Below are 72089 nucleotides of genomic sequence, written 5' to 3'. Positions count from 1 at the left end.
ATCTACATGGTCAACGACATTATTAGACTCATTAATCTTGCATGAATTGTACTGCTATATGCGAAGTTGGATATGAGTTTTTGAAGTTATATAATACTTCTTAATTGCTTCCATCATCTTCTTGGCTAAGGCATGGTTCTCAAAAACCTGAATAAGATCATCTTGCATTAATGTGACGAGAGTTGTTCGTGCTAGTTGGTCATCCTCGATAAACTTGTTATATACTTTTTTATCTGCTTACTAAATTTATCATTTAGTGAAGTTTTAGTCTTATTTAATACATGCAAATTTTTGTCATAGGTTAATAGGTATTCTATTTTCCTTCTCCACATTCTAAAATTTGTGTCATTTAATTTCTCGATTTTGGATAGCTCAATCATAATTATTCTTTTTGTCATAATGTTGGTTTATTGTTAATTAATTTTTTTTTTTATGTATGCGAGCGATGAGTACACATGCATAGTCGACTCCGGATGTTGTAATCCTTCATACTATGCAATGTCGCCATTCCGAAAACCACACCTAGTAAGTAGTCAACTTGCTCTGATACCAATGTCGGACTTCAGGTGAGCAACAGAAGCAGAGAGAGAAAAAGAGAGACTGAAATGGCATACTCAATAGCACTGTAAATCACCGAGGGCACTGGCTTTTAATCACAACCTTTTGTCCTTCAGTTTAGGTAATATCTCTATTTTGTATTCTATATGAGTAAGCATACATACACACATTAATACACGTGTGAAGTGGCTTATCAAGCCTTTTTAAGAAACTCATAGGGGGCTGGATGAGGTGTGCCTAGGAGAAGTACCCCTTCGGTCTCAAGAGTCACAGGTAGACAATGTAAATGTGTTTTGAATGTTTGTTAATTATCTATTTAATTTACTTTACTATTTATATTTAACAGTTACATGTCTTTAAACATTATAGCTTTTGGGATAAAGGAGAGAGAGCAACAATTGTAGTAGCCTTCCAACGATTGTCTTATGGCCACATAATTCATAATAGATTTATTATTAAGTTGGTGGGTGAACCTTCTGCAAGGAGACCCATCACGTCAGAATTTAGCTTCAGAGTTCAGCCCTACACACAATTATGCACAGGCACTGCACACACACTCAAAATATCTCTCAAAAAATGGCAGCTAAAATTTATTTAAGCTTGTATTAAAGGTGTGTTTGGATTCAAGGGATTTTGAGGGAATGATAATTCAATTTGCCTACCTAATTGAATTCTTGTGTTTGGATCCACTCTGAGTTATGGTAATTAGAATTCTCATACCACAAATTCTCTATTTAGAATTCCCACATGTATTGGTGTGAATTCTAATTTCTGGAACTCATAATTCAGCATATCATAGGTCTGTGTTCCTCTTCTCTCTGCTCATATTCCTCCCCCATCTCCTCCACCTCCTCTTTCGCCTCTCCTCTCCTCTTCTTCCACCTCCTTTGCCTCCTCCTCCTTCCCTCTTTCCCCCTCATTCTCCTCCGCTTCTCCACCTCGTCTCCTTCTCCACTACCTCCTCCTCCACCTCCTCTCTTCTCAGATGTACTCTTCCTCTTCTTCCACATATCTCTCTATTGACAATAGTGCATGCAAGTTTTCCAAACAGTAGAAATCTTAGAGATTAAGAATTCTCTTTCTTGATATTTCTTTGGTCTGAGAATTCACTTTTTCATGATAATTATCCTCAATAGTATCCAAACTTACCCTATGTAATTAATAATTATTGGCCAACACCAGAAGGTGAAATACATTGCGCCACCCCTTCGGACATGTGCAACAACTCTATCTATGTCATGCACGATCCCCCTCTTACCTGAAAATTCACCAAACATGATAGGCGTCAATAATTCTCAATAATGATACAACCCAACAAGGAATACTTTCAGGAAAATTTTATTTAGCGGCCTCGCTATTGGAAAATTACTGATATGAGCTGTAGGTTATCTAAAACTATAAAAAAAAATGATTCCATGATAACATTCTTTATCTTGGAAAATGTGACTTTTTTTTTTGTTTTCTGTATTGTCCTTTTGAAATTATTCAAATTGAATAATACTTATTGATTCTCATAAGAAAGAAAAAAGTAAATACTTAGAATGTTTAATTATGAAGGTTATCATTGTAATATGAGCTATAATTTAGCCTGAGCTAATAGGTAATCTTGAAGGTAGACTTTTGTTTGGCAATTTTCACTAAAACAGAGGCTCGTGTTAGGAAATTCGACAATATGAAACCCATATTTAAAATTCGGTGGAAAATATTGGCTGCTAAATGGAATTTTCTCAATACTTTTTGCAAGACGTAGCAAGTTTTGTCGTCATCTGCATAGACTTTAGGGAACTTGGCCGTTTGATTAATATTTTTATTAGACTTTCCAGTAAAATTTTGGTACACATGATCTGAGTTTGGATTCCTAGGAGATCGACCATGGGAAACACATCTATCAAGTGGGAATTGCAGAAAAAGCATTAGAAAAGCGGAAAACCCCAATTTTGCATATTTTCATTACTCAAATATATATATATATATATATATATATATATATATATAGAGAGAGAGAGAGAGAGAGAGAGAGGATGGTGTGCTCGAGTGTGCTTCGAGTCGAGAACATCTCTTTTATGCAATCTAACCAATGAATGTGTTTTGTTTGCTAAGAATTATAATTTGGATTATGTTCTTTAAAAAAGATCATGATTTTTTAAGTTGTCAAACGTTTGCACATTGTGAGCCATTAATTTTTCATGCACTTGAAAATCCTTCTTACACACTCCATTATATAATCTAAAACATGTTTTTATTAAACAAACCATATAGATCATATCTATAGGATTGCTTTAACCATCTCATGATTTGATCTCTCTCTCTCTCTTTTGCCGTCCTTTAGGCCAACGACTCCTACCTGATTCTATCTATGTTTTCTTGCTCTTATATTTTTTTTATTTGTTTTTGGCTTTTGCTCTTGTTCAGTTCATGGGTTTAACATTTTATTGATTTTAATGAATGTTAATGTTCTCTCTCTCTCTCTCTCTCTCTCTCTCTATATATATATATATATATATATATATATATATATATATATATATATATATATATATATATATATATATATCCCATCCAATGGCATGGTGGCTTTGGAGCTGGGGTTGTAAGCCTAATATAGGCTGACGTGACGTTGGGTCTCTCTTTCAATGAGTAGGTTTGATTTCAGAGCCAGATCTGACTCTTTAACATAGGGTGAGTATTTGGATTTCTATATGAAGTAACTCCATTTCACACTGAATCCACAGAAAGCAGGTCAATTGTTTTGTGTTTTCTTAATACATAAACCAGTCCCGTTGTTGACCTGGTTCCCAGCTTATTTTATTTAACCGACTCCAATGTGGACCGAGTTGAACCCCATACGATTAGTTCTGGTTCGGACCTGCTTATGAAATGGAACTCGTGCTTATATATGGAGTATATCCATCCAAATTTCCTTGGGTTCGGTTGCAATTGGATAAAGATCCGACCCACAAGCTCCCGTGTAAACCAATCAGTACTTGCGTTCACTGACAGGCACGTTGGCCCCGCCGTACACTCACCCCAGCTTGCATATGACAACGATTGGTCCTAGAATTCTTTAATTTGTAGGCTCCATCAAGTCATCCGTAGTGGTTGTACTTGGATTTTCTTGGTCAGAAAAAACTTAAAATTAAGAAAATTTTCGGCATCTATAAGATTTAAAAAAGGGATAAAAAACATAAAAGGCTTTAAAATATTAAAATGGAAACATTGCTTTGCATGAAGATATTTTTTTAATATTGTGATTTCATCAAAATTTTACTTTTTTTAATATATCCTTTCTGTATAAAAGCATAAGCAGAAGCGGTGGATGCAAAAAATTTGATTATTATGAGAACGTTTATATATATATATATATATATATATATATATATATATATATATATATATATATATATATATATATATATATATATATATATATATATATATGGGGGTCCCTGCTAAACCACATTTGTGCTAAATCGAAGCTAAAGCGTTGACCGTCTATTGCGTGCATTGAGGTCTGGTCATCGAAAAAAAATACAAAAATCATATCAAAAATATTATTTTTGAGCAAAAAGACCCTAAAAGTTTGAGACCTGACGAGGGCATTTTTTCGAAAAAGGCCTTTAATGGTGTGATAGTCTGGGGTTCCGGGGCAGCCCACCCCCCATTTTTTTTTGAGATAAAATAAAAAATGGCTACAATTATTAATAAAAATCTATTTCATATGGACAAATCAAACTATTTGCTGCAGTCAGGGCTGGGCTAGGACTGGGCCACAAAAATGGATAAAAAACTATTTCATTTGGAATCAGGGCTGGGCTGGGCTAGGATTGAGCTTTTAAACAAACAAACAAAAAAATTTAACTGGGCCGGGAGGCCGCCCCCTGTTTCCAGATTTCCTCTTCCAGATTTTCGTTCAGGAAAACTGTTTTCATATCTATTTGATGTAGCTCTAAATCAAAATGAGTTATGAGAAACATAATTATCTTCAATGATTCCTTAGTTGAGACAGAAGAAAAAGTCTCATTATAACCAATGTCTTCCATCTGTGTGAAACCCTTTGCAACAAGTCTAACCTTATACATCTTCATATGACCTTTAGAGTCTATTTTGGTCTTAAAGACCCATTTACAACCAATAGGTCTTACTCATGTTAAAATACATGATCTCATAGTTTTTTGCCATAGAATCGAGCTCTTCTTTTATGGTATTAATCCAATGTATTGATCATTAATTTCCAATGGCTTCTGCAAAGATGAAGGGATCGTCATCAATGTCTATGAAATTATGGGGCTCTTGCAAATACATTACATAATCTAGATGAACAACAAATTTCTTGGATCTTGTAGACCTCCATACAGGTGGTTCAAAATGAACCTTTGCATCATATTGTTGTTGTATATCCTCGTCAACAACTTGTTGTGTTTGGGATTAATGTTCATTTACTAAATTTTCTCTAACATTATCCAAAGAGACAATGATAGGAAAAACTGAGCTTTATTTTTCGAAGATGTGAAACCTGAATCCTGCAATTCCTCAAATTCAATACTTTGAGATGCATCTACCCCAATAGAACCATTTTCAAAAAATCTTGAATTATCTGTTTTCACTATCTTGGTATATGAGATGGACAATAAAACCCAAAGCCCTTTGATCTTTCTGGATAACCGATAAAAAATCCACTAGTCGTCCTAGGATTAAAGACTTTTATATATGGGTTATACAATTTAGTTTCAGCTGAACATTCCCATATGCGCATATATAACAAAGAAGGTTTCCTACCAATCCATAATTTGCAAGGAATCTTTTGGATAGCCTTTATAGGAACCTTTTTCAATATATGCACTATTGTTCTAAGCGCTTCACCTCACAAGGTTAAGGGAAGGTTTGAGTGATTCAACATTGCTCGAACCATTTCTTTAAGTATATAGTTTTTTTTTCAGTTACATCATTCTAATAATTATTACCAGGCATGGTACATTGGGGTACAATAACTTTCGCTTTTAAAAACTATGCTAATATCCCTTCTTTTTGTCCTATCTCAGTAAAATGATCATAATATTTGCCACATCTATCAGACCTAACCACTTTAATAACTTCATCGATTTGTTTCTTTATTTCTTTCTTGAAGTCCTTAAAAACCTGAAAGGCTTCTCATTTTTTAAATAATAAGTAGAGATACATATATCATGAGTAATCGTTCATAAAGATGATAAAATATTTTTCACCCGTATAATACAGGAAAAAGGGTTTGCAAACATCCATATGCACGTTTTTCAATTTTTCATTATTGTGTTTGGCATCTTTCTTATATGTGTTAGACTGTTTGGCCTTTATACAGTCAACATGTGGTTCTATATTTGTAAAATCAAGAGATACAAGAATTCTTTCTTTCATAAGTCTTTGGAGTCTCTCTTTCAAGATGTGTCCTAACCTTTGATGCCAAAGCAAATATGATTGATCCTCCTTTAGGCTATGTTTAGTGTCATTCATTGTGTTCTTAAAAGAATGAAATTCCCAAATTTGAAATTTGGTTTTCAAATGATACAAACCATCACACACATATGTAAGACCTACAATAATAAGCTTGGAGTTTTTAAATTTAAAAACAAAACCAAACTTATCAAGTTTTAAAATTGAAATAAGGTTTAACTATAAAATAAAATAAAATGCATCGATCAAATCCAAAATGAATCCTGACTCTAACACAATTCTGCAGGTCTTAACATTATTGACATGCGAACACATCTTATTTCCTGAGAAGATGCTTTTTTCATGTTATGCTAGTTCTCTTTTGTTTAGAAATGCCTACAAAGAGTTGGCAATGTACACCGTGACACCAGAATCAATCGACCAACTATGTAATGGAATATAGATCAAATTACACTCATGAGAAATGAATGACTTATTACCTTTATTCTTGAATCATTTCTTTTGCTTCATGCAATCCACCTTCTTATGTTCCTTCTTGTAGAAGAATCACTTTATAGAAGAACCTCCTGCCTGAGAGTTTGAACTCTCTCAGAGGTTTTCTTCTTGTTTTTCTTCTTGAAGGAACTTTTTTTTGCCTCCAGCCTATGTTTTTCCTTATGAGAAGTCATATATGCACTTGGCATCCTCTCACCCTTCAATATTTCTTCTTTTTCAACACACTTGGTCAAAAGGTCATTAAAAGATCACTCATCGTTATATATATATATATTGTAGGAAAACTTAAAGGGTCCATATTCACTGGGCAATGAGATCAAAATCAAATAGACCAAAAAAGAGTCAGAAATGATAAACTTTATGTCATTCAGCTAAGATGTAATGTTTCTCATTTTCAAGATATGTTGTCGGATGTGACTCTCACTAAAATATTTTATAGACACCAATTTGGACATTAGTGTACTAGTCCTTGCCTTATTAGAACTGAAGAATTGAGCCTTAATGGCTATCATAAATTCTTTCATTGTCCTGCAGTGAGGGATGATGTCCCGAATATTCTTAGCCACTCGAGATTTTAAAAACAGCAGGATAAGTCTATTCGAGCACTCTCACTTTTTAGAGGTAGCCTTCTATTCGGTTATACTCTGCTCTATAAGAGCGGGAGGTTCGTCAATCCTAAGGGCCAAATTTAGGTCCATGTAATCGAGAGTAAATAACACTATTTTTTTTCAATCTGAAAAATTGGATTCATCTAATAAGGGAATGTTACTAAAACTGTCAATGATGAAAGAACATGATACAATAAGGAACGAAAGAAAAGATGTTATTATTGCTTAAATGAGACTCATGTTGAAAAGGTAACAACTGAGACCCTTTATTATTTACCTTTTCTAAGACAAGCATAATTGGGTTATTATCATTTTACTTTTGTAGAAATAATAATACTCATAGTTTCTTCGTCTCCTCAATTCACACGAAATTGACTTCAATTGATGAAACTAGCAGTTCGTGTAACCAGAGACAATTCAGCATTATACCTTTAAGTATAATGCATGGTTCATGGGCCGGTTTTATACATTTACTATTGTACCATGTGTGAATTTGAAATATTGTGACTTACCTTTGGGTATAATTATTGTTTTATAAAGTCACACACAATCATAGTACCGAATTTTAATATGGTCTAAAAAATCCTTAATAAACACAACTCAAATCACTTTGATGATTGCATGAGTCAGTTAATCAAGATCTTTTACCGTAAACATATTTGCATTGTGGAGCATGTTCATGCACAAATAATAATGCATGTATATTTATGATGAAACATGTATTATATCATCAAAAATATAAATTCATGCTTAAACTTATATGCACAAATAAATTTTGATAAAAACATATCATAAATATCATGAATTTAATCATAATTCATGCTTAAAATATTATGCATAACTTAAATAACATAAAACACATGTATTAGACATGCATAAGTCACATTTTCTTAACAATAAACACGTATAAAGTACGAAAATTGATAAAAACATGCTCTTTTGAGTAAAACTTGGGGTCCTCATGCTGTAATCGGTCACAAACTACTCTGAACCAGTCTAAAACAATCCCGAATTGGTCATTTAAGGGCCTGAACCTGTCTAAAACATAAATAAAAGCTTATAAACCCTTAAAACCGAAAGAGAAAATCCTTGTTCCTTTACTTATACATGAAAACATAGTTTCTACATCTTGGAACCAATAAAAAACTTATAGGAATCGATAAAAAATGGCTTCAAACCAGTCTCAAAACGCTCTGTATCGATCACATAACTGGTTCAGGTATAAGTAGTGCACGAACTACTTTTTCGAATCTGATCCAATCCAGATCCAATTCTAGTTCTAATAGATTCTGGATCGGATCCCTCCTGTCTAGATCTAGACCCACAATGATTGGGTCATAGGTTCGATCTCATGATCCAAACCCGGTCTAGATCCAAATTTGTAACAAATCCACGTTAGAACCAGATCCAATCCAAAGAGGACCTGGGTCAGATTCGGACCTCAACCCGATCTCGGTCAGGACCCGGGTCAGATCCAGACCTGGAACCCGATCCATAAAAGATCTGGGCTGGATCCATATCCATGGATCGGGTTAGACCCAGACCCGATAACATAAAAGGGTTCTGGTCCGGGTCCGGTTTCGTCCAATAGCTCGGGTCCTGACCCGTTCGACCCGGTTCCTTAATGGATCTGGTACATGGATCAGGACTGACCCGTCCTGCTCAGATAAGAGGTAGACCCGAAACCCAAATGGGTCCGGGTTTGATCCACGATCAGGTCTGATCCTGAACCAGACCCATAAATTTATATGGAATCGGGCCTGGTCTGATCCCATGGTACGGATCTGGTTCGGTCTCCGAAAGCGGGTCCAGTCGCTGGGTCCGCATCTGGACCCAACCCGTTAGGCGTTTTAAAATGAAAGAGAGTTTCGGTTTCTGAGATACCAAAAGGGCAAAACCCTTCGGCCTCCCCCTTTTTTCTGAAGATGACACCACCGCCCTCCCGTTTCAGAGGATGGCACAGGCGAGGCCATCGGCAAAACGACGATCAGCTCTCTTCCTCTCACTGAAGACTGCAATCGAGTACCCGGCATACGCCGGTGCAGGTAAGGGTTAACTCTGTTTTTTTTTATACTCATCTACCGCCGGGGCTGCAGTAGCCACTGTTGGCCTGCTCGGCCGGCAAGAGTAGGCGGTGGTGTCGTCGAACCCCATCATCCACCACTGTTCAACGACGTAGGAGAGGAAACCCGAAACCGACAAATGAAGGGGTTTATTTTGGACCCAAAGCACGCTTGGCATTGGGTAGAGTCGACAACTGCAATACTAACTTCTTTACTATCAATATATACTCATTAGAAAAATAATGATGATAATAACATTTACTTTACTACTTTTCAATAATTTTCACAACCACTTCTGCATCACACCAAACGAACAGGAAAGGAAAAAAGAAAGATAAAAAAAAATAATAGAAACTCTGAAAAATTACAAAGCCCACACGGACAGAAAAAGAAAATGAAAGAAAAAAAAAGAGAGACAGAAAAAAGACTACGCCTTGCCTTCCAACCTGGCGCACGTCAGGCCAACGCAGGCGTCGACGAAGTCATGGTCGATGAAATCAGTGGAGAGGACCTGGATCCTATCTGCAATCCCACGGTCCAAGGCCTCAGAGATGAAAAGCCGTGCGAACCCGTGGATCCGATCCGTGACGGGCTTCACGCACACCACCGGGTTGTCCGCCTGCGGTGTCACCGTGTTCTCGACCCGGTAGAAATACTTCCGACCGGAAACCGGAGGCTGCTCCCCCAAGTGCTTCAGGTTGCTCTGGAACTTGGTCATGGGCAGGTCCGTATCGATCCAATTGTCCACAAGATAGCCCCGGCTCCATAACGACGATCCCGGACCAGGTGGGGCAGCCTTGCTCGGCTTCCATACGCAGATGACCCGTCTCGGCAGCATCTCCCCCACCGTCCGATCGAACACGCCATCGTCCTGATGGATCAGCAACTCACCGAGCTGGTCCACGAGGTACGTGTCGAAGTCTGGCGGGTCGTCGTGGCCGAATTCTGTTCGGATCTCCAGGAGGATGAGTTCTGACTGGGTCTCGGAGAGGAAACGCTTGACGTCTCGGAGGACGACGTCGACGCTGTAGGTGGTGAGGATGCCGTGGCAGACTTGCCGATTCTGGTTGACTCGGATGTCGAGGACCCGGGTGCCCCTTACGAGTTGGCGGTAGATGGAGCAGGATTGGCATTGGGCGAAGGGTCGAGAGACGTATCGGATCCCGATCTTGTTGGTGGCGGAGTCGTGGGTCCCGGGCCACACGATGTCCTTGATCCGGAGCCTCTGCAGGTCGAGCGACGACATCCACGTCTTGCGGTCAGCGGGTCTGTAGTCCGACCCGGGGAAGGAGATGCCCCTCTGCTCCTGCAGCTGGGAGAGTTGCTGCTTCTCTCCGGTCACCGATTTCCTCTTCTCCACCTGCTTGGAGACGTGGGCGCCCATCTCTCTCTCTCTCTCTCTCTCTCTCTCTCTCTCTCTTCTTTTGCAGCAGGGGAGGAGAAGAGTTTGGCTTTCTGGTGGGGTTTTAATGAGACAAAACTATTCGTCTCCGACCTTGTGATGGTAAAGACTTTTCTCTTCTTTTTCCTTTGGGTAACAAGGAGAGAGGTTGCAATTGAAAATGGTGTACGGTTTTCTTATTGAACTTTTTTTATATATGTTTGTTAAAACTTAAAACTATCTTGGGTATTTTTTTTTGTTTTTTTACCAATTTTCATTTGTTTGATTTTGTCATCGACGCCCACAGATATACATAGAAAGCATAGTGACAAATATCGTGAGATTTATGAAAAATCTAGCGATAATATTGCGAGAAATTGCCTGAAAGTTTAAAATGGCAATTTCTTGCGAGATTTATGAATAAAAACATAAATACCGATTTAAACGTGATATTTATGTTTTAAACAGCTATTTATCGCCAAAAAATCATGTATTTTTATTTTTAAATAATTTTCATTAATATTTTCTTATAAAAAATAGTTTTTATATTTTAAATTATTTTTTTATTGCAGAGATTTTGCCAAAAAAATGCAAGATTTTATGAAATTCTTTCAATTTCTCACAAGTTTTTGAAAAACGAGAAATTACGGATAAAAACGTTTGTCACTATGATAGAAAGTGTGGATTTTGATACCATTGAATTTATTTTATCGAGATTTTCTTTTGTTTTTTTTTTTGGACAGAAAAAGCTGGGGTTAGTCAGACCCCTACCAGTTATACAAGTATACAACCATACCATTAGGATTCGAACTTGCGACGTCCAACACAAGGTGACCAGCACTAACTGCTCCTGCCAGACAAGCGCAACCCGTTGATTCCTTTTGTTTTTCCTCTTTCTAGAATTAGGGGTTGGTTTCAATGCATATGTGGAAATCATTAATCAGTTCTGTATTTTTTATTCAATCATTTAGTTTCCTTTATATAAAATAATAAAAATAATCTAGATAAAATAAATAGGTATGAAGAGAATTAAAGAGGTGTTGGGGTCATGTTTATGACATTTGCTAGTTTGGTTGTTGTTCTTTTTTGTGTTTCACATGGGTTGTTTGGTTTGTGGTGTACCGTCGTTTTCTACGGTTTGGATGTCGTTGTCACACACTATGCTTAAATACCTACAGCTCTTTTAGAGTAATTATTAGAGCAATTCTTAATAAAGTCCTATCATTCTTACTGATATTCCAAAAGGATCCTATATTTTTTGAAAAGACATTTCGGAATGCAGTACCTTTCGGTGAAACTGTCAATTAGAAACCTCAGTTGGATGAACTCAGTTAACTGTAAGACTAAAATTAGTTTGAAACACACGGGTGGCGTACCCTTTGTCACAAGGTCGAAGCTGGGTGTACTCCTAGTGGGTAGGACTCGGACCCATTTTGGGGCTTTCAGGTGAACCGGGCAGATGCCAACATTATTTGAAACCGCTGAAAATGCACCAGTGAAAAGCTTTTACTGGCACTTAATATTGCCTAAGCAAAAAGATTCCACTGGCTCTCACTTTGAGCCAATGAAAACTGGTGTCACTTAAGCAAAAAGTGCGCCAGTGAAAGTGTTTTTCATTGGTGAATGTAAATTGCGCTAGTAAAAGCTTTACCGGTGAGGCTTTTATTGGCGTATTTGTTGCGCCAGTAAAGGGTTTAATTGGTGCAAACACTGCGCTAGTAAAACTGAAATTTAGTGTTAAGAGATTTTCAGCCCAGAGAAATGGAAATTAGTTAATCATAATTACATGGTATTAACCTACTAAAACTCTCTGGAATAGGAAAGACGCCTGTAAGCGTGCACACTGTACACACATACAAAAATCAGAGAACTAAAAGAATTCAGATATATTCCTTGCACAAAAGGAACTGAAACCTCTCCTCCCCCAACTCTTGAGACATTCTCCTTCAAATCAATTGTGCACTGCATGATAGTAATTATTAAAATTTTGAAGCAAATATAACAGTGTTAAACTAAAGTAGAAATAAATTTACAAGGTTCGACACTTGTCATATCAGATGCTATGAATGATGCCAAGCAACTTACCTGGTGTTTCCGTAGCATATCAAGCCCAAAGAGAAACTCCATGTTAGGAGCATCTTGCACCATGAATGAGCAAGGATAAAACACGTGTCCAATCTGTGTCAAGCTCAAGCATATTCAGTGCACAATGAAGAATCATCTAACACAACACTTGTTAGAGTGTCTTTCCTATACATACTGCTGCACATCTTGACCTAGTGCCCTCTTTCACTGTAACTAAAGGACATATACAATGCAAGCTTCATAAACAGTAACATAATGCTTTTTCCTAATATATATAGTGACTTCAGATCTTGGCTTAGTGCCCTCTTTCAATAAAACCCAATGACATACCTGTTGGAAAAGGAATATAATCAATCATAGTAAATTCAGTGTTTACCATAATTGGTGCCACACGTATTCGGCCAAGTATCTCTGCCTGACCAGCCCCATGAGCAATGCCCTTATAAGGATGATCTAAAAGGCTCAATAGCCTGCAAGAAAGTTATCACGGACAAAGCAGAAGAGTATTTTTATTGGTGACATCAACTAACAATGAAAAGTAAGCCAAGGCATCTTACTGAAAAATGTTCACTTTCCACCAGATAACAAGAAAACAGTTTGGCAAAAAGATCAGAATTTCATTACCACATAAACGTCTCAAATTGTGCATACTTTCAGAGATGCGAGACATAAACATAAGTTAGTAACTATATCAAATCAAATCCACTAAGAAACATATAGCTATGAAGTTAATAGAGTATGATGTTACCTTGAGCAAACCAAGAAACAGAATATACGAGAAAATACATAACAAAAGGTAGATTCTGTCGAAGTTTCCAATGTTTAAAGTCAATGAAAGAAAACAATGCATGTTAACACATGAACTGTGACGCTGGAGATAAATATTGGGGTGAGGAGGGTTACCTGCAGGCCCTCTATTGTGTTTTTGTGTACATTTTACTGTAGATTTTTTGCTAACCTGCTAAACAAAATCAGGAGGATCTACTAATGTTGGGATCCGATCCATAGAGGTCTCAACTATGAGGAGTATAATTCGGGTCTAAGTCTGACCCAGACCCAATACATGGGTTTCGGGTGGTCCGGGTGTAAGTTCGACTAGGAGGGAACCAGTAACCGGGTCTTGGTCTGATATTGGGTCGGATTAGGTCTAGAACCAGACCCTGTTAATCCATTATGGAACAAAACCGGTTCAAGAACTAATTCGGTCCTTTTAGGACCGATTCAGGAATTTTTGAGACCAGTTTTGGGATTTCTAGAACCAGTTCATGAATTCAGAGACTGGTTATGGAGTTTCTGAAACAGGTTCATACATTCTGAGACCAGTTCTAAGGTTTTTGAAACTGGTTCATACATTCTGAGATCAATTCATGAGTTTCCAGGACCGATTTGGGGTTTCTGTGACCGGTTCAGGGTCTTTAAGGACTTATTCATGCTGTTTTTAAACTCCAATCTTAGATATTACTTGTAAAAGCTTTTCTTTATCATAACTCTCATACTTTTATTTTTTACTTTAGCATGATATTTGGTGTCTTTCACATTTTTTGATTTATACATGGTTATTTAAGCATGAGATTATGAATGTATAGACTATTTTTGTGTTGTGACATGTCTTGTAAATACTTACGGTAAAAGATCTTGATCAACTCACTCTTGCAATCAACAAAGTGATTCGAGTTGTTTTGATTGAGGGTTCTTTTGATTGTGTTGAGAGTGATATTCAGTATTACAATTATATGTGACTTTATCAAATAATAATTATACTCAAAGGTAGGTCATTGTGTTTCAAATTCACACAGAATGTAATGGTAAGTGTGTATACCAGCCCATGAAGCATGATTGTACCCAAAGGTATAATATTGAATTGTCTCTGGTTACATGATTTACAAGTTTCATCATTTAAGAATTAATCCCTTATTAATTGAATAAACAAAGTAGCTATGAGTATTATTGTTTTCACCAGTGCTTGCCTTAGAAAATGTGAATAATAAAAGGTCTCAAGTTTATCTTTTTAATATGAATCTTGTATGAACAATTATTAAGTGATTTCATTTGTTCTTTTAATACCAGGTTCCTTGATCGTTGATGGTTCTAGCAATATCCGCATTTTAGATGGATATAACTTTTTTGATTTGAAAGAATTTGTATTATTTACTTTGGGATACTTGAACCTAGATTTAGCTTTAATAATTAACGAACTTCTCGCTCTGACAAAGCAAAGTACAAGTGATCAAAATGCTACCTTTGAAAAGTGAAAGCTCTTAAATAAGCTTCACTTGTTGCTTTTGCGATCTCGAGTGGTTAAGAATATTCGAGGTGTCATCTCTCATTATAGAACAATGAAGAAATTTTTGAGTCATTGGGACTTAATTTGTTAGTTTTAATAAGGCTAGGATCAGTACTCTCATGTCCAAATTGGTATCTATGAAATATTTTAGAGATAGACATATCTGACAACACATTGTTAAAATAGAGAACATTGCATCTCAACTGAATGACATGAAGCTATCAATTTCTAATTTCTTCTTAGTTTATCCGATTTTGACTTCGTTGCCTATAAAATATGAACCCTTCAAAATCTCCTACAATACACATAATAATGAGTGGTCATTTAATGATCTCTTAACTAAGTATGTTGAAGAGAAAGAAAAATTGAAGGATGAGAATGCGCAATATGCTCATATAGCTTCTCATCAGGTAAAGTATAGGCTTGGGGCAAAGAAGGGTTTCTTCAAGAAGAAAAGCAAGAAGAAAACCTTTAGAGCGAGTTTTAACTCTTAGGCGATTGCCAAATCCTAGACTGGAGGTTTATCTATAAAGTGTTTCTTCTGTAAGAAGAATGAACATAAAAAGGTGGATTGCCTGAAGTATAAGAAATAGCTCTAAAAGAAAGGTAACAAGTCATTTATTTTTTCTCATGAGTGTAATTTAATTCATGTTTTATTGCATAGTTGGTAGATTGATTCTGATGTCATGGTGCACATTGCCAGCTCTTTATAGGCATTTTTGAATAAAAGAGAACTAACGAAGCATAAAAAAAACATCTTCTTAGGAAACACAATGTGTTCTCATATAAAGAACGTTGAGACCACCATAGTTGTTTTGGAGACTGGATTCATTTTAGATTTGATTGATACATTTTATGTTTCATCTTATAGTTGAAACCTTATTTTGATTTCAAAACTTGATAAGTTTAGTTTTACATTTAATTTTGAAAACTCTAAGCTTATTATTGTTAAAAACAAATCTACATGTGTGTGTGATGATTTGTATCGTTTAAGAACCAAACTCCATATCTAGGAATCTCACTCTATTGAGAATATAATGATTGACAATAAATGTAGTTTAAAGTTTGATCAATCATATTTGCTCTGGTATCGAAGGTTAGAACACATCTCAAAAGAGAAAGTTCAAAGACTTGTGAAAGATTAGATTCTTGGATTCCTTGACTTCACAGATATTGAACTATGTGTTGACTGAATAAAGGTTAAGCAGTTCAACACATATAAGAAAAATGTCAAACGCCACAATAAAAAATTAAAGATTGTGCATACAGATATTTGCGGGTCATTTTCCCCATGTTATACGAGTGAAAAGTATTTTGTCACCTTTATAGATGACTACTCGTGGTATATGTATCTCTACTTACTATTTGAGAAATCTAAAGTCTTTTAGGTTTTTAAGGACTTCAAAAGAGAAGCAGAGAAACAGTGTGAAGTTATAAAAGTGGTCAGGTTTGATAGAGGTGAAGAATACTATATTCATTTCACTGAGATGGGACAAAAGAAAAGGTCATTAGCTTTGTTTCTAAAGGAAGAAGACATTATGCTTCAATACACCATGCTTGGTAGTGCCTACCAAAATAATGTAGCTAAAAGAAGAAATTGTTCTTAAGAAAATGGTTCCAATGATGTTAAATCACCAAAATCTTTCCTTGACCTTGTAGGGTAATAAGACAACAATTTACATATTGAACAAAGTTTCTACAAAGGCTATTCAAAGGACTCCTTATGAGTTATAGACTAGTAGGAAACCTTCCTTATTATATATGCATATATGAAAATGTCCAGCTGAAGCTAAATTATATAACCCACATATGAAAGCCTGTGATCCTAGGATGACGAATGATTTTTTCATTGATTATCTAGAAAGACCTTTTGTTGTTCAGTCTTGTGTCGTTCGACAAGGTTTTATAATTCGCAAACCTGAAGTCTGCAAATTTTTTTAGTTTCGTCATCCGCTAACCTTCTGTTGTCCGGTGTTGTGTCATCCAGCAAGGTCTTGTCATCCGTAGACCCATGTGTCTGTAGATCCATCGTTAGACCTACGTATCTGCAAATCCGTTGTCTACCAAGATCTGCCATCTGGGAGACCAGTCATCTAGCAAAAAATGCCATCGGGTAGACCAGTCGCCTAGAAGACAATGTCATTTGTTATCTTCAACTCTGGCAAGATCCGCCGTTTGGCAGCTTCTGCCATCTAGTAGACTCGTCGTTCGATAGACAACATAGTTCACTTTGTCTGCAGTCCTGGTCAGTTCCATCATCCACCAGTCTACGATCGTCTGGTATACCAACCGCTTGATAGCTTCTACCATCTAATAGTTGTGTTGTCCATTAACCTTTTGCAATCTAGTGACTTTTTAATTCGTTCATCTTTGTCATTCACTGCGAAATAGTGAAAATCTCATCGTTATTATTTCTATATTTTTGTTTGATTTGATTTTCGGGTAGATTCTATTATGTTTCAAGGTTTTAGTTATTTTTATTGTGAATATAGGTCTTTCTTTATTATATGTATGCATAAACATCAGGTTTAGGCCTATCACACCCTAGAAATCCTTGTTGAAGATTTTCATGCCATATAGAAAATAGAAAAAATACAACCTCCAGCAAGTTAGGATTTGTTTGGGACCTTATCTAGATCTCTTTTGTGTGCTCTTGATTTTTATCTTACTCTTAGAAAAAGACATCATCTTTTATTAGATTTTTTTTTTAAAACTCTTGTCATATCATTTGGATCCTCGGATCCTCCTATTAGTACTCTTAAGTTGTTAGCTTGGGTATATCGATGGTGGTACCATTGAAGTCGGATAAACTCCATCAATACTCTTAAGTTGTTAGCTTGAGTATATCGGCGTAGACCTGGGAGGGAACCTTGAACCTTAGAACTCGAAGTGACCTTGCAGATTTGTGAATACATATTTCAAGGAGAATTAAGGTATCTATTATTTTTAAAATACCTCGTTATTTGTTTGGGTCTATGTAAACCAATTGTTTGGGGTATAATGAATACCTGATTCAAAACCTAAAAACTTTAAATTTAATCCATCCTAAAGGAACCACCTCTGGAGAATCTCACATACGTGATGTCACCCTATATGATGCCAATTATCATATTTGACAAGGGCCTCGAAGAAAAGACCCACACTAACAATCCTTATGAGTTTATAGACAGCCAAAAAAGGAGAAAGGCTTGATGTTCCTTGAGTATAGCTCACGTCGGTACCCTCAATGGTCTCGTAAAGTCCCTCATGCGGGTTATAAGATGGGTAATTTTAACATTGATGAGTCTACCAAAACATGAATCCCAGAGACTTTGTATTTCAAATCTTGGTCCGAAGAAAGGTACCCTCCCTCACCAATCTCGTAAAAGTTCTTATGCAGGTTACGAGGCAGACAACTCTAGCACGGGTGCGCCTATCATGAGATAAACCCCCATGACCTCATATTTTAAAGCTCGGTCCGAGGAAGAGAATGTGGTAGCACAGGTCAGACAAAACATGTAGAGGATAAAGGAGAAAATGAAAAAAATTCAAGAAAAGTTGAGGCAATAACAGGCACAAGATGAAAGAAGAGCCAAAAAATGCTCAGAAATCAAAATATGAAAAGGCACAGGTCAATAGAGAAGTCAGGAGAGCCCAAGAATCAAATTTTGAGCAAGGTTGCAGCCAATGAGGTGAGTCTCAAGTGTCTGACTTGGAGAGAAAATATTATAGACCCCAGTTCAGTAGTCTGGTCCAGACCACATATTTAGAATCAGACAATAAAATCAAGTCTTTAGAAGATATGGTATGAAACCTTAGTGTTAGAATGAAATATATGGATCTAGATAAAAAAAAAGCACTCCCTAAAGGACTTCTTGACTGAGGGATGTGATGATGATGATGATGATTTACCCCCCAAGTTTTTGAAATTCAGTAGAAAAGGAGACCTAAGGACTCACATGGCCCTATTCATTGTAGCTAAAAATCGAAATAACGATAAGAGGTTGATCAATTGGTTCCCCAAGAGTCTGGAAGGAGAGGCACTAGAATGGTTATCTACCCTAAACCCATATTTGGTCAAGGAATTTAAGTAAATCTTAAATTTATTCATAGAGCATTTTTGCTTCAATTTGGAGACCATCCCGACCATCAGTCAATTGCATGACCTAAAGTAAAAGACATATTTAACTGCTCATGAATTTATAAATTGATGGTGGTCCACAACCAACAGAATGAAAGAGCCAATATTTGACTCGCATGCCCTGGTTATAGTTGTAGACAACTTCTCTCAACCTCTAAAGATCCTGATCAGCGTGGCTCATGTTGAAACCTATGTTGAACCCATTAAGAAGGCTATCACATTTGAGATAAGCATAAAAAAAGAGAGTATATGATGGGTTCCTAAAGAAAAACAAAGATAACAACATATACAGGAAGTCAAACTCATCTAAAGGTCAGGTCAAAATAATGCGAGCCACAAAGCAAAAGGCCAAGAAGAATGGTAGTCAGGGGCAGAATGCAGACAACTAGAAGGGCTCTCCAAAGAAACTAAACGAGAATAGATATGAGGGCAATACAAAATGGGCCAAAGAATGGAGGTTCACAAAGTTCAAACAATCCCGGTCACATATCCTTGATCTTCTACTACAAGATGACCTAATGAAATTTCCCAAAGTATCGAATCCACTACAGATAAAGGCTAAAAACTTGTCCATGTAGTGTCGATATCATCGAACAGTGGGTCATGACATTGAGGAATACATCATCCTTGGATATATCATATATGACAACATTGAAAGCGGCGAGCTCCTGATTGATGAGGAGCCACAAAACCAGGGCAATAATGACATGGGCATTTTTCAAGAGCCTTTCCTAGATCATAATATGGAAGAAGGGGTCCAAGCCTATGAAGCAAAAGAAAATTGGTTTTTTAAAAAGGCTTTAGAGAAAGGATCGCTCACTAACTTAATGACCTACATTTATCTGCTACTCATCAGGTCTACTACCAAGGAGGAATGAAAATACAAGGAAGATGAATTTCATTGAAGGATTAAGAAACCTCTCAGAAAATCAATCAAATAAATGTGATTCATTTGGGCTCATCAAATGACAATCACACCAAGATTTCTCTCCCAATGTCCCAGCATAAAAGGTCCATAACAGAAAAAGGATGACCTTACATACAACCTGTGTGGTCCTGACCTGAGGAGCAAATTGATAGGCCAACTGCTTAGTTAGAGAAAAAAAGACCCCATTAGCCAGCTCAGTTGTGAATGTAGCATCATCTAGTTTAAAACAAGTATTAGTCAGAGTGCCCTCTAAAAGTCTTAAGGTCTTTAGCCTCAAAAGAATGATAGGTGATTTCCACCTCAAGAGTCACCCTTATACCTGCATGTGAAAAGATATAAAAATGGATGGAGAATCACTTTGCATATGGGGTACCAACCATTCAAGAGACTGGAAAAAAATCAATAAGGCATAAGAGAGTCACTTCTAGCAATGCCAAAGGCAGAGACCCAGAGTCTAGGTTACGAAGGACCTGAACATAAAATAAGAAAAAGGAAAAAGCTCACATGGATCTTGAAAGATCACTTTAGAAAGGGGTCAACCATCATCAACTTAGTGGAGAGTCAAGTTATATATAAGAACACAAGATTGACTTCCTCTATATCAACTCAGCATGAGCTCACAAAAGCCAAATAACCAATCGAGCTCTTCTTTCTCTCAATCTGAAAAAAGTGAACATACTCTGAACAAAGTGACTACAAGTAAAGGCAGAATCCCAATGGTAATAAGGAAAAAATACATCTTCTATAGGTCACCATCCCACGACCCTAGGTAAGTCTTCAAAACCTAGATTCTGTAAAATAGCTTTATGAAAAAAAAATAAAAAAATAAAAAATCAAAACAAAAAAATAGAAAAGTTTTCAAAATTCAAAAAATTGAAATATTCCAAAAATACATGAGAAAAGCCAAGAAAAAAAATCTTTCTAGGATCTAAGCTATCATCTTTATTATAAGAGCATATTATTCCTGTTGACAAGACTATGAAAGCTTTTATCAAACTCTTCTTTGGTTTTCAGACCATTCCTAATAATGTCTTTCTGTCGAAATCATGTGAGGGCATGCCAAAGGAGTCTGAACCTATCTAAAACCCAAAGATAGGGCATCACTAAGCCATTTAAAGTTTAAATCTCTTAGGCAAGAAGGAACCTCTAGCAGCCAAGTATTTAAACATTTGCTTTCAAACTAGCCTGACCTCATTCGACAAGACCCAAGTGGTCTTGAAAGCCCTGTTTACCTCTGGACATTGGCTTGACCTCATTCGGCAGGACCTACAATAGTCTCCACTTTCCAGTTGTTTAGGACATTGGCCTGACCTTGTTCAGCGAAACCACAAATGATCTTCATATCCCAGTTGTCCTTGGACTGGTCTGACCTCATTCGGCAAGACCTAAAATGTTCTTGACAGTCCAATTCACCTTGGCTTCAATAGTCATAGGAAGATAATAGAGCTTCATCATGATGCTAGGTATATCATTGAAAGATCATTAAAGGTTAGAGATCTTCTCTCAAGATAGATGCAACTCTCATCAAAATGGTCATTTTCTTAAGTAAGTTCCTGCACTCAAGAATCTACCACATAAGACATATAATTCTTAAGGTAAGATGTGGCAGTAATACTATAAGGCTAACATACCTTAATCTAATAATTCTAACCCATAAGTGTATAAGGATGAATTATAGGGGCATGAGATCATTATTAATGCATGAGTGTCAAGCCTGTGAAACCCATCTAAGTAACAAACTTTCTAGAAAAGGGTCAGATGTTGAATACCTTCAATGCTAATTTGCTTCATAGGTTAGCCTATTGATGAGTCTTTTTTTTTATTTCGATAGGAAAAAATATTTAAAAAGCAGAAAAAAAAAGATACCAATACTCACCTCTGAATGTATGACGTGGCAGCAGGCTCCGACCATATGATTACCTAAGAGGCAGATGTTCAAATGAAAAAATGAGAGCTAGGAGAAAGTCAATACTTACCTCTAGACATATGGCAAGGTGACAGACTTCGATCATATGGCCTTTGGAGGTAGAGGTTGGATAACTAGGGGCATCTCTCCTAGACCAAAAAGCCATGGGACCCATAGTTGTTAGACATCAAGTCAAAGGATGGTAAAAATGAGGAATAAAGCCCCTCTATGCTAAAAACAAAGACTCTAGTACCTAGGGTCAAGAGGTACACTTGAATGCATTCTTGTCAAATTCTAACCCTTTATGAGTTCAAGCCTTAGTGGGGATCATCAAACCTAACAGGAATGCTTTGAGACTTAATCTCATATCCCTATAACTAGTCACTTAAAAAACCAAGGCAAAATTATAGGAGAAAAATAACAGTGAAGTCGAGTGTCGTTATCTTAGATTAACCTGAGAGGCGAAAAGTCCAAAATGAAAAAATCTCGAGTGTATAAATCAACTTATTTGGAAGGTTCTGATTTTTTTAAAAAGAGCAAAAAAAACGTGTGACCTTATATGATTAATCATTCATAGCTGCCTTTGGCTACCCACTCTACTATAAATGCATAAATCCCATTACATATCATAAAAGTTTATTGCATTCATCATAATCCACCAAAGAGTCTAGCCATAGTGATCATGAGTCTAAGAAGTATATAGAGAGATCTGCCCTATCGTCGATGTTAACTAACTGAATTATGCTTGACTCTCCACTAGGGACAGAAAACCTCATGTCTAAATTGATCATATGAAGAAATGTATCTTTGCCCTAAGGCATTACTGGAGAAACTTTACCCTAGCCATGAACCCATAAGAGGTGTAGGACTCATGATATTTGCCCCCACAAATTCTCAAAAGAAAATCACCAAAAAGAATAAAAAATCAAAACATACCTAAAAGGCATGAAAAAGTGCCATATTCTTCTTGTGCTATCACTGCCTGAAGCCCACCATTTTCTCTCTATTACAAATAAAGCGGCTCCTAAACTGGCCTGACCTCATTTGACAAAACTTACAATATGCTCCACAACTCAATTCTTCCCTATTTTTTACACTGGCTCCGACCTTGTTCAGTAAGACCACCAAATGGTCTTGACAATCCAGTTGTTTCTGCACTGGCATCGACCTTGCTCAGTAAGACCACTAAATGTTCTTGGCAATCCAGTTATCTTTGGACTGATCTGACCTCGCTCGGTGAGACCCATAACGGTCTCAATAGTCCAACTCCTCCCTTCGGATGTTGGCACTGACTTCGCTCGACGAGACTAGATACGGTTTCGGCAGCCTAGCTTTCCTCTAAAAATACTAACCCGACCTCATTTAGTGGGACTCAAACGGTCTCCACGCCCAGTGGTTTTCAAAAACTGGCTCGAACTCATTTGGCAAGACTAATCACAGTCTTGACAACCTAGTTTTCTCTTAAAAAAAATATTGGTCTAACCTCCTTTGGCGGGACCCAAATGATCCCCAAAACATAGTGGTTAAAAAAAAACTAACATCGGCCTTATTCGGCCAGACCAAGCACGGTCTTGACAACTCAATTGTGTTTCAAAATTTGAGAGTATTTTTTTATTTGTCATAAATTGAATCACATTGATTAATGATAAAGAGGGGCATTTGTAGATACACAAATTTTTTTAAGATACCCAAATAATAATATTATTGAAAGGTGTTTTCTCAGGACCTAAGGTGAAAACTCCAAAATTGAGTCATTTCCAACCCTAACTTAGGAAAATCCCTAAAAAGTTAGGTATAACCCTTAGAATTTAAAAAAATATATATAAAAAATACTCAAATATGACAAAATCCCCAAATTTTGGGGGTTGTCGTTCGGTAGGATTGCCATCTGATAGGAGTGTCGTCCGGTTTTGAGAACGACAAAGTGTCTCTGTCATCCAGTTGTGTTCAACCCATCCTATCCCCAAAGCTTTGGGAACGATAAAAGGGAATGTCATCCGCCATGGGACGACACAACTTCTTTGTTGTCCGCTGCACCAAATGCATGGATAAGCCAAATGGTTTATCCCTCACTATTTTTCTCCTTTTTGCATGTTTTCAAAAAAATAGAAGATTGTTTCATATAGGTCCTATCCTCATTTAGGACAGACCTCGACCTATTTGGGTTAAATTTGGACCTAGTAGACATGATGATCTATATCTTGTCCAAAAAAACTATAAATAGGACCCTTCTCCTAGAGCTCAATCATCTGGAAATCATGTACCTAAGTGTTGACCCTGCAGAACAAGCATACTCAAGCCTTACTGACACTCTATCCTAATGTCATTGAAGAACCTTCGTACTAACACCGTGGTGTTGTTGGAACAAAATGAGCCTAAAAGATAAACGAACCCTTGAGTCTGAAAAAAGTATTTTCACGATCCCTAATCTGTTTATTTCAATTGTATTTACTCTTTTGATTGGTGCTTATATACATTTTCATTTTATTTACATATTTGAATCTGCGACAGTCTGATTCAAGCTACAAAAATTGAGAACATGTCTTGACTTCACCTTTTCTTCGGGCAAAAGATGGTTAAGACTTGCATACGACATCCTCACAATTTTAAAAAAGATTTTGTGTAATCCGGGTAAGTCAATCTTTCTCAATCTTTCAAATTTTTATCAACATAAACTAAATTGATTTTCTATGGTTTTATGCATTGTTAATTCTATGTAAAGTGTCTCTCATTTTGAAGAGAGAATAAAAGAATAATAATATTAAAAAAGACCAATAAAATGAGTTAGAGACCAACCTATTCATAAAGATATTCTTAACATGGTAAATAGTTAAAATGAATAATATTGTAATACATGAAAATATGACATCTCATATAGAGATGTTCATCTATATGACTTGTATGATTCATCCTTTTGATACAAGATAGCATGTGAACCCACATAAAAATTAAATTGAGATAACAGTGAAAGAACCTCAATAATATATTTTATCATGTCAATGGGTCAAGTAGAAAAATGATAGATCTTTGGATCGGGTCGGATCTAACCTAAATGTGACCAATATTGACATAAGCACATCAAGAGATAACATGGGAGATGACTTTCAGTTTTGGGGTTACAAGACAGTTATAAGGTCTCATAATTGTTCATGCATGCTCATTATGGACCTCCTACCAGATCTCGCTATAAATAGGAGGGCCATGGTAGTGTGGTGAGTACTACATACATAAAACCGATTCTCTCACTCTATTTAGAGTTTTAGGGTCTTACTCACCTCTCGACATTGTGGCCTGTGCTCATTGAGAGCATCGATGACTGAGGAGAATGCCAATGACCCACCTTCACCGAAGCATCATTTGGGTTGTCCATTACCACTTCCGATAAGTGACTGTTTTATGATCCATTTCAGTTAATATAGCATGAGCACCAATTAATTTCAAACCAAGTTATCATTGCTAAAAATCTTGTAAAAATAGAGATGATATTACTCTAAATATGATCAGCCTGTGGATAGTTAAATTTTAAAGCTCATGAAGAACTTGCTTATGTGTCGTACTCACATGATCCAAAACATATTTCTTATTAAATAAGACAAAAGAACAATATCTCTTAAACTTCCATTTATATTCAAATTAAAAAACCAAATCTTGTACACGCACACATATATAATAAATTGAAATTCTTACTTTAAAATACTTGAACCAAACAAAAGCTTTTTGTCACTTTGAAACTGTTATGGTTATGAATTTGTTTATAATTTTTTTCTTGTAAAGTACTTGTTTCCATTTTTTCCTCCTCACTTTGTTATCACAAAAATTTTGGACCTGAACTCTTACTTGACCCGATCAACAAATCTCTTTGTGTTGATAGATTGGTCAACTTTAACCTTGCTTTGACCAAGGAACATAATGGTAGTGGTATCTATCGTCCCTGTCGCTTTTAGGCCAATTGGACATCAGAATATTGCCGAAAATGCTAGAGTATATTATCATCATAATGCACTCAGGTCTATACAAATATTTTTCATAATACATGCTTTCACAATCGTTTCTAAAACGAATCTCGTTTCATGCTTTATACTACTTTTTAATCCTCGCGTTCCCACTTCCGTATCCGTTTTGCTTCTTGAGAACTATGATCCAAATACTATTAGAACAACTCATAATATGGACTGGGCTGCATGATCATTATTCCCCTTCCCAACGGAGGATCCAAGTTTTTTATTAAAAGAGAGCAAAAGAAATTTATAATAAAATGAAATAAATAGTCTAAAATGAGGTTATTTATGGGCCTCATCCCGAAGAAAGAAGATCATGATGAAAATAGGTATAGCTATACAAAATTACATGGCATGCACAAAATCAAGTTACAACTGCTATACTATACAAAATTACAAAAAATTATGTAAAATGGGTAAGCACAAAATTTCAAAAAACTCAAATTTTAAATACATAAATTGATAAACCCAACAATCAAGCAAGTATTTTGTTGCTAACCTGACTTTTGCTCTTATCGCAGGGAGAAAGATAGATGTAAATAAAGAGAGAACCAGATAATCAACGATTCAAGAGAAGGATCCAAGGAAATAGGGCAGCTTGCAAGAATTGGAGAGAGAAAAATAAATAAAGAAAGACGAAGATAACCCAAAAATAAGGGGGCAAAAAACTTAAGAACTATGTCCTTCCTTTTTCACTTTTTACCTTAAAATATAACTTTTGCTTTTGGTGTTTTACTTAAGGTTGTTTTGCTTTTTTCAGTTTTTACTTTTCCCAGTTATGCTTTTGTCTCATTTATTTATCACTTTTTGACCAAAAAATAATCATTTTTTTACTAAAAAGACCAACGTACCTTGAGGTGGTAGTGGTGTTGATCTCAAAAAATATTGAAATGATGTCTAACATCGGCTAAGCATTCAGCGTGGCCACGGCTACAAAGAAAAAATGACATTTAAAAAAAAAAAAAGCAATGCCGAATAAATTTTTTTTTAATATTATGTTTTTAAAATATAATTTATAAATATTTTTATATTTTATATAAACCCGTGTTTTTTTCTCAATTTTTTCTGAGAAAACCCAATTTACTTCAAAATATACAAGGAGTTTTTTTGTTGAGATAATGAAATAACGTGTGACATTGGGTTTCGAGCCTAGTATGCTTGATACACCCTCGAAGTTTAAAGCCACGCAAGAACTTGATGCAGCCTGATTTTCTCGCCACCACCATTACAACATATATGGGGACGTGCAGACTCGGATTCTTGGGGACACCATTCTCGTTTCTTCATAATTTTAGTATTATCACCAATCTCACAAGTCAAACCCACAGAAGGGCATCAGTTCGGAGGCTTTGTCTTCTACCAAATGAATTCCAAAAGGCTCGAGCCCCTCCTCGCCCCTCTGGATCCGTCATTGCCACTTCCCAAACCCGTTTGCATGGACCGTGTTATAAGATGGCACCAAAAAAAACTCCATCAAAGCACTGCATGGTAAGCATAGTGATGCAGAAGATAAACCTCCACGGGCTTATGTGAGTTGACAAGATGGTCACGGAAGTAACCATTTATATAATATATAGGTCACGAATTTAAATGGAGATCTAAAACTATCATTTTCTCACATTTTTATTGAAAAAGCATTGTTAAATAACAACAAAGCAAATAATTTAAATATAGAGAAAGCTATATAATAGTTTTTTAAATAAAAAATGTAGTTGAAGTTTGTTTAGAAGGAAAAATATCAAAGCAGGTTATATGTTCCCCCCCCCCAACACGCAAGTGCGTCTTTGAGGGTCCGAATGAGCGTCACGTATGTAAGCACATGGGGCTCGTATCCTCGTGTGTGTTGGCATAAGTTAGCATCGGAGGTTGGTGCGGTTGCAAAGACTTAATTACCCTTTTTTGATATTTTCGTCATGAAACGATAATTCTATAAAATAACAAAAATATCCTTCATCCAGAAAAGGGAGGATGATCTTAACTCTTTAAAGTCCAAACGTTTTGTGCTCGCCCTAAGCAGTAAACTTCTCTGCTGTAATAAAAGTTACTCGCAATATTTCGCCTTAAACATTTCAGATCACCTTTTGACAACGCACCATCTGTTGTAACAAGAGCTTCTTTTGACGATGCACCCTTTGTCGTCGGAGCACCACTTGCCATCGTCTATTATCGTCGGGGCACCCTTTATCATCGTATGCTCGTGAAAAATAGTTGAACTACCAGAAAAATCAACATTCTGTCTATTATTTATCATGATACCAGGGTGCAAGCGTCGAAATGAGTAGACAAAGAATAGTGATTTATATAAGAGATAATGGTGGCAACGTTGAACTGAGTAGATAGAAAGCAGTGATTTACAAAAGAGATCAAATTAGAGAGTAGCGATTTATAATAGAAATCATATAAGAGAGTAACGATTTACAGTAGAAATCAGATCAGAGAGTAACGATTTAAAGTAAAAATCAGATCATAGAATAACAATTTATAGTGAAAATCAAATTAGAGAGTAGTGATTTATAGTAGAAATCAGATCAGAGAGTAGCGATTTACAGTATAAATCAGATCAGAGAGTAGCGATTTACAATGAAAATCATATCAGAGAGTAGCGATTTACAGTAGAAATCAGATCAGAGAGTAGCGATTTACAGTGAAAATCATATCAGTGAGTAGCGATTTACAGTGAAAATAAGATCAAAGAGTAGTGATTTCTACTATAAATTGCTACTCTCTGATCTGATTTCCACTATAAATTGCTACTCTCTGATCTGATTTTTACTGTAATCACTACTCTCCGATCTGATTTCTACTATAAATCGTTACTCTCTGATCTGATTTTTATTGTAAATCGCTACTCTCTGATCTAATTTCTACTGTAAATCGTTACTCTCTGATCTGATTTCTGCTGTAAATCGCTACTCTCTTATCTGATTTCTACTATAAATCGCTACTCTCTTATCTGATTTCTATTGTAAATCGCTACTCTCTGATTTGATTTTTATTGTAAATCGCTACTCTCTGATTTGATTTTTATTGTAAATCGCTACTCTCTGATTTGATTTTCTACAATAAATCGCTACTCTCTTATCTAATTTCTACTGTAAATTGCTACTCTCTGTTTACTCAATTCAACATCGTCACCATTATCTCTTTTGTAAATCACTATTCTTTATCTACTCATTTTGACGCTTGCACTTTGGTATCATGATGAACAATAGACAAAATATTAATTCCTCTGGTAGTTCAACTATTTCTCACGAGTGGACGATGACAAAAGGTGCTTCGATGGTAATAGACGACGCCAAAGGATGCTCCAGCGGCGGCAGATGACGGCAAATGGTGTGTCATCAAAGAAAGCTTCTGTTATAGCAGATGGTGCATTGTCAAAGGGTGGTACTGAATGTTCATCGTCGAGTTCATTTCCTATTGCAACTGAGGATACATCATCTCCAAGCAAACAAACTCATTAGTAATGGCAGCCCACTGCACCATTTTCCTCAGACTGAGACTAATTCTTAGAGACTCTAGCAATGGTGCACTCTTGAGAATATGATTCACAAACTTCAGCTCAGACATTGTCCCCTTGAAGGAGCTGATGGGCTCTGACTCAAGCAATGATAAGAGTCGCGGGAATATGCAAAACTATTTATGTGAGGACATTTTCGTCAAACGAATATCTATTTCATAGGAGGACATTTTTGTCAAACAAATATCTACCTTTTTATATGTTATTTTATTATAAAATCGTCATGGATAACATTGGCATATGAATTATCGTGGGTCCCAAGATATTCCTTCATACACACCGAAACACGCAAATTTATCTTCGGGGGAGAACACACAACACCCTCCCAAAAAATATATGGTAGTTTTGGAGAGGGTGTTGTGTGTTCTTATCCGAACAAGCACTGCATGTTTGGGGTCGCGATTGAGCAACATGTGGCGCTTAGTTGGGTGTACGGGACTCTTTATACACTCGTTTGTGGGTGTACGATGGGCTTGCAGATCTCGTACACCCGACTGAGCATCACGCAACGCTCAATCGAGACCCCCCAAACATGCACTGTAGCTACAGTGCATGTTTCGATGTTCGGGGGGAGAAGAGGCAACACCCTCTCGTAGTTCTGTATCACGATACCATATAATGCTACACGCTCTTGTTTGCACTGCGCCAAAAATCATAATCAGCGATGACCCTATAAGGCCATCACAACAATTTCTATTGGTGATGGCTTGGTCGGTCACTGATTTTATCAAGTGGTGATGGCCCAATTAGCTGTCGCCACTTGATACATTTCCTTGGAAAAAAAGAAAGAAAAAAACCGCCATCTCTCTCGCTCTTATTTTCTCAAAACCAATTCTCTTTTGAAAGACAATTTGTCCGGTGAAGGATAAAGAGAACCTCCTGTGGATGACGGGGTGGCCGCTCCAGCTCCGCTGCGTTGGGATTTTGCTCACCGAAAAAATCATCCAGTAGCCGAAGAATGTAGAGAGAGTCGGATTGCGGTGATGGATTCCGACCAGCGGTGGAGGAGCCTCCAGCATCTCCTGCTCCTTAACGATCATCGGCGGCCTCATCGTGCTCCTCCTCGGAAACCCCTCTGCTCCCCTTCCGATTGCAGTGGAGTTCTTGCACCAAAGGTCCAGAGGCAATCATCTATGACTCTAATAGCATCTACTTCTATTTTTCTCTCTTTTATCCCTAATTTCTAATGTTAATCTTAAGTCCCTAACCCTTGGTAGTATTGAGGAATTATCTAAGGCAAAGAGAACAGTTCTTGATCCTCCTTGGGAGGACTGGTTGGAAAACTCTACCTAATTTTTATGTCTTATTTGAGTTGACCTTTTATAAGGATTATCTTTAATTGGTGGACTTGTAAATAAAAATGTTATGACATACACTGTTAAACTAATTGAGTTTGGCTTAATTACTTTATTAAAAATGGTAGAAATGTCTTTCTCTATTCATATATTTTTTATGTGAACGTATATATGTTTTTCTATTCATGATGATTATAAATATGCATAGTGATGGTAATTATACTATTGATGAAATTCACATTGGTATGTTAATTGTGGTGTTGTTTTTGGCAGATATGATGCCTTTTTTACAACAACAACAACAACAACTACGCCTTCATCCCAAAACAATTGGGGTCAGCGATATGAACCAAAAAAGAAATTCATTTTGGGTCTTCCACATGAATCCTTTTCCTCCAATCATTTCTATCCAACGCCATGTCCTCGGTGAGGTTCAAAGCATTCATATCCTTTCCTATCATCTCCATCCAAGTCTTCCTAGGCCTACCCCGACCTCTTTTAACTAATATATTTTCCCATTTCTCCAACCTTCTAACTGGAGCATCATTAGGCCTTCGCCGAATATGTCCAAACCACCGTAAACGATTCTCTCGCATCTTATTTTCAATGGGTGCAACACCTACCTTCTTACGTATCTCTTCGTTCCGAATCTTATCTTTTATTGTATTTCCACACATCCATCTAAGCATCCGCATCTCAGCTACACTCATTTTTTGAATATGATGTCTCTTGGCAGCCCAACATTCCGTACCATATAGTAAAGCGGGTCTAATAGTCGTCCTATAAAACTTTCCCTTCAACCGCAATGGCATTCTACGATCGCACAGCACTCCAGTAGCACTTTTCCATTTCATCCACCCAACCTTTATCCTATGATTTACATCTCCATCAATTTCTCCATACTTTTGAATGATGGATCCCAAATATTTGAAATAATCATTCACCGGTATATCTTGCTCACCAAGCTTCACTACACTCCCATCACTACTTCGTTGCTTACTAAACCGACATTCCATATATTCAGTCTTACTCTTACTCAACTTAAAACCTCTAGCTTCCAATGTCTGTCTCCATAATTCTAACTTAGCATTAACCCCAGCTCTAGACTCATCAATCAAAACAATATCATCAGCAAACAAATATTGTCAATATTGTCAAAAAAAATGATGCCTTTTTTATTAAAAAAAAATAAGTGCATGGTTACGTCACGATTCAATATTGTCAAAATGATATTATCATTATCATTATGTTATTTTCAAAGTTATTTAATAAGAATTTTTACTATAACATGTTCGATGCACTTTATCAATACAACTCAAAATAGGTCGTTCATTTTTTTTGACAAGGTATTAGTGACTACTCTAATAGTCACCATTACTTACATGAACATGCTCACATATACATATAGTGATGATATAGTGATATTCTGCCCATCATTATAAGTGTCTAAAAAACGGATAAGAGATGTGAATAGTGATGGCTCAAGCCGTCACTATTAACTGGTATTTGTATTTGTAATGATCGTAGCTGTGTCACTGTAGACCAATAGTGATGGCTCCAAGTAGTCACTATAAATAATAGTGATGGAACTTATAGTATCGGATACTAAGCCATCATTACTTATAGTGACGGTTTTGGGTATTTATAGTGACTACTTGGAGACGTCACTATCACACTATCACTATAGGTATTCTTTGGCATAGTGTTGTATGGATCTTGCCACCAACAGGTTGATCTAACCACACATATATGTTATAGCATGTTTATTTACTGAGTTAGATGGCTTTATCATGTCTAAAACATCGTAAGATTTATTTTTTAGGCTATATGGTTTAGAAATGGTATAAAACAACATATTTTAATCCATAAATAAGAATGTCCTCTTTCGCTGGTGATATGTTTATTTTAGCGATTTGCAAATTAGTCCTTTCTTTATTGAGGATTTGCAAAATCATCACTGTCTTGTGCAATTTTTGCTAATCAGTCCTCCTTTTTGCACTTGCAATGTCATTTTTGGGGGTTAAGAGTTGTCCCCACTCCCCCACTAAATGGTTGTAAAATGACTATTTTGGCTTTATTAGAGAGCTCTCTTGCAAAACGTCAATGGTTACAACTTACATTCGTTTTGGTTCATAGGGGTAAAACAGTTATTTTACTGTAACTCCCTTCTAACCAAAAGAATTCTTTGCATTAACGTTAGACAAGGATGGTTTTGGAAAAATGAATAAGGCAAGGATGCTTCGGTAAATCAGCTGAAAGGTAGGGACAATTGTAAATGTTACACATCCAACAGTGGCTCAGCGTAGTTGGTAGGAGCTCAGTGCACGCGACAGTGTCCGGATTTGCATACCCCTAACACGAACCTGACCCGTTTATTAAATGAGTTAGTTGGGTCGACCCGTTTTATGACACAAACCTGTTTAAGCCAAACCCGAACCCTGCTAAGAAGCGGGTTGGAGGGACGTGTCAGATTTTGCCACCCCTAGTTGTAGGTTTAAAACCCGTGGTACGTTGAATAATAACTGGTGGAGGTCTTCAAAACAAAAAAAACAAACAAACTTGCAAATGATATTCAAGTTGAATGACACTCTTGAATTTCAAACCAAGTGGAGCATCCCTTGCTACAAGATTGAAGCTGGTTGTACTCACGAGTAGGCAAGGCAAGAGTATGGATGGACATGAGTTGAGTTCGAGCCAAAGCCTCTGTTGTTTGAACTCGGCTTGCTTCAAAATGCATGTGAGCTGAGCTTGAACAATATTATCAAAGCTTGGCTCGATTTCGAGCTTGAGTTGAGCCACACTTGACCGTTAATCAAAACTTGTGCGGGAATGAAGGATGGGACGGTGGTTAAAATCAAAACGTGTGCGGGAACGAAGACGGGATGGACTAACCCTATGATGTTCGCAAAGCTGTCCTCCTTTGCTGTGGTGTTTCTCCCGACATCTGGCTGATCCTCGACGACAAAAGAGCAGCGGACGGAGGCAGACGTGGAAGAGAAGGAAAGTAGGAGGAGGAGGAAGACGAGGAGAAAGGAGAGGGGAACAGAGGCAGATCGCGAGAGGGTTGCGGAGGGCGATGGGGCTCAAAGAGGCGCGCCCGTCGAGACAAAATGAACGTTCCCCTCATTCATGTTACTTTTGTAACAAGGAGCAGGAGGGTGGAATGAAAATATCATGTGTATAAGAATGTGGCGGACGTACAGAACGCCGTCCACCGCGTCCAACGTTTGTTGAAATTGCTGTTCTCAGTGAAATTTTCGTCAGAATCACACTGGGAACGACACATCAAACATGATGAAAGACATGAAACGGGAGTCACACTGGTAACGACACATCAAACATGATGAAAGACATGAAACGGGAATGAAAGCAGGGATGAAGTTTAAAATCAAAACCCATGCAAGAATGAAGGCGAGAATAAAGGGCAGAATTTTGAGAAGGAGTGAGAGAGTGGAGACCTTGTCCCTGCCCCAGTCCACTGCCATCTCTAGCCATGAACGGTTCCTTGGGGTCCCAACTCCAAGCCTACAGAAGTATTCAAAATCGCCCAACCACACTTAATCACATCTCACAAAATGATTGTATGAACGATATTCATCTTTCTTAAATTTTGTGAGGAAGGGGTGTCAATGGGTCAAGTTTGACCCGGATCAGACATACTAAACCCTATAATGGGGTTTGATGATCTAGAAGAAGGTTCGTAGTCTCTTGTGTCCGAACTAAGTCCGACCCGTTGCACCCCTACTTGTGAGCCGAGGATCAACAGCTGATGGGTTGTGGTCAGGTGCAAAACAGCACAATCATTTTGTGCAATGTGATTGCACCTGATCTGGTTTCTAGCCAGCCCGTCTCTCGGAATTATGATCATTGCACACTAATCTGCTGTTGTGGCCCCCACACTTTTCGCGTGCAATGTCCTTACAAGTAGTGTGCCGATGGTGGGTGATCAGGTGGAGCAGCACACTAAAAATGTGCAATCACGTTGCACCTAATCCTCCCTCCGTTTCTCCGTTGTGATAGCCCAAGCACTTGATTTTCGTTAGGGCACGGGAAACAGGATTTTTAGAATTGGAGGTTAACGAATCTCGGATTTCTATTACTAAGACAAGAGGATCATGAAAGAAAAGGAAGCGAAGGACTGATGCTCCCCACTCTATCTCTCTCTGTATCCACTTCTTGTTTACTTCCTCTTCAGGCGTCTCTTGATGCCTGACAGAGAGACAGAGAGGGGAGGAGCATGCGAAGAGAAGCGAACCCTAGTCTCCTTTTGATGCAAACCTCTCGTCTCGCCAGCCGCTTCCTCGAATCCCTTCGCGCCCACCGCCCCCCGTCGGCGTCTCGTCCTCCCGCCTTCCCCTCTCTCCTTCGCTCTCACGCAGTCTTCCTTCTACCCAGAGAAGCCGTAGGCCACCGGTTCCGTTTCTTCCACCCAAGTCGCGAGCTGATCGGTCGCTATGCTTCTCATCTGGATTTCGTTCCCCTTCACGGAGCTTTCGCTTTGCTGTTGCCCGTTTCGGCCTCCCAGAACTGCTCTTCACGCTGTAAGTGGGCGGAGATTTCATCACATTTTACGTTTCTATGCGTAGAAACAAAATGCAAACAATTCAAATGGACAGTTCGATCGGTACTCTTGTGCTTCTTTGGTGATAGTTGCAGCTTCGTATTTAACTTAGCTGATATCATTTTCGGTTTGCGATTCGTGATGGTTTTAGGTTTCCGATTTGTAAACCTGACCCTTGTGAGGACGACTTACAGTCTTCTGTGAACTGAACGAGTGATCTGGTGTGATATTGGAAACTTCGACCTAATTGTGGGCGTAGAAATAGAATGTTGGAGTTTTCAAGAGAGGAAGATTGCCTTAAGATATTTTCGGCTACCAAATATCAAGCGTGGTGGATTGCATAAACTAAAATTAATGATATGTAACTATCTTATTTGTCGTAACAAATAGGAGGGACTAGATGTTAATTTGGTCTTCCTTGGAGCGGAGACTTCAATTGCAGAAGAGATCTAAGATTTTTTTTTAAATGATCAATTCCTTCTAAACAATATGAAGCTTCCAAAAGTGTCATGTTATGTAAGCTCAGGTCTTTGTTTGGATTGACGGTTAATGACTTCCGCGAAATTCATTTGCCAAGATGTCTTCAACCGTCTCAGTGTTGGAGGACCTTGGTGCACGTTGTAATTCCACTGAGTTGGTTGAGCTCGGTTTTTGCTAACTATTAGTTCTGATGGGACTTGTTTTTCGAACACATCATTGTCACCTAAGATTATCTATTCTTCGAAAGTTTCAACTCTTAGTAGAAGCTATTGATCTTAACAGAGTTTTCATTACCTTTCTAATCAAATCAGTGGTCTACCATTAGACTTTGGATTCTTTCCAACATTGTTTTCCCACAGCCAATGAATAGTTCTCTTATTTGCTCATTAGTCGTATTTTCATTTGCAGCTTATTGCTCGAGCGTTAAAGATATTGAAAAATCAAACATTGTCGACCACAGGTACCTGTATTCATTTTTAGTCAGTTTTCAAATGGTCATTTACCATTAGAGTTTAAGCATATATCTTAATTTTTTTGTCTTGTATTTGAGAACATGTTTCCTTCCTGTAATATTTGTAGCTTTATCATCCCCTGGCCTATTGATTTATCAATCAGTGAACTCTGAACTAAGCCCATTTGTTCATGTATTTCTTACATGTGTGTGTGTGTGTGTTTGAATTGTAATTATGTGTATCATAGTCACAGATATCATGAATATTCTGAAATTATCATGATTTTTGTCACAATTTTACAAAGACCTTTACTATACCCAAACAACTGTGTAATTTGTAAGATATTTCTCTGCAATATTGTGCCGCTTTTTCAAAAAAAATGTGCTAAAAGTATTTTTCAAAATTACAAAGGTGAGAGTAATTTTATCACCATCATATACCCTTTTAATGAGGAGACTTTAGTATGGACGGAGAGAACCATTTATAGCCATTAGTTGGACGTCCCCTTTCCTCACTCATCAGTATGGGACTAAACTACAACAAGAGTCAACCAAAAATGCCAAAATAGATTAAAATACCTCTCTCTCACACATTTGTTTCCACAACCATTCTTTATTCTTTAATATTTATATTTTTTCTATTTATACATATTATATGTAGATTTCATATTTGTATGCATACTAACATTTTCCCATGATTTCTGCAAGGAAAACTAGTTCTTTAAAAAATATTACAAGATTGTTACTTGACATTTTCCGGGAATAATACATATGTACATACATACATAAAAGAAAAATAAGACAGGAGAGAGAGAGAGAAAAAAAAAGAGAGAACAAAGCTCCTGGCTTGATTATCTTCCAAACTACACATAGTGCAGGTCCTATCGGGCATCCCAGTCATCTCATCCAGATTATCAGATCCCATCAGATAGCCTGTCCCTGTGTCCATCTCTAGATCCTTTGTGGTTTGTTTGAAAACTTTAGTAGTGCAAATTGTTGGTGACTACGCTTTATCATGGATAGATGGACTCAATGGTTAAGTTGTTCCACGTGCCTACTTGAATAAATACTCTCAAATAATTTATTTTAACTTTTTCTCTTTCATGGATGTGTTCTGCTTTCAGATGTAGATATATTTGATTCATCTATATTTTTAGTACTGCCTGCTTATGAATATTAACTCCAGCCAACAAGCGGTGACAACTGCATTGTGGTGCAACTTTTTGGTCTTCTCTCTGAAATTTGGTGTGTGGTGGGCAACTTCTAGCCATGTTATGCTAGCTGAAGTTATACATTCGGTTGCAGACTGTGCAAATCAGGTGAGAATTACATACCTCTAGTAGTTTACTTTTGTCACGTTTTATTCTTATGATCTTATCCTTTATGTTTGTACTAATTTGTGGACAGCATAGCCATGTTCTTTGAATTTGAGACTCCTCAACCTAGTTGCCATGACTTCACCATCACACTTGATCTGCATTATATCTGTTTTAGTTAACTGCTATTTGTTTGTCCTACTTATCAGTTAATTTGTAATACTTTTGGTCCTTTGCTAACAATCATGTGGATGATGTCATGACCAATGACTTATTAAGGTCGACCTTTTCTCTTAGGCCCTACTTGCTTATGGTTTGAATAGCTCGAGGCGTGCCCCAGATGCTTTACACCCGTGAGTTCTTTTCAACATAATCTCTCAAAGATCATTATTTTTCAATAGGTACTTGTTGATAAGTAGACTTTGGAACCTTAGTGGCATAGTCTTAAGTGTCATCATAGCATTGATCACTACAATAATAACTGCTGTCTTTTGAATTACATGAAGAGGTAATCTTATTGATATGTATACCTATGTCGACTTCTAGGTTTTTGGTCTGTATTCAGTATTATTCATGTGAATGCTATTCAGTTGGCAGTACTGAGTTGCTTCTTGCATGTCTTTTGCAGTTACGGCTATTCAAAGGAAAGATTTGTCTGGTCTTTGATATCAGCTGTTGGAATATTTTGCCTTGGATCTGGTGCCACCATTATTCACGGCATTCAGAACTTGTGGATTTCACAGGTAAGCCGTATTTGACTACTAATCACAATTTCTGTCAGGGTTGTCTATTAACTTTCTCGGGACCCAAACCTCTTGACTGACTCTGATTTGCTTGTGTCATGCTCCATGTTTTGTTGCATTTCCTTTGTGCTTATTTGAAAACATATTGGTTCTTATTGCTTTATGGTTCTGCACTTCTGCTTGCTTGAGCAGCCTCCGACAAATATATATTATGCAGCTTTGGTGATTGGGGGTTCATTCATTATTGAAGGTGCTGGCCTGTTCTAACTGTTCTGTTGAATAGCATTATAATGGCCAAACATTGATTTAAGGAACTTTCAGTGTTCCATAATTGAAGTTTTCTTGTTATAGATATTGACTTTCTTATATTGTTCTGTTAAGGTGCTTCCCTTGTTGTTGCCATTAAGGCTGTTAGAAAAGGTGCTGCTGCAGAAGGTCTGAAAATATGGGACTATATCTGGAGAGGTCATGATCCAACCTCTGTGGCTGTTATGACGGAGGTACTGATCTATTTAGTGTTTCAGAATAAATAAAGGGAAAAAGAAATCTTGTTTGGAAGTTTAGTATGAATGTTTACATATGAAATGACAGTTGCCTGGACTGGTGACTGAGAAAAGTGAATGTTCTTATTTTTATGTGATACTTGATTCTTTTCCCTCAAGAAAAAAAAAGATTTTTTCAAGGTAAAAAAATATAGGAGCAATAACTGGAATGTGCTAAATACTTGGGAACATTTCAAACTTGAATGTATTGGAATTCCAACTCAATCCCAGTCATGCCCTTTTTTATCATGGAAAATAAATGCACTTACTGCATGTTTTGTGAATGAGTTGGATTGCAGAGTTCTCTCTAAAGCAAATATTTCTCTATATCCAGTGAATTGTGAATGATATTGACATAGATACAAGCATTACAAAGGAAAAACTAGATAAGTGGGATGTAACTTGAGCAACTGCAAGATTCAACAAATTCATCAATATATGAAGAGATTGACTTGCCAAGTTGGTCATCCGTAAAACTTAGCAATTCTATGTATTCAATTGTCTGGTTCTGACATAATATTACAAAGATAGCTGAATAACCCGAGTGGTTGCATGGGGAAATGCAAAAAGTGTGATGTTTAAGTGATTTATTAACAAGTTCTAAAAGGTTTAAGAGGTTTTCTGTAATAAGAAGGTGGATTGTCACATTGTGTAGGAAATTTGCTTCCTGATGAGAAAGGTTTCAAAGGTATAATGTTGATACAGCAATATAGCAAAAGAGTTATTTCCTATCTAGAGTTGATATAATGTTGTGATATTATGTTTCACTGTTGTGAATTGGTTGATTCTAAATTGTTCTGAGATGTTCTACTTTAATCTGGACCCTGGTGAATGCTTTTGTTTTCTCATAGGAACTTTTCCATAAAATCCAAAGGATGAAGGCACTCTATTGGCTTTCCATTAGTGATGCTATTTGAGACTAAACAATTATGTGGTCAATGAGCAACAAAAGGTCCTATCTGTTGTCCTCATAAACATGGATAAAAGCGTTAGAAGGCCAAACACTGAGCATATGAATGAATTATATATATATATCAAATACAGGATGACTCTACTTGCAACATATAGCTTGGACTTGGAGTGCCATTTGCACCAATATATTATGATAAAACTTGGATATTTCATTTTTCTATAACAAGGAGAAATCACCGCTGTGGTTCAGACGTTCCATTACATGCCGAGAGGTGGCATGTTGATCATAGCCAGGTGCACGGAGCCCTCACAATTGAGTTCTTTGAATTATGAAGGTGCTACCATGTCAGTAATACAGTCGGTAACTTTAGCAAAATTTTGAAACGGGTTGTCGACAAAGGCTGTTGTTGCAGATGTAGGGAGAAAAAAAAAGACCTACCTTCTGATTTATTTTGATGTATTTAGCTGCAGTAGATTGTCATACTGCCTGAAAAAGTGTATACGGGTGCCCGTGTGGCCGAATCCTATTAATAAGAGGAACCTTGGCTTAGAGGCTGACAAGATTACAATAGTTTGTAGAAGGCATGAAGGTTAAGGAGAATTGATACTCTGTCCTTGCTGGAGGCATGTCTTACTAACAAATAAGAATGAGCGCTGCGAGTATCATAAAAATCAGGTCCACAAAATAATTTTAGTAAAACTTGTTGCACTTGATAAAGTGATAGATTGTGGTTCTAATTTTTATTTCTGTCCCATGCAATATGACCATTCTAAGGCCTTTTTTTCTGAATGGAAACTAAAAGTCAATTATTTTGGTCTTAGTGCAAAAAATATTATGTCTTATCTGCTTCAAGCTTGAGTGCGAGAATGAATGTTGAGATTCTAGTGTCTTTGGTGTTTCTCCTTACCTTTGACTGTCACCAGAAGTCCTAAACCTTGCTTAGGCTGCACTGTCACATTGTTTTGATTAAGAGGACGTGACAGCTAAGCTATTCAAAATATGTTGGAAGTAAATATTGCTGAAGTTCCCGTAGTTATAAAGGTACTTATAAATGTGAAAGGTAAACTTTCTGCAGCAGTTTTGTGGATGTAAACGGGTTCGACTCAGGTCAAATATAATTGGATGTAGCCTTGTCAGATTTGGATTGAGATTCGGACTTGGATGAAGTGGGCTTATATCAATACAGATCTGATTAAGGTATATACCTGATTGGATATTCATTTGCATGTCAACTCTTCAGATCTCATTCGATTTTCAGTTGGATTTGGATGTAAAAACTAAAACCATAGAAGAAAAAAATTAACAAGATTGCATAGTGGACAAGAGTATGCATTTTAGACAATGCTGTGAAAATTTTTGAATATGTGAATTCTGAAATGGAAGTGGATATAAGTTTTTCCGTCTTTCTGCAAATGGAGACTGAGTATTTCTTTTGGCCTCACAAGTATCACTCTTTTTCATGTCATTCTAATTTTAGAAATCAACAGTTTAGGAGTTTCCGTGTGAATAACATAGTTAGAACTAATAAATGCTTCTTACCACTGAAGATGCTTATTCCCAGCCATCAAGAGATATTGACTTGCTTTCGGAAAGCATACTTTGTAGCTTTTTTTCTCTTCAGTGGTTCCATTATGTTCTTGTTCATGATTGACAAATGAGGCATTTTTTCTTTTATGATTCATATACTTCATGCCTTTGAAAAGATGTTATAAGGATTTTTTTTCCCTCCCCAGGATAGTGCTGCAGTAACTGGCCTTCTTATTGCAGCTGCATCTCTAGTGGCTGTCAACAGGACAGGGAATGCAATTTACGATCCTATTGGTTCAATTGTTGTTGGAAATTTACTTGGAATGGTACTCATGCTTGTTTTTCTCAATTTCTGGTTTCAACTATTATTTATGCTGTGGTACATTTTCAGCTTTGGATATGCTAAATACTGACTAGTAGTTGGAACTTGAAAATACTTGGTGCAACAACTGATGTGTGAGATATGATTGTGCTTTTGTCCTATGTGGCACAAGACCTTCAGTTAAGGTGTAGCCTCAAACCCTCAAACTGCTATAAGAAAGGGAAGAAATGAGAAAATCCAGCCTATTGTTTTTGCAACAACCTGTGCTTGTTTTTGCTACACTACATCATCCACTTACTTCTTTGTTCACATTATCCCATGATCCAAAATCAACACTCCCAATTTCGAACTTGTTTTGTTCATCTTCTTGTTTCTTTTGTTTCTGATCCCTTAGATGATTCTGAAAAAAACTTTTCATTTCAGGTGTAACTGCTTTGCAAAAGCTTACACCATGTTTTGTGTCAGCTAAGTAGCGTTTCAGCTTATAGATGCTTCCTGTAGTATCTTTATGACAGTAATTGCAAATTACATGTCTTACGAGTTTGGGATCTTTAGTGGGAGTTTGAACTTTAGCTCCATGATCTCATCCTACATCTCTTCTCATTGTTCAACTGCAAAAATGCATATAAGAAAATATATATTAACACAAAAAATTATAAAAACTCAAAGAGTTAAAAAAAAACTGAGACAATGTTTTATATAATCCAATGAATTCAGATTCATATTCAATAAGAATCAACATATATAACTTGGAAACTAATTATATAGCTCTGAAAATAACTGATAATACATACCTTTTATACAAGGGCTATATAAATTCTATATAAGCCATCTGAATGAACCTATACAAGAATTATCAGAGTTGAACACCAATTATTCATGCTCAGTTCGGCCACAAATTGCTCATGGCTCGGGTCATCAAGCTCGTCTGATGAGCCCAAATGAGCTTCATCCTAGAAACATATTATATAGCCGAAATGAGCTTCAGTTCACACAAGCTTACACCAAGAGAGTTGAGCCCAGGTCGGTTGAATTACCAGCTCTACTTGCTCCAACATGGTATAAGAACCTAAATCTTCATCTATTTTCCAACTTTCATAGAAAAATACAAGTTGCAGAATCATCATATTAACTTTGAACCTATGTCACATGGGTGCGGGTGCGGGTGCAGTTCGGCACTTCCAAAAAACCCGGGTGCGGGGGTGCGGCAGGGGCAAAAATGTAAATATATATATATAAGGGGGTCGGGGGGTTCCCCCGATGCGGGTTTTTTCAAATTTCATTTTATATACAGCTGCACGCACCCATCTCGTCAGGAGAACAGTGAATACTAATAGCCAGCAAGGCTACCACCATCATTATCATTTATTATGGAGAGAGAAAATCCTTTACGAAAAAGAAGGATCAGCAAGGCTACCACCATCATTATCATTTATTATGGAGAGAGAAAATCCTTTACGAAAAAGAAGGATCAGCAAGGCTACCACCATCATTATCATTTATTATGGAGAGAGAAAATCCTTTACGAAAAAGAAGGATCAGCAATGCTACCACCATCATTATCATTTATTATGGAGAGAGAAAATCCTTTACGAAAAAGAAGGATTAGGAGCAGCAGCTGCTGTTAGCAACTGACTATCATTTATTATGGAGAGAGAAAATCCTTTACGAAAAAGAAGGATTAGGAGCAACAGCTGCTGTCAGCTGCAGCAGTTGTCTATCATTTATCATGGAGAGAGAAAATCCTTTACGAAAAGAAGGATTAGGAGCAGCAGCTGCTGTCAACAAAATTTTTAAAAAAAATAAATTCGCAGCCCATTTCATAGGGCAAATTTTTTTTTTTTAAAAAAAATCCAAAAAAAATGGACCTAAATGATCCTGGGTGCGGTCAACGCACCCAGGATCGGGTTGACCGCACCCGCACTCGCGTTGAGTCGCGTCGACGCGGGTGCGGCACCCTGCTAGCCGAATCCCTGTGACATAGCTTTGAACCAAAAAAACCCAAACATATATATGAAAAATCAAGATGCAGGCATACATATTAAAATCTGAATATATGCATACATAGAAAATATTAAAATCTGAATATTTACCAAGATGCTACATATTAAAATCTATTTGAATTCATACTTTAATAACAAAAAGGAAACAACAAGCCCTTCAGACACTATCCGTTGCATACAATTTCTTGAGAATAGTTGGAAGAGGATTCACACACACACACACACATACACACAAAATGGCCATTCAAGAAAAATGCTTCAACATTTACAAAAATAAGCAAGAGGTGGGAGAGACCGAATGCACAAATAAATAAATAAAAACATATCTTCTTCTTCTTCACCCCTTGATGTGCCTCGCCCTGAGGTGTACACCTCAAAGCGTATGAGGCGTACGCTTCAGGGCATTTACATTTTTTTGCTACACCACAAGGCACAAAGGCCCTCTCCTTGAGACAAGACGCTCTTTTTGAGCCTTGATACGCGTTTTAATAACACTGATCACAACCCTTGATTTTATGAAGGAAGCACCCACAAAATAATAGTATATGTGGAGCAACATGCATTATAAACAACAATAATGGATGCAATAAGAACCAAAACAACATTTTTATGGTTTTACTTTTAACTATAGACATCTAGATTCTGCTCCCAAAGCATATAGCACTTTGAAACATTCCAGAAGAAGTTTTTTTTCAATTTTCATAGACAATATCAATATTTCCAAGGCTTGAAAAAAAAATAATCCAGGGACTCTTCTGTTTGCTTATGCTTGGTGATAATTTTATTGGAAATTGAAATCATGTTTGGCTCAAATTTTGTTTGATATAGCTATTTGTGTAAGTATTTTATGCTTAATATGGAGATTTTATTTTTTGCATAGTGTTTATTAATCGACTAAAGGGTACTCGATTGAGTCATTTTATCGTTGAACGTTCTAACCCAAGTATGGAAGTTTGCTTCATTCTCTCCATTGTTTCTCAGGTAGGGGGAGAGGCATGAGTTGGACTGTTGCCCAACCCCCCACTTTACCTTAATTAAGTCACCTCAAGCTATGTAGCCCTCTTAGGTTAGCTAGCAAACACGACAGGATTTTGGTAGATTCTCTACAGGTTTGAGACTTAAGGCTTGGGTGTGGTAGAGTGGTCCAAGAGAGAGAGAGAGAGAGAGTACCTTGCAATGGAAGCCATGGCTGTCGCCGGAGATTTCTCAGGTCACTGAAAATCGCCTAACGTTGCCAGATTCGGGGAAGTAGCAGCCAAGAACAAACCCTAGAGCCTCTCTCAAATTATCATTTGAAAAACCTCTCTTTCTCTCTCCCTTTGTACTTTTATTTTTACAACAAATGACCTTTTGACCCTTAAAAAATGTGCACCTTTTTTTTGTGGTAAAAACTGAATAAGGTAGGGTCAAAAATGTCCGAGCCCCAAAAAAGGGGAATCAACCCAGGAAATGAGATTCCCAACTCTGTGAATCACGCTTCCACCAAAAGGGAGTCGTGTTTCCTCAAATAGGAAATGCGCTTCAATTTGGTTCGGCAATGCGCTTTCCATTGTCGGGAAGCTCGCTTCCCATAAATGGGAATGTGAGGTTCCGATTTAAAAGAAGCGCTTCACCGATTTCGGTAACCCTGTGCATAACTTTACACAGTTGTGTCTAGCTTGGCCCATGTCCATATATGTATCTGCCTAGATGCTATACAGCATCACTGTTACATGTAAATCTGCATGTTTGTTTCTTGACTGGACACTTGGGGAACATTCCTTCTTCAGTTCCTTATTTTATTTTTTAGTGCAGCATATTGATTCAAGATAGTGTATTCAGTTTTCATAATCCTATCAGTCTGTTTTTTGGAAGTAGTCCCTAGTAATTATTGTGTGTCTGCCAATTTTTCTATATTGGACCCTAGCTTGTCGAATATCTTCAAAATTGTTTAGCTAGTAATTGACAGAGTGGGTGTACATGACTATATTTTCTGCATCCTCCAAAGTGTTAACTTTGATTGTGTAAGATGATGGTTTTGCAGGTTGCCATTTTTCTCATCCAAAGAAACCGCCAGGTTTTGATTGGTAGAGCAATTGACGATCATGATATGGAGCGGGTGCTCCGTTTTCTGGCTTCTGATCCGGTGAATAATAATCCCATAGCCAACTCTGTTAATCACCTAAATTCATTACAAGTGTTCATTACAGTTTTGAACTCTTTCTCAGTCTTGTTCATAAAGATCTGTGTATTTTTTCAAGGTTGTCGATGCTATTTATGATTGCAAAAGTGAGGTGATTGGACCTGGATTCTTTAGGTTCAAAGCAGAGATAGGTTCTCTCTCTCTCTCTCTCTCTCTCTCTCTCTCTCTCTCTCTCTCTCTCTCTTGCCAGTTATCCATTTTTTTCTCAAACGATATGATAATTGAAGATTGAAAAACTTGTTTTGCTAAACACATTCATATCATCAGATAAATTAAAAGCCAGTTTTAAAGTTAGGTTGAGCTTGATCAGTCATTTTGACTCTCAATGGAGAGGCACTGAAAACAAACCATAACAAAATAGAAAGACCATCACCTCTCTAAATGGGGTGACATTTCTATTAGTGATATGATATTACTAGCAAATATCTTGTTAGTTGGAATTCTAGAATGCAATTCTAAGCAATCATGATTTGGCCATTGTGACTTTCCCAATGTACTCCATAACATGGATAAGGGTATCTGGTGCAACATATCCCAGGTATTGGTTATAGGTGGTATGATATAAAAAGTTGAGACATAAGGAATAGCTATCCTTTTGCATGTGTGTGTGCGCGCACACGCTCTATTCATGCATGCAAAATTCACAGCTGAACCTGCATGGGTTTAATATTAAATTAATTTTCTTTTCATGTTTATGTATGTTTTAAAAGTCCATGGAAATACCTGTTTTTAGGTTTTCCTTGAGCTTCTTAGTTTGTCTGCTATGATTCACATCCAACATGAGTGCCTAGGGAAAATTTGATGTGCATGTAACACGTACTTTATATCTTTGTTTTCAATTCCTGAAGATGTGGGACCTGTCGTTCTGGCTTTTCTTTTAACAGATTTTAATGGAGAGGTTTTGGTGCAAAATTATCTACAAAGGACTGGACGTGAGGAGTGGGCTAAACAGGTACCCACTAATAATCTAGCATTATTTCATGAAAATTTAGTGTCGTTATCTTGTATATTTGAGCATGATTGTGCTTTTAAAAGTCCAACTTCTAGTTGGTGCCTGGATTCAATCTTAGGCCCCAGTCTGATTCAAATTCAATAACGCGTTTGAGTGAGCAACAAGCTTGAAGATTGTATAATAGACCTGTGTCAGTGGTGAGTTTCACAGCTCAGAATGTCAGATCCAAGCCAGGACTTTTTGTAGCTATCTGCACAATCTGGCTTTGTTTTAAAATGACAGGAATCTGCTGATCTGTGATTTGACCAGCAACATGGATCACGTAAACTAAAATGCTATAATCTGGTCTGTAACATAAGCATAGGTTGGTATTCTCGTGTTTCATTTACCATTCAACATTACTTTTGGAACAGTAAATTTGAACATTAAAAACCATGACAAAAATGAATGTATAGATTGCATCAAAGTACAATTGTCAAGAAAGTCAAGCTTCCCATCCAAGGCTCCAGATGTCAAACATGATTGTTACCAAGTGAACCATGAGACACATCCATATACTCTGATCTACTTTAAAATGCATGAGTTGGTGAATTTCATAATTGGATATGCTCCTCTGCAGCAAAGACCTGCACTGTATGTGTGTGTAGGGATGCAAACAGATCGGATCTGGATCAGCTAAATACATAGGAAAGTCAGATCCGGATGTAAGGAAATGCGGCTCTTTCACGAAAGCACAAATGCTTGCAACAAGTGTCTATCAAAGACACTTTAATCATAACCCACAAAAGGGCACATATGAGAGAATTCAAGAAGAAAAATAATAAACTTTATTTCATTCACATAAAATGCTTAAGAAGCATTTATACAATGAGAGGGGAGTTACCCCTATTTATATACATGAGAGAAAGGGAGAGAGGAGCCTTTAGAAGGCTCCAAAAGAGTCGTTGTAACTAGTCCAACGACTCTATTTGTAGCCGTTGGACTAGCTCCAACAGCTATTCAAACTAGTCAATCTTTGACTAGTTTGAGTCTAGTTCAATATGAACTAGCTAGTCTAAAATACAAAAAATAAATAAAGAAAAAGAAAATTATAAATTATATTATATATAATTATATTTATATGTATATACACTTTTTAATTCTCCCTCAAACTTACGGTACAATGAGCGAAAGTTTATTTAAGAGGAAATGAAATCTAGGAGCAACGAGAGGTTTGGTGAAGAAATCCGCTAATTGGTATTCTAATGTAACATAAGGCAGATCAATGGTTTCATATAGATACTCCTCTCTGACATAGTAACAATCCTTCTCGATATGTTTGGTGCGTTCATGAAATGTTTGGTTACTGGTAATGTAGATCACACTTTTGTTGTCACAACACGTGTGAGGCTTTTATCCCTTCAACTCTCATGTCAGTCAGTAGTCTTTTGAGCCAGATTACCTCTATTGTTGTGATGGCCATGGCTCGGTATTCAACTTCGGTTGACGAAAGAGAGACATTTTGCTGCTTCTTGCACCGCCATGAAATCAAAGATTCACCTAAGAAAACACAAAAAACAGTGGTTGAATGCTTGTTATTGGTGTCACCTCCTCAGTCAGCACCAGTATAAACAATTAAATCTAACGAAGATGAAGCAAACAAGAAGAGGCCTCATGATAGGGAAGACTTAATGTATCTAACTATACGCAAAATTGCTCCTATGTGAACAGAATTGGGAGTGTGCTGAAATTGATTAGTTGTGTGTACAACGTGTGCTATATCAGGTCTAGTAATGGAGAGATAGAAAAGTGCTCCAATACGCTGTTTGTAAGGTGTGGGATTCTCCATCGTCAATTCTCATTTTGGTGTTGACAATTTCTAGAGTATCTACTTTCTTATTATCTGTGATTCCGGACTTGAAAACAATATCAAAAGCAAACTTTGATTGAGATAATAAATAACCTCGAGGGGAATAAGCAACTTTAATTTCTAAAAAATATCTTAATAAACCTAAATCAGTTAATTCAAAATGATTTTTAAGAAACTTTTTAATGTTTTCAATTCCGTGTTTGTCTCCTCCAGTGATGATCATGTTATCCATATAAAGAAGAAGAAGAAGAATTCATGCCTCAGAAATCTTAACAAATAAAGCAATGTCTGTCAAGTAAGTTCTGAATCCAATATCGAGCATAACATGACTAAACCTATCATATCAGACTTTTGGTGCCTGTATAAGACCATAAAGAACTTTTTCTAAACGAAGAGCCTTACCCTTAGGAATACTTATACCAGGTGATGCTTCCATATATACTTCTTCAACTAGGTTTCTATTGAGAAAACCATTTTTGACATCCATTTGAAATGTAGGTCATTTTCTACTAGAGGCTAAGGCTATTAAGGTCCTAACCGTGGTCATCCTGGCAATTTGAGCAAAAGTTTTTTTGTAATCTATGACATAGTTTTTTCTAACGCTTCTAATTTTGCCCTCATGGCTTCTACCCATTCTATATATAGGATGAAGGTTCTATATACGAGTGAATCAATGCAATGAATGCCTTATATGTTGGAGAAAAGGATTTGTTGACAAATTTATCGAGTGGTTTAGAGACTCTGGATACATTTCTTGATATATACAATTTTTCATTTTTAACATCAAAACACCTATAGCCTTTTTGGTTATTTGCATAACCTAAAAAAGCACAGGGAATGACACGAGAAGATAGTTTATAATTCTTGTTTGTAAAGACAACATTTGTATCCAAAAACTCTTAACCTAGAGTAATTAGGAGATAATTTAACAAGTTTTTCAATTAGAGTTATACTTTTCAAAGAAGAAGATGACATTCGGTTAATGAGATAGGTAGCCGTTAGGGCTGCTTCAACCAAAAACTCTTTTGGTATTTGGTTTGCTATCAATAAGGTCCTAGTAGTTTCCATAATGTGTCGGTGTTTTCGTTCGGCCAAACCATTTTGTTGTGGTATGTGAGGGCAAGATCTTTGATATGTGATGTCATGTAAATTGAGATAATCTTTAAATTCTTTTGACAAAAATTTTCCCCTTGAGTCTGTGCGAAAAATGGAAATATCATTTTGAAATTTATTTTTAGCTATTTTGTGAAATGTTTGAAAATGCAAAAAAAACTCTGATTTATGTTTAAGGAAGTAGATCCAAGTATGCCTAGAGAAATCATCATCAAAAATTACATAATATGTGTATCCGCCTTTCGATATGACTGGTGCGGGACCCCAAACATTAGAATGTATTAACTCAAGTGGTCTAGATGAAACAAAAAGTTCTACCATGAAATGGTAATCTCCTTATTTTATCAAGAATACAATCTTTACAAGCAAAATTTTGAGAACTACAAATTTTTTCTAAACATGGAAAGTGTTGGATTTTGGATACGAGGATGGCCAAGTCTTTTGTGCCATAGATCCAAATCCAATTTTTGAACATTGTAACAAAAGACATTCTTGGGTAATTCCAAAAAATCTATATAGTAGAGTCTTTCTCTATGGCCTTCCCAATTAGCTTCCGTGACAGGTGATCATGTACCCAACAACCATGAGAAGAGAAGGAGGTGTTACACCCATAATCAGATATTTGAGAGACAGATAAAAGATTTAGATTTGATTTGGGAATATATCTGACTTTTGAAACAAAGAATTTTTTGGAGTTTTGAAAATTTTTGAAATTTCCTTTTCTTTTTATTTCAAGAGATATATCATCGACTATGAAAGCATTTAACACACTTGAATTATTATTATGACATTCAGACAAACTATTATTATTTGGGGTCATATGAAAGGAAACAATAGAGTCAAGAAGCCAAGGAAAGTTACTAGGATCGGAAAAGGATGAAACAACTGTTCTGGTTGAGGCTTCAGTTGAGAAAGATGCTCTTTTGAGAAGAGGTTGAAGAATTTTCATTAATTATGTCATAGATGCATCTTTATTGACTTGGTCTTTTGATTCTTGTGATGAACCGATTGATGCGACTTTCTTTTCTCTCTTCTCTTTAATATAGGACATTGAAGCCTATAATATCTCGGTTCATGACAATACTGACAAATCACTTTTCTTTTGTCATAACCATTGCTTTGTCTATCGAAATAAGGCTGCCTATAAGTGCGCATATAGTTCCCCGGTCTAGATACGGCTAGAACGAAATCTTCTTCATTCTTTGGAGTATTATTTTTTAGCCTATTTTTCTTCATAGTCAATTCCTCGATAGTGTCAACAATAGAGGAAATTTTTCCTCTATGTAGAAGGGTTGATTTGGTTGTTTTAAATTTCGGCCTCAAACAATTTACAAATCGGTAAAAATGTTCCATATCGAGTTATTTTTGGCGAAGCTCGATATCTTTAGTACAATGCCACTTTGGTTCAAGAAGAGCCAATTCTTTTCAAAGTTTGGACAACTCATTATAATATTCTCTAATACTTTTGTCCCTTTGGGTCATAGTTCACACTTTATCTTGTAAATTACACACATGTGCAATGTCTTTAAGGGAATACATATTTCTAAGATATTCTCAAGTCTTATTGGCATGCTTAAATTTTGCAAGACTAGAGTATTTCTTGATATCTACCATATTAATTAGCCAATACATGATCTTGGTATGCCCCATCCTCCATTCTTTTCACTTTTTCTCATATGTAGCTAATGCCTTAGTTTTCTCTCCTTCCGTGAGAGGTAACGCTTTCTCATTTTCAATCTTTGTGACAATTAGTTTTGGTTATGAATCAGAACCATCTACTAACCCTCACAACCCCTTCTCCCAAATGTGGTGCTTCATAATTGAAGCCCACATCACATAATTGGTATCGTTTAGTTTTACGGCATGATCGTGACTTTATCATTGTCATCCATTCTTACATGGGTGAAGAAGAGAGACATAAGATGAGAAGAAAAAGAAAAAAAAGAGAAAAATATGAGAGAAATAAGGAGCAAGAGCACAATCACGATCTTTGAGTAGTCAACGATCCTTCGAATCACTTTTTTCTTCAACTATGTTGGCACAAAAGCACTTGAATCATGAACAAGAAGACAAATCAACTTCTTGCTAGAATGACACAGAAAACAAAGTAGCAACTTTTCAAGATCTATAAGCTTCCAAGCTCTGATACCATGTAAGGAAATGAAGCTCTTTCACGAAAGCACAAATGCTTGCAACAAGTGTCAATCAAAGACACTTTAATTATAACCCACAAAAGGGCACAAATGAGAGAATTAAAAAAGAAAAATAATAAATTTTGTTTCATTCGCATAAAATGCTTAAGAAGCATTGATACAATGAGAGGGGAGTTACCCCCATTTATATACATGAGAGAGAGAGAGGGACAGAGGAGCCTTTAGAAGGCTCCAAAAGATTCGTTGGAGCTAGTCCAATGGCTCTATTTGTAGCCGTTGGACTAGTTCCAATGGCTATTCAAACTAGTCAATCTTTTACTAGTTTGAGTCTAGTTCAATATGAACTAGACAGCCTAAAATACAAAAAATAAATAACGAAAAAAGGAAAAAATATATAAATAATTATAAATTATATTATATATAACTATATTTATATGTAACCTGATTGGGTTAGAACATCCAAAAATCATAAAACTTCCATACTGGATCTGGTCCATTTGCATCCCTAGTCAAAATGCTTGGGTAACCAAGCCATCAGGGTACACTTGAATCCACCAAATAACAACTGGCTTAGGGTTTAGGTTTGGATTATGTCAGATTGAAAAAAATGGAAGCCCAAACCTTATAATTTAAAGAGCATCTAACATATGCATTTGTTTCTACTTAGACGTACAAAATGCTCAGATCAAGCTGGGTTGGGTTGGATATCGAGCAAAACACAGCTCAAACCTGACCCACATATTTCTTGGGTTGGCTTTGGGTCAAACCAAATAATATTTGGTTCAGCATTTTGATGCTCCTCATACCTTGGTATTAAGTTTTTTTTCAGGTCTGGTTCCCAAACTTGACTCATTGACCACTATATGTGCGTGTTTTCGTCTGCCAGCCGCACCAAGGTCTTCATTTTTTCTTTTTCTACTTATACCACTAACTGTTTCTAAATAATCCTCTATATAACTTGGACCATTCAAGGATATTTATAGTGGATTTATATATTGTTCAAAGTAAATATTTTTATAAAGAATCTTCAGTTTTAAGATACCGAAATTTAAGTATGATTCCTATATATGTGGACATCAGCATTATTTTAAAAAAATTTGAGGTGCAAACTGAAACTTAAAGTGAAGCTGAGAATATCCAGTATGTGCTACAGGGCAGTGTAGATTGTGCGCTTTAGCACTCAAAAACTGGCTATTAGCTAGCTTTGAGGAACCTGTAGTTTTATACTTGATATTTATTATACTGTATGTGGTGATATGTGTGTTGGTGATGTGAGCAGTTCCGAGAAGCTGCAAAGGGAAAAGATGACAAGTATCTTTTCAATATCATGTCAAGCTATGGTAAGAAATGTAATATCAGAACTTCTTATGACCTTTTTACAAGATCTTCATCCAACTTGTCTCAACATCCAGGTGAGGAAGTTGTGACCGCACTAGGTAGTGAAGTCGACAGGTTGGAGAAAGAAATACAGAAGATTGTCCCTGGAATCCGGCATGTTGACATTGAAGCTCACAATCCGAAGGGTCCATTGCCATAATCATTTTAGGTTCTCAGAGTACATTAGCAGGTGAGACAGTTTGTATGAGCTAGCCAATGATGTTTTGTGTTTTTAAATGAGCAGCCTCTTGTACAGCCTGTAAGAAGCCATATCTCATTCTTGTGTAGAAATGCCTTCTTGATGTAAAGTGTGCCATAAAGATGGTAGTTCTCCTTGTGGAAATTATGGAGCCAGCCTTTTGCTTTACAGGAAATGAATGTACAAACATTCCAAGAAGCGCAATGTGAAGCGGCATTTTTTGTTTAATTTTTTCTTGAGGTGTGCCAGTGGTAGTGCGATGGTGCTGATTGTTACATGGTCTAAGCTTATATCACTTCTCATGGTTTCATACCTCCACGCTTCCGCCTTGCATGCACAGACCCCATCATACCATAGTTTAATAGAGAAGCAGCAACATTAGAGTAGGTAGATGACCCAAATACAGTCTCCTGGACGCTGGGGTCTGTTTGATGCACTTGACAACTGATTAAAATTAAGCTGAGATTGATCAGAGTACTGGGATCAGGTTTTACACGATTTTTGTCGGGTATCAAATGTCATATATGTTTACATTGAAATCATTTACTTTAAAAAATATATCAATCACCAAGTTCAGGTCTGGGCCTGAATCCAAATTCAATTCATTGTTTCTTACACCAATGATATTTTTTATGAGGAACACTTCCTGAAGTGAGGAAAACCCCGGGTGGGGTCCCATGACCACCGTGCGCCAGTATGGTTTGATCTGGTATCTTTGTCTCAGCGCCCTCACAATCACTCCACTGTAAAAATCTGTACACGGAACAGATTCTAGTGATTCAAAGGCTGGTTCCCACTAAAAACAATATCCATGAATTTGATTGGATACTAGTGATGTTGCTGTTCTTTTTGTCATGATATGTTAAAAAATATAAAATTTCTGATCAAATCAGAGAGAGAGAGAGAGAGATGATAATGATGATGATGATGATGATGATGATGATGATGATGCACTCAAGGCAGAAAAAAGATCAAATGTTTGCCAGTAAAAACGGTCGGGTTGGAAGTTCGATATTGATTTAGTGCAAATTTTAGGAGTCCATATTTACCCGTATACGAGGTTAGGAGATCTGTTCAAAATAAACCACTTATGTTTATTTTTCTCTCAAAATTATCTTAAGACCGACATTTTTTTTCCTGCTCTGTAGTCTAGAAGTTTAATCCAAAATAGGGATGATGGGTCGGATCGAGGATGGAGGTTTGGCAATCTTTGGCTGTTCTGGATCCTATTCCCCATGTATTTAGCTATTCCCGATCCAAACTGCTTGGATCCCTAATCCAAAATATGTTTTTCCTGGAGCCTGGACGCACCAATTTAGCTGCGTATGCACAAAGAAAAAACTAACAAAAATAGTGCAATGGGAGCTTATAGGTTTAGCAGGGTTTAATACCAATAGCACCATATATAATTAGGGGTGTCAACGGGTCGGGTTTACCCGAACCAAACCCTATAGGGTTCGGAATAAGACCCGGGTCCAGATTTGAAGGTCCGATTAATACATGAACCCTGGTGTAGTTTGTGAAATTTTATACCAGACCCAGACCCAACCCGAGTTCTGATTAAGACCCACAAATTTTCAATGTAAAAATGATAAAAAATATGGTTTTACCAGGTATGGTCCAGACACAATACCATACCCGAAAACCGGTTCCAAGTCTGGTTCCACTGGTCCGAACCAAACCCGACCGGTTGACACCCTATAATAATCAAGCTTGCTCAAATCCAACTGGACCAGGACCTGGTAAACAGTGCCCTTGAAATGAAGATAAAGTCAGGGGTACCTCTGATGCCTTTCATCCATGTGATGAACAGCCATCCATTTTTCATGTTCTAGATGCCATTCATTTAGAGCATCAACAGCTCTGAACTAAAATAAAATGGATCTCAAATGATTCAATGAGGGATATGGACCCAGATATGCATTGCTCTGCTCTGCATCAGATGTTAACAAATCGGGTTTGATCGTCTAATCAACTGGCCTATATATTGTCATTTAGTAAGGTTATCATTTCCTATTCGATTAACCATACAACACAAGTTTTAAAATCCAGAAATGGTAACAGACTATTTCATTCATCCCTGAATCTTATTAAGCTAGATACGATTTTGACAAATTCAGTAATGCCTACACATGGATTCCATGACGCTTTACTCATTACCAGCACCATGACAAAGATTCTTGGACACGAGGACACATGACGCAAGTTCATTTTTTTTTAAATAGGACTCAAGGACAAAAGATTTTTTAATTTTTAATCAATAAAAACTATGTTTTTATATGTTAATGATAAAATTGCATTTTTATTGAAATTTACCAAAAAATATTTAAAATTTATTAAAAAATTATTAAAAGAATGCCACACATGTCGCGTGTCCGAGCGTATCTGCTTGTGTCACTAGGGATATACCCCCAAAATGGCGTATCCCTGTGACAGGCAAAAGGAAGAGGATGTCAAGTCATGCAAAACGATTACAATGTTGACTTGTTCAATATGAGTTTAAGTTATAATCTGCCATCTTTAGCAAGATTGGGCCCACATTTGCTTATCGCTTTGTCTTGGTCACAGTGAAAAGTGGAAATAGAAAATGACACGGAAAGCACATGAAAAAAGTGACGAACCTTAAAAACTGAAAAATGGCAGTATTGCCATTGTAAAATGGCATGATCTCTGAAATACCTCACAATTTGCCCAAATCTCCTTCATGCCCCAAATTTTGATTTTTGACTTTTTTAGAACATTTTTACCCGTGTCACACGTGAACATGATGATGTTCGCGCATTAGATATGTATGTTGTCCGAAGCTTGTAGCATCTCAATAACAAGAAGATTCACATAAACATTTTGTGGGCCTAATGAAATCCACATAAAAGAATTTGCGAACCTCACTAAGTTGAATCCCAACAAAGGAAATTCACATATCAAATACGTGCATCTTACCCTTATGCGAACCTTTTAGAATTGAAAAGTTCTACCTCGACAGGTTTGCATCATACATTTGTGGCAGTCCTAACATTTACGCTGACTTCATGCAAACCTCCTTTAACTAAAAACTCGGTTAAAGTCAAGACGCGCTTCCACAAATATATGTCAGATCTTCGGAAATCATTGTTGTGAATGTCCCTAAAGTTCACATATTTTCTTATTCAAGCTCACTTGGCAGGTTCACATTACCCATCTGCGGACATCACGCCCTTTGTGCATATACCATACGAACCTCCTTTTAATAAAATTTGCATAAAGTTTAGATGTATGACTATAAATGTGTGATATAACTTTCACAAAAATGTATTGTAAACGACCTTACCTTTGCATGTTTTCTGATTGTAAGTTCGCATCACACATTTGCGAACATTACGTCCTTCGCACAAATAATGTGTGAACCTCCTTTAACTAAAATCGCATAATGGCAAGATGTACATCTGTTGAAGTCTGACATTTGCAAACAATATATGTGGGGCTCTTGTTAGTACAAAACAAATATAATTAAAATGTGAATGTCCTTACCTCCGCATGTGAATGTCCTCTACACATTTGCAAATTTTCTCATAATGTTTGCAAGAAGAGTCATGAACATCCTTTGTACATACAAAACTTCTGGCCTCAGTTGCAGACATTCCGAACATTTGTATATTGAACATGAGATTCACAAATATTCTCATGATGTTTGCAAGAAAAGTCATGAACATCCTTTGTACATACAAAACTTCTGACCTCGGTTGCAGACATTCCGAACATTCGTATACTGAACATCAGATTCACAAATATTCTCATGATGTTTCTATAAATCTCCTCATTCTCGCATGTAACATTTGCAAACCTTCGTACGAGCATTAAATGTGACACTTCGTATATATCAAAGCTTTGTTTCACATATGAGTACCATTTTTTAATAAAAATAGGGTTCTTAGTGAGGGTTTTGTGGTCCCCAACCTATTGTTCTCGACAAGTTTTTTCAATGATGTGTCATTTTTCTTGTCGTATATTCGTCGTGTGGCGGCATATCAGACAAGTTTTTTAGCATCCAACATATCATCTGCGTCGGGATATTATGATAAACACAAGTTTCACTCTTTGTAATAGTTGAAGCAATTATTTTTTATATTAGTAGCATGAATCAGTTATTTTGTGAAACAATGGTATAGTTCTCAAGTTATTTTTGCATATTCAATAGCTTATTATATTTTTTTGTTAAATTTAATTTTATGTGGGTCACTTTTTTCTTAATTTTATATGCCCCTATCCTTGAATTTAATTGTTTATCTTATATTATAAATATGACTTAGGGAATAATGACATGATTTTCAAGATATTTTTACATTTTAAATAGCCTATTTTTTTTTGTAATTTAATTTCATGTGGGTCTCTTTTGCCATGTATCCTCAAATTTAGTTGTGTAAGAAATTATTCATTATTTATTGTAAAGGTGATGAATGAAGAAACTGTCATGTAAGCACCAACATCTATTGATGGATAAAATAAAGAGGTAGGATATGTACATGCTACAAAAAGGTCATTTAAATTTGCTCTCTCTACCATAAATCTTGTGTTATATACTGAAGTTGATTTATCTTAAATACTATATTTTTTAAAAATAATATCCATTAGTTGATTCTTCATACTATGAGGTACGAAAGAGGCTTGATACATGGTCAAGAACATGGGTTTTTGATATAATTCACAAAAATTACAACATTAATAAGATGAACTTGAGATTATTGTAATCAAATAAGAAGCCTCAGGCATATTCACTGAAAAATGAGCTTTCAATAAAAAAATACAATAAAAAAATACAGTAATGTTGATGCATTGATGTCCATAATCTTATCTTGCATTGAATAAGCATATAAAGATGGAGATGTTAGTGAGCAATCAATGGTTAAGAAGTGTAAGAAGCCATTGACTTTGAATGATGTGATAGAGAGGGAGACAATGAACATCGTGAGGGTGGAGAGGACAGAGGAGGAACTTCAACAAGATGAGAATGACAAGGATAAGGTAGAGGAGAGTGTGGAGAAGATAGAAGATCTACCTCAAGCAAATAAAGAGGCTAATGATGATGTAGAGAGTAAATTTGTTGGTGATGGGAGGGCAGAGGAGGAACCTCAGCAAAAGGAGGAGGTGGAGGCTAAGGTAGAGAGTGAGGTTTTGGTTGGTGAAATGGTAAGGGAGGGTCCTCAACAAAGGGAGAAAGATGAGGTGGAGGATGACAGTGAGAAATGGTGGAGAAGGGGATGAGGAAGATCATCCCATGAAGGAGGTAGTGCATGCTCCCATAAAGCGGTCACAACGATTCACAAGGTCTAGTACATATGGTCAGGTACTTTATAAATTTGTTAAAGTACATGCAATAATGAAGCATATTTGTAAGATATTTGCAATTAATGTTAATGTTATATTCAATGATTAAATTGTGATATGTGAGTGTGTGTGTGAAACCATTTCTAATTGAACAAGTCATGGTTAGTATAACAACAAATCAACTTAGTCTAACAATGATTATATATTATCATTAAAAGATTATGTTGTATTACCAAAATGTTGAGTTATTTTGGTTGTAAAATTTGATTTGATTATACAATTGAATTGTTTTTTATTGTGCTAGAATACTAATATTATCTTTTTTTAATTATTTTTTAATTAAAATATAAAATCATCATTTTGGTTATTAGAATTGTACATAACTAAATTATAAATTATGATTCTTAAGAAATTTTATTTGTCATGACAATTTATAGCTCATTATTTAAAAAATAAATACAATGTATGGCATATGTGTTGTGAATGTTTTATTCTAATCACCAAAATTAATCAATTTTGGTGTTATATTCAATGATTGATATGTGATATATAACTGATTTTATGCAAATTATTGTTAATGTGTGCAGTTATAACAAGTCTACTAAAATGAATCAATTAACGTGTCGGGTTTGATTCGGACCCAGGTGAAACCAAACCTAGCACTAGTTTTTTGGGTATGGGATCAGGTTTGGATCCAGGTCTAATTGGATCCACCATAAGAGAAACCTGGTACGAACTACATGAACCAGACCCGAGCCATACCCTGTAAAACCATATTTTTATCATTTTTACATTGAAAATTTGTAGGTCTTAATCGGAATTCGGGTCAGGCCTAGGTCTGGTATAAAATTTCACAAACTATACCCGGGTTCATGTATTAATCAGACCTTCATGTCCAGAGTCGGATCTTCTTATTTATCACCATACCCAAACCCTATAGGGTTTGGTTTCCGTCAGATCCAGGTAAACCCGACCCATTGACACCCCTATATGTGACCGATTTCATGTAAATTCTATTATTATTGTAGGATCCACAAATAGTAGAGGATTCACAGTGCTTGTCACATTAGTTCTATTGGTTTCAAGTACATAATTGGTTATTAATGCTATCAGAGGATGCCAAGGATGTGCCATATCAAATGCACTTTTAGAGATTCTTAGATATTGCATTGTGGACTATTTATCATAGTCTCGTAGATTCCATTGTGCAATTTTAGAATCTTGCAATAAACATGTTTCAGTTCTTCGATTTTGAATTAATCATCTCTTTGAAAGACGTGACACACATCATATGATTAAAGTGACATGGAAAGCTAGCAAATGCACTTTGGTTTAAAAATTTCAAGTATGAATGTAAAGTTTTATTGAGAGCTACTAAACCCGATAAAAACTAAATGATTTTGTGATCCTTGATGCACTAATTCATGTATTGATTCTTTAACTTAAAACTCGCTTAATATCAAGACGTACATCCATACATGTGTTTTGAATTTTGCAAACATATGTTGTGATGGTCCCTAACTTCACAAATATGTGTTCATTAACAAGTTTTGTAGGTTTGCATCACACAATTGCAGACGTCATAACCTTCACGCGGTTGATTGCATGTGAACCTCCTTTAACTAAAAATTCACTTAATGTCAAGACATATATCCACAAATGTGTGTCTAAACTTCGAGCATTGGAGTATGTGAACATTTAGACATTTGCACTGATGATTAACCTTATGATTTGTTGTGATCGCTACCCATAACCCCAAGATTTATGCCATGATACATCTTAGCGGTTTGGGATGTACATGAAAATAGGGTCAAATGGCTAAATCAGGTAGGTCAAAACTAGGGCAGGTATTTCAATCACGAAGATATTCTAGTTCAAATATGAAATAACTTGGTTCAGGGCTTCTAGAGGGATCTAGGAACACATGTTGGGGTCTGATATCAGTGATAGAGATAAGAGAGCTCAGGCTAGGTCAATGAAAAGGCTGATAAGGTCAAACTGGTGAAACTACATGTTCTGTCGAATCGATAGGGTGCAGTTTTGGTATTTCGAGTTCTAAACATAGATATGGTCTTAGCTAAGGTTGAGATCAATTTCATGCATTGTGTAGCAAGTCTAGGGAGGTCCTAAAAGGGTCTACACATTCAGGTATAGTCAGGGTATGTGCAAGATATTAGAAAAGGTAAGACCCTTTAAATGGATGAAGGACCAACATAGGGAGGCCTAGCTTCGTGTGGATGATAGAGAGGAGAGAGATAGAAGAATAAGGAAAGAGAGAGACGTCCAGAGAGAGGGACATCTAAATGGAGGTTTAGGAAATCAATTCAATTTTACTCTATTGCATAAAAGGGGACCCAAAGCCCCTATTTATAGAGTGGAGGCCTGGAGTCCAATCCTAAATTAACTGACTTCACAAATAATCCTACAAAGAACATGAAACTTAATAAGAAATATGCTCCTAGAGGCCTATCTCTATTAGAACTCCTACATTAATTAAAACTTTTAAATAATTAAGAAAGAAAAATAATTAAGACTAACTAATTAATTTCAAGAAGGATCAGGAAGCCTCTAGAAGTAGGGGACATCTCATGCTGGTCTCTTGGTTCATGCCCCTATGTGGGCCCCACTGAGTGGCCCTCCTTGGTTCTGATGTAGACATGTATCAGGCTCTCATTCCTTCTGGTATGAATACATGTCCATTGACTTTTTCACATGTGAGAAAAATATATCAGTTGTCACATCACTCTTTTGGGTCCTACATAGGCCTGGACATCACTGTAGGGAAAGACATGTGAATCCTAAAACTATGTTCGCACATTAGAGTATGTGTACGTCTGAACATTTACACAATTGATTAACCTTCTTATTAGATGATATTTTCATGCTAATGTGTGTGAACATCATCTAATGATAGGTTAATCTTCTTGTTGTAAATGTCCTGATGTTCACACACTCTAATGTATGAACGTTATCCAATTAGACTATTAATATCATAGTATGTGAATGTCCTGATGTTTTCATGTCAGTGTGTAAATATTATATAATGATAGGTTACTATCAAAGTGTGTGAATGTCCTGATGTTCGCACACTCTGATGTGCGAATGTCATCATTTAAATATAATATAAAAACAATATAAAAACATATCATTTACATAAAAACTGTCTATACATCTAGACATTCAAACACAATATAAAACACTTGTTGCAAACCATGCCAATACATCCATATACAATATCGAAAACCTGTTATAAATCTCTACCAATACATGCATTCCTTCAAACACAATATATACATCTAAACATTCAAACACAGTATATAACAACATTCATTTAATCACATTATATACCTTCACACATTCACAATATATACATTCATGCATTAAAACAAAGTAAAAAATTGTCAATTGATTCAATGATCAGAATAGCATTACAATAAAAGTATATACAAACAATTATAATATTATAAATATATATATATATATAATATTTCATGTTTCTTAGGGATCAGATAGCCGAGAAACCTATGGATTGCGACTCTTATGGATGTTGCATATCCTGGACCCGTGCTCTCAGGTCCTGAAGCTCCTTATCATTCATAGATAGCAGCTCTATTTGTGCCTATAGAAGCTACTTCTTTGTAGCGAGCTTCTATTCTCGGGCCTATACGAGCTTCTCTTTTGTTGCAAGCAATTCATGCAGTTGATGAACTTAAGTCTTTGCAATTGCTAATTCTTCATTTGCATCCACTCTACATGTAATTCTTCTAAGCTTCAGACTCTAAGCCCTAATTTGTTGTGCTCCATTGCATTTGTAATCAAAGTATATATATAAGTTTCAAACTAAAATTAAGAATATCAAAGTGTATGAGGTAATCAAAGTCGGAAGAGATGAAGATGATGGTGTGGATATGGTTGTCCATGTCATGGAACTCACAAAGGAAGACATTTTATCGCTCAACATGAATGAAATTGAATGCCAAATGGTGAGCCTTGGCAGTTTGCCTATAGTCAATCACAACTCAGTCACCCTTCTTGTGTGAGCAGAAGTGTTTTAGCATGTTTAAAGGATTATTCAAATTATTAACCCACCTTCTTTAACGAACTATAAAACTGGTGTGATTGTGGCAATGATAGTGCATATTATTTTGTTGTACTCATTCACTAGGAGAAATAGAAGCTCAAAACCAATAGTTGCCTAACATTTCTAGCACCAAAAGAGGCAGTGACATGGTAATGCACTTTGATATTCATAATTTTAGTATCGAACTTATATATATGCGTGGATGTCCTAAAGTCTTGTATAGTTCATTAACCTTCCAATTGGATGATGTTCTTGCATAAATGTCTTGAGGTTCGCATACTAAGATATGCAAACATCACTGAATTGTCATGAGTTCATAGAATCTAATGTGTGAACATCATTCAAAACCTATAAAAAATATACTATGAATCTTTCAACTCATTCCTTCAAATAAATTCACTCTTTCAACTCACCTTTATGTAAAAAATCATAAACCTTCTACAACATTCATACATTAAAAAACACTACAAACTACTGTCAATACATTCATACATTAAAAAATCAGGCCAATACAATCAAGTAACTTCAAATAATCATAAAGAATCTTCATAATGACAACAATACAAGTAACTTTCAATAAATTCATGCATATCAATTTCCAAGACATCTAGTGTTTTTTTATGCATAAAAGAACAAAATAATTCAATTCAGAAGTTTCACATTTCTTCAATATCAGTTTCTTTATCACAAGTCTTCGCCTTGTCCTCCTCTGTTTTTTTCTTAGCTTGTGGAGGCACTTCCATGGTTGGCTTTTCTTTTTCTTTTTTTTTTTGCCTGTGGATTCACTGTCATGGTTGCATCTATATTTTTTTTTCTATGCTTGTGTCACCTTCTTATTCTTCAGTTCATCGTAGAATTTGACTATGATCCTTATGTATTTTACGTCTTCCTAAAAAGGTTATTATCAAACCATTAATTAGCTTACATTCTAAACACTCAATAAAACTATACATGACAATGCACCGGTGTGAAAGTGAGTTTCTTCTCCTTGCCCAAGTACATCATGTACATTAGGACAAACACACCACAATCACACCTGTAACAATTGCATTGTAAAAAAAAATATACATGTACATATTGAGTTAACAATCATATATGAAAGTACTTATTATTTTGTTAAGGAATCTCTTAGATGAGACAAACTTGTCAATCAAAGTAAATGTTGTAGTCAAACTACTTTGCAAAATAATAAACATGAAACTCAACATTAATCATATTTTTTGTTATGCAACTCATTAATCATTTTAAATGCCTCAGATTCAATGATTTTCAATTGCTCCTCATTATATGAGAATCCACTAAACGAAAACCTATTCAACCATGTCTCATTAGTAAAAAAATATAATTTTGTTGCCAAATAAATATATAGCTTATACAATATACCAAGGGTTCAACTTTTCAATTGTCATTTATACATCATATGCATTTTCTATTAATTGTTCTATGTCATTTATGTCTTGGTCCTCTCCTATAATTTTAGAGTCACCATCATCCGATATAGATGATTCTTCGTTGTCTACATGACCGCTGCTACCACTAATTGGTTGTTTAGATGTACAAACTAAATTATAAGATATTATATTTATCTCTTCATTTACTTTCATGTATGTATGATTCGTGCATTTTTCAACTTCATGATTAACCACAAAAATAACACCTATATCTCAAGCATATGTTACATAATCCAACAACTTATACCTAGTTATGTCATCTCTCTTAGAAGGTTGTATGATATCCGCATTATTGCAGTGAATGTCAATAACACTAGTTTGTTGACGTAGTTGCACAACATCCGCACACATCCTCTAATCGTGTACAATATTAATTGTTGGTGCAAATTGTCCATTGCCTACACGTACGACATATATATCCCTAATTGGTTGGAGCAATTGCATGTTATAACGTGCATGTTAAAAAAGTCAATATTGTCAACTATTTAGGAGAGTTTGATGTTTGCCTCATGAGTTTTCTGAATAGATATTACATGAGATAAATTCACTGCTTCTTGTTTAAATTTGTCATGTTGTACAATCAAAACAATTCAGCAAACAACACTACTACATAACATAGAGTATACATTATCGTCTTCCAAAATGAGTATCAATATTTTTTGTTGGCTTCCTATGTTTGAGGAATATCCATACTGGAAGCTCACACTCTTCGGCATATCCAGTTTTGTGAGACATCAAAGTCATAAATTTTTTAAAGTTACTATTTCTTTATACCATTATAGATCTCCAATGAAAATCATCAATCAGACGGTAACATACTTTAATCATTTATGAGGTCATCACTAATTATCTATACTAACCACACAACATATCATGCATCAAATAAAAATACCTTATAAGAAAATGCCATCCATATAGCCTTTATATATTTTATTAATACAACTGCCTACACCAACCACATTTTTTGTCTCACATTGAAAACCAATCACTTCAACCTTAACTCCATTACTTCAAATGAATATTTGTGCACAGTAGACCCTAACTGTATTACCCAAAAACAAAACAATCAAATATTAAATAAAAAATAAGCAAACATATATAAATCATCTATGACAACAACTAAACACAATTACTAACAAACATAAATCATCAACTTCAACAACCAAACACAAATATTACAAGGCCAATAAATAAATAAATACATATTTAAGAATTCAAGAAAACATTTGAAACTCATTTTTCTTTTTGTCCAGAGTTTTTAGGGATCGAAAAACAAGAAAGTTAACCAAAAAGCTGCTGCAAGCTCATTGGAATGTTGATAAAAAATTGCACATAAATCATCGCAAGGAGAGAGGGAAAAGGGTTAGGATTCTTAATGAAAAAAAACAACCAATGATTTTATATACGAATAAGAAAATATGTGAAGGTAAGGAGGTTTACAACACATGTTTGAGAAAGTCACGACACACATTTGTAGACATACGCACAAACTTTATACAAACTTTAGGGACATTAACAATAATGATTTGTGAAGGTCTAACATATATTTGCGGATGTACATCTTAACTTTAAGCAAGTTTTTTACATGACATATGCATGAATGTCAGGACTATTGTAAATGTATGATATGAACCTGATGAGGTAACTTTTTAATTCTAAAAGGTATATAAAGGTCTTGCAAATCTCAAAAGATGTATGCATTTGATATGCAAATCTCCTTTGTTGGGGTTCAACTTAGTCAGGTTCACAAATTATTTTATGCAGGTTTTATCAGGTCCGCAAAATGTTCATGCCTATCTTTTTGTTATTGAGATGTTGCAAGCTTCAGATGACATACACATCTATTGCGCAAACTTCAACAAGTTTGCTTGTGCAAAGGGTAAAATTGTTTTTAAAAAGTCAATAATCAAAATTTTGGGCATAGAAGAGATTTTGGCAAATTGTGAGGCATTTCTGAAATCATGTCATTTTACATGGACAGTACAGTCATTTTCTGTAAAAACTATATGAAACTAGAAGCAAGAACTGGTTTGCAAGGAAACAGAAATAAAATAAAAAACTAACCAAACATCGGAACAATGGTAACATCTCATCATATTCAGACTCGTGCGAATGAAAAAAATGAGTCTCATTTACACAGCTAACCAAACATCAGAAAATGAGTCATCAGAAAAGGACTCTCACTAGTTTTTGCAATTGAGAGTTGTTTTCTCATTTTTGTGAGAATCAGAATCACTCGGGGCCTTTTGTGATTCTGATTCATAACTAAATCAAACATTATTTGGTGTCACACGTGGGCCTAACAAACCAAACATAAATGAAAAACAACTGGGAAGCAAAAAACAAATCAACCTAAAAGCGAAATGGGAATTGACCCAAAAGCAAAAATTAAAGCAAATGAAAAAGCAATAAAAATCAAACCAGAAGCGAAATGAGAAAAAGATTAAAAATAAAAAATCAAATTAAATGATACCAATCGATTGTAGGTACAATCTAGTTTAGAATCTCAAGATGCAAGTTGTTTTGACTCAATTTAACTTTGTAGATGTGTTCAGCATGCTCGATTTAGTGGGAAACGGTCATTAGATAATGTTTTTCAATGAAAAATAAAACATTTTTCTAGTCAAAAAAATTAGCGCATTTACAATTGTCGATTTTTGCATCACCGAGAAAACCTATACACAGTTCAGATTCCTGCTATTCAAATGCTGGTTCCCACAAAAAACATGTAGATCACATCCATGAGGTTTCCCCGGTGGTGCAAAAATACTTGGTCATCAAACTAACTAAACCATTTAACACTCCTAAAGTTGGTAAAAAATTTTACCGAAAAATCAACCCAACAATGATTGGATACCTATAAAATGCAGGAGCAAAGAATGTAAACTTGTAATATTTCCTACTAGTTCTAACTCTTATTCAAAATCTATTATGACATTTTCTTTTGAAAAATAAAAAAGTATATCATGAAAAATCATAATTTTTGGTAAAAGCACTAAGAACTTAAATTCTGGCAGCTTTCCAATTTAGAGAAAGTTCACGTGTAAAACACGGGCTAGAACACCAGAAATAGCAAGAGATGAGCATGGAAGAAGCATCAAAAGGAAGCAAGGAAAAAGCCTAAGAGAAACATGGAGAAGCCTGATTCCCACCGGGTTTGGGAAGCAAAGACATTCTGCATTTCTGAAGATTATAGAGAAATGGGCTTTCCACCTTTGTACGACATTTTCAGCAACTTGGTCTGATCATGGTGAGACTTCGTATGGTTTGGACATACCATTGCAATCAACAACCCTAATGGTTTTGGTTTCATAACAACCTCTCTAATCACCAAGGGGTCTCGGCTTGTCTGGCAGGAGCAGTTAGTGCAGGTCACCTTGTGTTGGGACATTGCAGGTTCGAACACCAAATGGTATGGTTGTATAACTGATAAGGGTCTGCCTAACCCCAGCTTTCTCTGTCAAAAAAACAACCTATCTAATGAACTCGATCACATAACATTCCTGCATCATTGAACCGGGTTAACCCCTCCAACTCACGGATAATGACCGTATCAAGGAATTAAGTATTTATATGTTCTTCAACCACCTAGAAACAAAATCTACCCTTTTATTTTCCAAGTAGAAAAAGGAAATCAAACTTAGGGAGGAAAACAGAAAATCCACGAGGACAAGGAGATCAGACAATCACCGTACCATGAATGACTAACAATGAAGAATCGGTGGCAATAGCTAGCACATATCACATTGGTAGAAAGGATGAAGAAAAGCCAACTGCATATCAGAAAACCAGAACCAACAAACCATCTTTTTTTTTTGAAAGGCAAGCTGGGTTAGAAAGAGCCCTACCAGTTATATTATGATGCCATTGGGATTTGAATTTGCAACGTCCCAACACAAGGTGACGTGCACTAGCTGCTCCTACCAGACAAGCAGAGCCTTATTGGTAACCAACAAACCAACTTGCTCCGAGACAAAGCAAGATTTATTATGAACCTGACCGCCTAAATTTCTCAGCTTGGATCTGATAAATCCTTTGGATAACTGAAGGGAAACCACTTCATTCACCAAGTTCATTGGTGTAAGACCCTAGGTTCCCCTTGCAGAGGACGCCCAGCTTCAGACTTTAGGCAAAAGAAGCACACCGGTATTAACTTGATGACATTCATGAGTCGCCTCCCCTACCAAATGAACGAACCAACTGAAGAACCAGAAAACCTGAGCCAAAACCCAACATCCTCTGCGACAAAACATGAACATCAATTGGCTCCTTAAATTACTCAACTTGACTCTTGACATTGAAATCCACAAAGATCAACAATAAGCAACCCCAAAGCACCACAAAAAACTGAACCATACCTCTCAAGTCTCCCACCATATCAACTAACCATGAATCCTTCTAGAAGACAGAATTCTCAGGTATGATGACGGGAAATACACACAGTGTCTGTGAACGGTAAAGTAATAGTCGATCGAGGGGAGCCAACCAAAGGAAAAACTTCCTCATGTCCCAATGGACCTAATTCCCTAGCAGATTTCCCCATTCACGATTGTCAAAATAATGGATGGGTTAACCTTATGAATTAAATGGCACCTTGACACGAATCTAATAGGGACCACTAAAAGGTAAAACACTCGGCTCATAATTAAATGACCAATTGATCATGAAATAAATCAATGAACCAACCCTAGAAAAGATTCACATTGCATGCGTAATAATCCTGCACTTCCAGAACTGCCTTTGCCAGAAAACTGCACTCCACCCTGTGCAGAGCGTGCAGCAGTTACATATGCAAACTCCGGCGTGTGCAGCAGTTACATCAAGAAATTCTTAATATATAATTGGTATAGTTAACTAAAATGATCATTCGTTCACTTGCACACAATTTTCAACTTAGAAACTAGGGGCCACTAGAATGCGAAAAAATGACCGCATTGCACGGCAAAAATGACATGTTTTCTGAAATGCTTTCAAAATTATCAAAGCGGTATATCATTCAAAATCACAAATACTGTTATTTTTATAACCATTTAGGCCCTCTCACCTACATTTTTCGGTGCGAATTTCCTCCGTCTCCACCAAAAACTCCAACCTAAGTTATCGCACATTAAAAATTTACGCATAAAATAAGTGTGAACAAACTTTCTTTTAAATTGGAACCCACAAACATCACAAATATTTGAGTTACTTTGCATAAAAAAAATTTAAATTGGCATAAAAAATCCATAAAAAAAAATTTAACTCAAACCGACAAACATCACAAATACTTGAGTTACCTCGCATAAAAAAATGTAATACCGTCTCATAAAAAATCAGCAAAATTTTTTTAAACTCGAACCGACAAACATTGCAAGTATTTGAGTTACCTTACATAAAAAATATAATAACATCACATAAAAAAATTGCAATTATTTTTAACTCTAACCGACAAACATCACAAATAATTGAGTTACCTCACATAAAAAATGTATTAACATTGCATAAAAAATCTATAATTTTTTTTAACTTGAACCGACAAACCTCGCAAATACTTGAGTTACCTTACATAAAAAATATAATAATGTCGCATAAAATATGTGTGAACGAACTTTCTTTAAATCTTGAACTTCCAAATATCGCAAATACCTGAATTATTTTGCATAAAAAATTGTTAAATTCGTATAAAAATCTGCAAAATTTCTTTTAAACTCGAACCAAAAAATTGTGCAAATACCTGAGTTACTTCTCATAAAAAATGAAATAACGTCGCAAAAAAATTCTGCAAATGTCTTTAAAAAATTAAAATGCGTACCTTTTTCTGTGTTTTAGATGTTGGTAGTGGGTCTCGATCAGAGTTATGTTTGCTTCATGTTATTTTTGACCTGATGCCAACATCTCGAAATTTTTGCATCTTTTTAAGATCAAAATCTAGGCTTTTTCGTGATCCCCGACCTGTGGTCCCCAAAATCCGCTCCGCACAATTTTTGAGTTTTTCTTATCTCCAATGACTTTTCTAGTGATTCCGACAAGGTTGTGACATTCTTCTTATTGACTTCTCTTGTTAGATTGAAAGGTGAGCTTTTTATGGTCCCCAACCTATGAAACCCAAAATCCCCTCTGCACATATAGTTTAGGGTTTTTTTTTGAAAGAATACAATATGTTTGTTTTGAATATATGTGTTTGCTTTGAAGATGCTTTATCGCATAAAAATTTTATATTTTTGCTTTTTTTAAATGTTTGTTCATTATTATATGATTTTTAATTTTTCTATGTATGTGTAATTGGGCTTGGGTTGACCGTGCATAAGGTGTTAATGTGGGTAGTTGGTTTTACAAAGTTATTGTTTTATGTATTATATTCTCATTAGATATATATTTCATGTGGTTGATGTAGGTAGTTAAGATGACTTCAATATCTGCTAAAGTGCATTACCGTGTCATTGATGATCGTAGTTGAAGATCTTTAGTGGTCCCAAAAAATATTAGCTTTAATGAATTAGTAGCTAGGTTGTCTCAAAAAATAGGACTGAATGAAGAGTTAATCAGCCTTCAATATACATATTTGATGTATATAGGTGATGAACCAGGCTAGGTACATGTTGTTGACGACGATGATGTAGAAGGGATGTTATTTAGTGGCAATGTTTACTTAATGGTCCGTATAGTGCAACAAGAAGCGGTTGAAAGTAATGTAGAGCAATCTATCAAGGTTAGTGTGTTGTCGAATATAAAACTGTCCAAAGCAGTAAATGGTGTGGATGAACCAAACATGCAACTGACCCAAATAATAAATGATAGTAATGTTGTACAAGTGGAGAACATACAGTTTCCCGAGCCGATTAGGAATATAGAAATTGAATCTGCATACAACGATGAACTTTCATAAACAATTGAGGTTGTACATCAACAGAGGATCACTAGAAAGGATATGGAACCACTTGAGCACATTAGTTCTAATGATCTACATTCCAGCAATGATGCACAAATGACCTCTTAGAAACCCAAACATTGGTATGTTGTGTGAGTTTTATGAGCATTTGTTTGGCATTAGAAATGTTTTAGGTTTATACGCTAATGTTTAGGATTTACTAGGTTCTCGCTTGATGGGTTCTCTTTTGCGGAAGAGCAATTGACAATCTTTGATGCAGAGGCATCTCAGTTGTATGAACAGCTACGCAAGAAAAGACTTGACGATTGCGAACAATTTTAGTGGCTATTAACAGAGTCCAACGATCGAGAGGTTACTATCGGCAAAAGGTTGAATGATGTTAATCATTGCCGTGAATTTCTAAAAGATCATGTGACCAGGAACAATTATAAAACAAAATTCAAGAAGAGCTGCAACAATATCGTAACTCTCGTATGCACGCAAAAGAACCTGCAGACTAAGATTGATGGCACCTGAAGGATCCATTGCATAAAGGTGCGGGGAACAACATTCTTTCAAGTGAAGAAGTATCAAAGTGAGCATACATGTGGTGGATCATTAGGCAATTTAGTAGCAGAAAACGTGCATTCAAAGTGGGTTTCACGTGTTATTCATAAATAGTTGCATGATAACCCAAAGATGACTCCAAGAAAAATTATAAATGGCATAAGTCGCGAGGAAGGTGTGGAGCATAGTTACAAACAAGCATGGTGTGGACGAGAAGTACGTAGGGTGGAGATATATAACTCATTTGAAGACTTCTTCAAGTTGCTTTTCGCCTATTGCCATCATTTAAAGTTGATTAACCGAGGATTGAGGGCAGTCATTGAAACCGATACCCGAAATCAATTTATGTATATATTCTTATTTTTTTGTCCATGCATCGATGGGTTTATTAAAGGATGTCCTCCAGTTTTTCTTCCTAAAAGAAAAATACATGGGTATATTTTTGTCGGCTCATAGTATTGATCCTTATGGTCATATGTTTCTGGTTGTCT

General features: G+C 36.2%; 2 protein-coding genes across 3 annotated transcripts; one reads left to right on the top strand and one right to left on the bottom strand.

Moving 5' to 3' along the window:
* Nucleotides 1-9394: 9394 nt before the first annotated feature.
* On the bottom strand, nucleotides 9395-10791 carry LOC149835632 (uncharacterized). The gene has a single exon (XM_090010600.1). It carries the CDS (start codon nucleotides 10533-10535, stop codon nucleotides 9579-9581), a length of 957 nt encoding a protein of 318 aa, XP_089866726.1. The 5' UTR covers nucleotides 10536-10791; the 3' UTR covers nucleotides 9395-9578.
* A 23937-nt stretch (nucleotides 10792-34728) lies between these two features.
* LOC149835631 (Cation efflux family protein) lies at nucleotides 34729-53579 on the top strand. 2 transcript variants are annotated; one of them, XM_090010598.1, is made up of 13 exons: nucleotides 34729-35209; nucleotides 36118-36169; nucleotides 37347-37479; nucleotides 37774-37829; nucleotides 38105-38219; nucleotides 38412-38469; nucleotides 38601-38719; nucleotides 41408-41527; nucleotides 45550-45651; nucleotides 45767-45839; nucleotides 46593-46660; nucleotides 53055-53115; nucleotides 53188-53579. In XM_090010598.1, the coding sequence occupies exons 1-13, from the start codon at nucleotides 34906-34908 to the stop codon at nucleotides 53310-53312; spliced, it is 1386 nt and encodes a 461-aa protein (XP_089866724.1). In that variant the 5' UTR covers nucleotides 34729-34905; the 3' UTR covers nucleotides 53313-53579. The 2 variants fall into 2 exon arrangements, with proteins under 2 accessions (XP_089866724.1, XP_089866723.1); XM_090010597.1 differs by having other exon boundaries at nucleotides 34795-35209; nucleotides 45535-45651.
* Nucleotides 53580-72089: the final 18510 nt, after the last annotated feature.

This window comes from Nuphar pumila, chromosome 6 (assembly GCF_984573655.1).
Source record: "Nuphar pumila chromosome 6, dmNupPumi1.hap1.1, whole genome shotgun sequence".
NCBI lineage: Eukaryota > Viridiplantae > Streptophyta > Magnoliopsida > Nymphaeales > Nymphaeaceae > Nuphar > Nuphar pumila.
The sequence above is the reverse complement of the archived record's forward strand: the minus strand, read 5'-3'. Positions and strand labels throughout refer to the sequence as shown.

Coding starts and splice junctions, on each gene's coding strand:
- LOC149835632 (XM_090010600.1), bottom strand. CDS start 10,535: ATGGGCGCCCACGTCTCCAAGCAGGTGGAGAAGAGGAAATCGGTGACC.
- LOC149835631 (XM_090010597.1), top strand. CDS start 34,906: ATGCGAAGAGAAGCGAACCCTAGTCTCCTTTTGATGCAAACCTCTCGT. Junction 37,830..38,104: donor GCCCCAGATGCTTTACACCC/GTGAGTTCTTTT, acceptor TGTCTTTTGCAG/TTACGGCTATTCAAAGGAAA. Junction 38,720..41,407: donor CTGTGGCTGTTATGACGGAG/GTACTGATCTAT, acceptor TTCCCTCCCCAG/GATAGTGCTGCAGTAACTGG.